Source organism: Rattus rattus, chromosome 17 (genome assembly GCF_011064425.1).
Source record: "Rattus rattus isolate New Zealand chromosome 17, Rrattus_CSIRO_v1, whole genome shotgun sequence".
Taxonomy (NCBI): domain Eukaryota; kingdom Metazoa; phylum Chordata; class Mammalia; order Rodentia; family Muridae; genus Rattus; species Rattus rattus.
The window spans coordinates 2,350,652-2,421,616 of record NC_046170.1 but is presented as its reverse complement, the minus strand read 5'-3'; the positions used below and the strand labels follow the sequence as shown (position 1 = coordinate 2,421,616).

At 47.4% G+C, this 70,965-nt stretch overlaps 2 protein-coding genes across 2 annotated transcripts; one reads left to right on the top strand and one right to left on the bottom strand.

Annotated features, from left to right (window-relative positions):
• The first annotated feature begins 12,709 nt into the window (after positions 1 to 12,709).
• On the top strand, positions 12,710 to 25,713 carry Prss54 (serine protease 54). The gene is made up of 7 exons (XM_032887985.1): positions 12,710 to 12,873; positions 13,103 to 13,348; positions 13,480 to 13,573; positions 17,402 to 17,573; positions 19,680 to 19,938; positions 20,611 to 20,739; positions 24,964 to 25,713. The coding sequence occupies exons 3-7, from the start codon at positions 13,513 to 13,515 to the stop codon at positions 25,489 to 25,491; spliced, it is 1,149 nt and encodes a 382-aa protein (XP_032743876.1). The 5' UTR covers positions 12,710 to 12,873; positions 13,103 to 13,348; positions 13,480 to 13,512; the 3' UTR covers positions 25,492 to 25,713.
• A 161-nt stretch (positions 25,714 to 25,874) lies between these two features.
• Ccdc113 (coiled-coil domain containing 113) lies at positions 25,875 to 45,490 on the bottom strand. The gene is made up of 9 exons (XM_032887682.1): positions 45,320 to 45,490; positions 43,294 to 43,420; positions 41,538 to 41,699; positions 38,721 to 38,876; positions 36,987 to 37,067; positions 33,894 to 34,049; positions 28,810 to 28,917; positions 27,542 to 27,697; positions 25,875 to 26,017 (listed from the first exon to the last, which is right to left on the bottom strand). The coding sequence occupies exons 1-9, from the start codon at positions 45,418 to 45,420 to the stop codon at positions 25,931 to 25,933; spliced, it is 1,134 nt and encodes a 377-aa protein (XP_032743573.1). The 5' UTR covers positions 45,421 to 45,490; the 3' UTR covers positions 25,875 to 25,930.
• Positions 45,491 to 70,965: the final 25,475 nt, after the last annotated feature.

Here is a 70,965-nt window from a genome sequence, read left to right as displayed (position 1 = left end):
CTTCATAGGTGAGCTGGTGGGTTTCCCCCTTCACAGTTTTCCTCTCTCTCTCTCTCTCTCTTCCTCCCTTCCTCCCTCCCCCTTCCTTTCTTTCTCTTTCTTTCTCTTTCTTTCTTCCTTCCTTCCTTTTTTTTTTTTTTGGTTCTTTTTTTCCGAGCTGGGGACCGAACCCAGGGCCTTGCGCTTCCTAGGCGAGCGCTGTACCACTGAGCTAAATCCCCAACCCCTCTTTCTTTCTTTTTTTAGATTATAATTACATTTCTCTCTTTACCTTCTCCAACCCCCCCACCACCACAAACTCCTCCCCAGTCTCCAAATTCATGGCCTCTTTTTTTCACTAGTTGTATGTATATATGTACGTATGTATGTGTGTGTGTGTGTATGTATGTATGTACGTAGTCCTAAATATAATGTTTAGTCTGTATAATGTTATCTGTATGTTTTCAGGGCTGACCATTTGGCACTGGACATCCAGCTGGTGTGCCTTCCTGGGGACACCACATCCCGCACTCCCAGCTTTTTTGGAGGCCTGTAGTTCTTTGTGTAGGGTTGAGGCCTCCTGGGTTTCCCCCCATCCCATTGAATACGTTCACTGGCGCCCTTGTTCAGCTTTCATTCGGGTAGTGATGAGGCTGTATGACGGCAGCTTCTGATGTTACCAGAAGACACAGTCTCACAGCAAACGGTATGGACTTGGTGACCCCTGGGGAAAGGGCCATAGACTCAAAGCAATTATAATTAAAAGATTTATTGATTAGCGGCTAGGAGGATGAACCATCTCCGAGCCAAATTTGAGATCGCCGTGAAGGGGGGTGGGTAATGAGGAAGTACTTTTAAAGGGGAAGACCTTCAATGTCCACGCAAGCAAGCAAAAACGTACGTCCTGCCAAGCTAAGTGATCACAGCTACGCAAAACAATCTTTGGGTTCTGGGTAAGCAAGTTACAGTTTGTTTGTTTTTTTTTTTTAAAGCATTTCATCATATTGTAGCAAGTGCATGATCACGGCACTTGGATGGGGCACTTTGTCATGGTTACTGGGAACTTATCTTCCAGGGACCGGAGTCATCGACAAATGGCCGGCAGGTAGCAAGATGTCGCCCACCTTACAGTGGAGCATCTTTAGCCATAAAACTCTCCCATTCATTGCTTCTTAGTCTTTCTATGCCTTCTTTTTTTTTTTAATTTTATTTACTTATTTATTATTTATAAGTACACTGTTACAGTCTTCAGGTACACCAGAAGAGGGAACCAGATCTCATTACAGATGGTTGTGAGCCACCATGTGGTTTCTGGGAATTGAACTCAGGACCTCCGGAAGAGCAGTCAGTGCTCTTAACCGCTGAGCCATCTCCCCAGCCCTCTGCGCCTTCTTCTACAGTGTTCCCTGAGCCTTAGGGGCAGGAGAGTCTTGCATGTTTCCGCTGGTACTGGGCTCCACAACTCTGGGTTTTGATTGGTTGTGCTTTTCTCTAGCAGTCTCCATCTGTCACAGAGAAGTTCTGTTGATGGGGCATGGGGTGGGGTGAACACCACACTTACCTGTGGGTAGGAGGACAAGTGTTTACAGGTTGTCGTTAGAGATCATAATGGTTTTAGTAAATTAGTGGCTGTAGTTTCTCCTCCAAAAACCATGGTTTCTATCTTGTTGAGAAGATCTGAAATCCAATTAGAGAGCTGTTGGGGACTGCCAAAGCATACATGCCACTACTGCACCCGCGCCAAGCTGGTTATTAAGGTGACTCACTGGTGTCGCTGCTGGGTAGTACTGTGGGTTGCTTCCCTTTTTTGGAAGTTTGCATGGCACCTTCTAGTAAAACAAGCCAGTATCAGAGAGACAGACACCACATGGTTTCACTGGTTTGTGTGTGTGTGTGTGTGTGTGTGTGTGTGTGTGTGTGTGTGTGTGTGTGTGTAGTGGGAAACAAGGTGACAATGGAAATTTGCAAGAGGAAAGCAGAAGCAGGAACTAACTGGGAGGAGAATGGAGGTGGGGAAGTAGGGGAGTGGGGCAGCTGGGGAGGGGGAGTGTAAGGGGAGGGGAGTGAATAAGATCAAAATATGACATATATGAACAAGCTGTGCTATAGCCTGTTACTTTGTATGCTAACCTAAAAAAATTAAAAACTTCAATGGGATTATCCAAGACCACACACAAACACACACACACACACACACACACACACACACACACACACACACACACCATACTCACACACACACACACACACACTCACTCTCTCTCTCTCACACACACACACACACACACACACACACACACACACACACACCCCATACTCACACGGCATAGGTATATGGGTCAAGAACCAGGCCAGAATCAGGATGCAGCTCAGCTGTGATTGCCCGTGTACGTGACGCCCTGGGTTGGCTCCCTAACAGGTCACAATCCAGGCCTGATAGCACACACCTGTAACCTCAACACTTGGGACGCCGAGGCCGAAGGTTCAAAGTTCAAGGTCATTCTCAGGTGTGTGGTGAGGAATCCAGGTTTGGTGTCACAAGATGAGATGAGAGAGAACAGAATCGGGGTAGCTCCGTCTTTGGTGTCTTTGGATTCTTTCTCTCCTCTTTTTCTTTTAAATATATCTCAAGGCCAATCACATCCCCATAAATTCCACTTTGACCTCTGTAGTCAGAGTCTCTGGCATCTCGTGGCCTACTCCAGAGACTATCATCATTCAAGACTATCCACGCAACAGCTCACCCTTTCCCCGCCATGATCTGCAATAGCACGTATGCAGCTCGCCCCTGGCTGGGCTTTTCTTCCTAGTGCTTACCATGGACACAGATTGTACCTGTACGACTGTGGGGCTTTGGTTTCACTGCTCTAAGTACTGATCCAGGGCCTTGTACTTAGAGCTTTTATCTATGGGAATGTATCAACCAAATGTTCCCTTGAAAAGCAACAGGACCTTTAATCAGAGAGCCTTTTCTCCAGTGCCCACACCTTTAGCTTTTAAAACAGTTTTTCATTATTTTTTAAAATTATTTCTTATGCATATGGGTGTTTTGGTTACAGGTCTATTCACCACATCCATGCAATTCCCACAGATGCCAGAAGAGAGTGTTTGCTCCTCTGGAGTTGGAAATGCTAGAAACCAAGCCCAGGTCCTCTGCAAGAACAACGAGCATCCTGAACCACTGAGCCATCTCTCCAGCCTCCAGACGCTTTCATATACATCCACGTGCCTGCGTGACTTTACGAGCACCATGTATGCACAGAGCCCTCAGAGGCCAGAAGACGGTGTCCAGGTCCCCTGGGACTGGAGTGACAGGGGTTGAGAGTCATCCAGTAAGGGCTGGGAAACAAACCCGGGTCCTCCCCAAGGGTGACAGCTGCTCTTAACCACTGAGCCATCTCCAGCCCCTCCTCTTTTTTTTTTTTTTTCTTTTTTTTTTTTTTTTTTTTTGAGCTGGGGACCAAACCCAGGCAGCCCCTACCTCTTAAATGTTATTTTTTTTATTTGATACGACTTTTTTGTCTACACATATGAGTGCACTACATGTCTATGTGGTACACATGAAAGCCATAGAGGGCACTGGGTCCCCTAATACTGGAGTTGCAGGTGAGTGTGACCTGCCCCGTGGGTACTGAGACTCTGCAGGTGCTGTGAACCCCTAAGCCGTCTCTCCTCAGCCCCACGCCCCCTCTATTTTTATTTTGAAGCGGGGGCTTCCTAAGTTACCCAGGCTGGTCTTGAACTGTGATCTTCACACTCCGGCTTCCAGAGTAGCTGGAATTACAGCCCATGTCACCAGGCACAGCATGCATGTTTTAAATGTCTTTTCTATTAGAAATTTGTAGATGGAAAGCTGCATCTGATTCATTCATCCAGAACTGGGTCAGCTTGCAGCAGCTACTCGATTAACGTGTGTTAAGGGAAAGATGATGTAAATGTTTGGGGATGTGGGTGCCCAAACAACCCCCCTATTATCCCCCTATCTCCTGTCAATTTCCCTCCCCGGGGCTTTCTCTGTCCCTCCCTTGTGCTCTTGACCACACACATAGCCCTTTCTTCTGGACTATCCTATTCCAACATGAGACACACACGCACAGTTTTGATGATGTCTGCTATTTGCACCCAGACTTAAGTGATGAGACCTGGGTCCTGATCCTGGATCTCAACCTCTTTGTGCCTGTTTCCTCATCTATAAATGAAGAAAATGGTACTTATGTCTCTCAGGTTTGTGGTGACGGTTAAATGAAGAAGGTATTCCTGCATATTGATTAATAGTGGCAGCTACTTTTTAGATGGTGAGTTTTTTTTTTTTTTGATTTATTTATTTTTCAGTACACTGTCACTGTCTTCACACACACCAGAAGAGGGCATCGGATCCCATTACAGATGGTTGTGAGCCACCGTGTGGTTGCTGGGAATTGAACTCATGACCTCTGGAAGAGCTGTCAGTTCTCTTAACCGCTGAGCCAGCTCTCCAGCCCGGAATTTGAGTCTTAAAGACTTGACTTTAAGAAATGAACAGAATTACTGGAGAATTGGGGACAGGGTTAGAGAATCATCCAGAAGGGAAGGAATGTGAGGCCATATTGGACATTTTTGTGGCAAGGTGATTGAGGAGGGGAGTGACCGAGTGACTGATACCGGGCAGGCTAGCACTTGCCGATGACTTGGTGACCCCTGCAGGGTTGCTTCTTGCCTGTGGGTGATGAGGGAAGTCCTAGACTATGATGTCCAAGGCAGGTGCCCGGCAGCAGGGAGGAGGTTGGCTGAAGGAGACAGGGCACAGCAGAGGCAGGGCATATCGTTGCGCCCCCACCCCCACCAGCAAGCAGGAAGTCTTGGGGGCGTGGCAAAGAGGCAGGGGTGGGGCCTGCGGTGCTTGGTTGAGAGTAGCTGCAATCTAACACTCCTCTCGCCTTTCCCCAACTGTCAGTTGAGCTATAGGCACCCCTAATTTTCTGTCATCCCTGTTGGGCTCAGTAAGGTGAGGTAGCAAGGTACCTGAAGATGTCTGTTTCTTCGTCAAGGCACAACATCTCAGCAAGCTAGTCTGACGGGTGCACCACACACAGACTTCTAGGCTGCTTTATTCAGCAACAGGGGACCCACGGAGGGACCTGGGACATCTCGACTGCTCTTCTTCCCCTAAAATCCTCCTCTGTCTTTTCTTAGATTATCTTTATTTTACATTGCATGTGGGGTGTGTGTGTGTGTGTGTGTGTGTGTGTGTGTGTGTGTGTGTGTCTGTGGTGTGTGTGCATATGAGCTCGCGTGCCCACGGAGGCCTGAGGTGTTGGGCCCCTCTGGAGCTGGAGTTCCTGGGGTTGTGAGCTGCCTGGTGTGATGGTGCTGAGGTCTGGAATCCTGGATTCAGGTCCCCTGCAAGCTCTTAATTGCCGAGCCATCTCTCCACCCTCCACCTTTTTTTAAATACATGTTTATTGGCTGATCAACGCCAAAACCATCATGGATTTTCTGAAACATAAACTAAAATCTTCACTCCCAATTTTTTTTTTAACACTAGAACGTTATTAAAAAGTATCTGGGCTGCTTTGGACACTACAGAGGCTGGCAGGATGACAGCTTGTGTCCCATAAATGTCCTTACAAAAAAAAAAAAAAAAAAAAAAAGCACAAACTTATTAAAGGAAAAGTACAAAATCGAATAAAACCAAAAATAAAAGAGGCCTCTCTCCATCCCACCACCCCCACATCCTTAACTCGCTGCCACAGGAGATTCAGCTATGTATAGCCCGTCAGACATTTTCTAAAGTGATCTATTCATGAACGTGTTTAGGAAAAAAAAAATCAGTTCTACTTTCTACTTCCTGTCTCTTGGCTTTCTTGTCTCCATGGTGATGGTCTCTCTGAGGTCCAGGTGTTGAACTGCACCCCGTCCTGTAGCTGCAGATTCCCGCTCTGTGCAGCCCTCTGCAAGGTTCCTACAGGGTCTATGGTCTTCAACCCTGTCGTCTTTAAGATGAAAGGTTTAGCCTCAACGCCAGCAACTTAATTAGCAAAGGGATCCTTTGGGGGTGGTAGCTGGTAGCAGTTTTTGTCCTTTGTAAAGCACCAGCTGGTGGCCGGATGCCATGAGCCTCTCACTTAAGGGAACTCTAAACCTCCTCTGGGAGCACCCAGGGTCCCAAGTGGAACTGAGCCATGGCCAGTCCCGGGGAAGCAGAGGAGGCGCGAGGTAGGACAGTTCATTGCCCCAGGAGAACGTGGTTAGGCATCTTTCCATTTCCTTCAGGACTTTGATTGTTGCCATTGAGAAATATAACACAAGTTGGTTTATGTCTGGGAGAACTCGGCCTGGGAAGACAAACTCCCGGTACAGACTTGGGATAGTGTCTCAAGTGAGACAATGCCATCACATGGAAAACATGGAAATCCTACCAAGACGGGTGGGACCATATTTGCCGCAGAATTGTTGGTTCATATTTTAAAAATTGGTGACAACTCAAAGGTCCGCGGACAAATGTTTTGCTTATGTATGAAACATCCTGCAGAAGCTCTCTCGCGCACCCTTGCTGCGTGCTGTTTGGGGAACCGATTACGGACCTTGTGGAAGCTGAGCCTCTCTGGAGGCTGTGAATGCATGGAAGAAGCAGTGTGGGGCATAGCCTGGCCCTGCTTCCCTCCGTCCCTTCACCTCAGCCCCTGGAACCCACCGATCTGCTCCTTGCTTCTGTGGCTTTTTCAGATTCCACGCAACATGCCATAAAACAACTGTATTTCTGTGCCTGCTTCTTTCCCTGAGATAATGTCTTACAGATTCATCAGCACTTGTCACAAATGGCGGGATTGCCTTCTTTATGGCCCAGTAATATTCCAGGGTGCATAAATACCAGGTTTCCATTACCCATTCATCTGTAAATGGGCTTAGGCTAATTCCACACAGTAGCTATTTCAGATCACACTGTAAGAAGAGGGGAATTGCATTTATGTCTTTGATATTTAGATTTCATTCCTTCGGCAGAGTTCTATTTTTAAGTCTTTCTTAAGGGACCCACATAGTTTTCCAAAATAGCGACGCCAATTTAAACCCTTCCATCTCTGCACAGGGGTTTCTGCCTCTCCACACCCTCACCACTCTTTGCTTGTCTCCTGTCTTTTTTAAAACAGCTGTCCTAACAGATGGTCGGGGATGCTGAGAGTGGTTTCTGTATACCTGCCAACCACTTGTATGTCTTCTTTTGAGAAATATCTACCCAGATCCTTCGGCCATTTCAAATTTTAAAAAGTTGCCGTATTCGTTTTTTAAACACAGGGTCTTTCAGTGTAAGCCGGGCTGACCTCAAGCTTGCAGTCCCACCTAAGCCTCCGGACAGAGTGCTTGCTGGGATGACAGGCACATGCCATGGCCCCAGGTCTCAGTCCACTTGTTTTGAATGATATAACGTTTTTTTTTTTTTCTGACTAGTGGGTTGAGCTCCTTAGGTGCCTTGGATGTTACCCCCTCGGCAGATGTACATCTGCGCATGCGCGCTCCCCCCTCGCCAGATGCACATCTGCGCATGCGCGCTCCCACCCTGCAGGCCGCCATTCATCCTGCTAGTTCCTTTGCGAGTATTTGCATTTGCTTTCTTCTCCGTAGGCTGGCACCATACGACGCTCACAGCCCATTGTCTAGTTTCTGCTTTTTTCTATGCTTTGGAGCCCTGTTCTAAAAAGTTCTAAAACGTCAACTCCCCCCCTATATTTCCCTCTACAAACTTCAGTCCACAGTTTCAGGCCTTATGTTTAAGCTTTAATCCATTTTGAGATACCTTTGAATACTGTGTGAGAACAAGGTCTATCTTCTGCATGCGGATATCCAGTTCTCCCCACAGCGTGTACTAAAAGGACTGTTTCCTCATGGTGTTTTCTTGGCTGCTTGGTTGACAATCGATCAATTGACCACAAACGTGCATGGGCTCTGCGCTCTTCTACTAGCCTATTTTTATTCCAGTACCACACTGTTTTGATTACTATAGCTTTGCGGCATACTTTAAAATAATGACAGGCCTCTAGCTTTGTTATCTGGGGGCAAAAAAAAAAAAAAAAGCTTGATTCAGGATTTTCTGTAGTTCCATTTGAATTTTAGGATTTTTGCTTCTTTTTTTAATGAAAAAAAATGACACAGATTTTGTTTTTGAGACAGGGTCTCATTCTATAGATAAGGACAGCCTCAAACATAGAGGCTCACAGCCTCTGCCCCTAAAGTGCTGGGATTAAAGGAATGTGCTGCCATGCTTACAGCTATCATCATCATCATCATCATCATCATCATAATCATCATCATACCTTTCAATTTTTGATAGGTAAGGATTGCATGTAATCTGTAGATTAGGAACTAGACATTTTAACATTAATTCTTTCAACCCCCAAACAGAGACCATTTTCCCAGTCATTGGAGTCTCCTTTCATTACTGTTTCATGGCTTTCAGTTGATAAATGTTTACCTTTCTGATTAAACTTATTCCTGAGTAGTTCTGTGCTACTGTTATGGGACTGTTTTCTTGATTTCCTTGTTCACATAGTTTGTGGTTACTGTACAGAAACACTGCTAACTTTCTCTCTGTGTATATATTCAGGTGTGTGTCAAAATGCATGTGTACATACATATGTGTGTGCCTATGCATGAGCCTATGTGTGTGTGTGTGTGAGTGTGTGTGTGTGTGTGTGTGCGCATGCGTGCTTGCGTGCGTGTGTGTTAGTATGTGTGCCTGTGAATGTGCCAGCATAGGGCTGGGGTTGCAGCTCAGTTGGTAGGGCTCCTAACTAGTGTACACAAAGCTCTGGGTTTAATCACCAGCACTATATAACCATGGTAAAGGGCAGCACTGAGGCAGTAGGATCAGGAGTTCTAGGTCATGCTCTGCTATACAGCAAGCTTAAGGACATCCTTGGAGTTATAAGACCCTGACTCAAAAGCAAGTTGACAAATCTGTTGTTAGTGAGTGCTTGCCCACAGAATTAATCCAGAGCTCGGAGATACATCAAGGCTAATAGCAGCATTATTCACAGTAGACAGAGAAAAGTCCATATGTGTGCCCATGAATGGACAGATGGATGGATGGATGGATGGATGGATGGATGGATGGATGGATGGACAGATGGATGGATGGGTGGATGGACAGGTGGACGGATGGATGGATGGACAAAATATGGTATTTAGAAAGGAATGAAGCATCTAGGGGATACTCAGTGGATAGAGTGTGCTTTGTGCAAACTTGAGGGCCAAAGTCCACACAATCCCAGGTGGCTGTGATGACTCACTTAAAACCCCAAGGCCCAGAAGCAGAGGCAGGGAACTCCTGGAGCTAGCCGACTATGACTATGAGCCTTATTCGTGCTCTCCGGGTTTGACTGAGAGACTCTGCCTCTACGAATACTGTGGGGAACAATTGAGAAAGACTCCAGATGTCAGCCTCGGCCGACCCAGCCCGTACACATACATAAGGAATGAAATTCTGACACATGCCCCGGCACACACAAACGTTAAAGATAGCACATGAAGTGTCAGACACAAAGGGACAGGTACCATGTGGATCTAATTATGTGTGGGACCACAAGAAGTCAGATTCCTCAAAACAGAAAAGAGAATGGTGCCTGTTGATAGAAGGCATGGGCGTTACAGTTTGATAGAGGAAGTTTCCTTTTAAAAAGATGAAAATCCTCTTGAACCAGACGTGGTGGTGCATACCTGTAAATTCGGCACACAGGGGACAGAGATAGGAGGATCGCCACAGGTTTGAGGCCAGCCCGGTCTACATAAGTTTCAGACCAGCCTTCTGGGACAGCTACATAGGGAGCTCATGCTTCAGAAAAAGAATTCTCTGCAGAGCAGTGGTAATGCTGCCTAACGCCAATATGTTAGCGCCACCAAACTGCTGCTTCAAAGCTTTAAAGCAATGGGGGTGGGGGGTTCTACGTGGGTTTATCACAACAGGAAGAAATGAATGAATAATGCAAACTAGTAAACATGGGCAGTGTAAGGAACTCTGAAGGTCTGCCCTTCCATTAAAACAAGTGAAAAAAAAATCTAATATAAACCATTAGGATTAAGTTCTTCAGAACTCTGGGAGCCGAGGTCTTAACGGAACCAGAAGGAGGCCTAGAAAGGAAACCACGCAGTCCACAGGAAGGTGACTCTGAGGTGTCCAGCTGCCACTTTCGACAGAGAATCATGGGACACACAAAGACCCAAGAAAGGACGGTGTGCATGCAGAGGAATTACATGGTGCTCCGGGTGAACCCAGGCCCCTCCTCTGAGCAACAAGACCTCAGCCCAATTAGCTATTTTCGGAATAGTCAAACAACTAAATATAAAAAAAAAATAAAATTATGGGAAGGGTGAACGAACAGACAGACACTATTAGTAACTAAAGAGCTAGAACATGCAAAAGGACCCCAATGGGAAGTTTGGAGCTGAAAAGCATACTACCCCGCCACAAATTCCATAAAGCACTTCAGTAGCAGACTAGAGCAGTGAGGGAAAGAGTAATTTCCTCAGGATATCATCAGGCCTGAGAAACAAAGAAACGAACAGGATGTCACAAAGTTCACCAACATATGTGCAATGAAGAGAGAGTAAGAGGCAGAAATAGTCACAGTTATGATGGCCAGAAAAGTCCCAGATGTAATGAGAGTGACAGGTGAAAAGCCCACGCTTAAGTCAGAGAAATATGAATAGTTACATTATCACGACAACCCCAAAGTCGAAACAGCACTCTTACGAGGGGTGAATGGTGGTTATATTACACATGTGGACATACATGGAGTACTCGCCAGCCTTGTTAACGAATGGAACACGGATACACGCAGTAATGTGGACAGCCTTGAAATCATTACGCTACCTACAAGATGTCAGACACAGAGGCCGCCAAGCACACAATCCAGTTAGATGAAGGTTCAACGTAGGGATGTGCATAGAGATGCAGGTTAGACTGGTGGTTGGCAGGGCCAAAAAGGCAAGAGGAACAGGACCGTACATAACTAGAAAAACATTGAAATATCTCGGGGGGGAAAAAAAGCAAACAGTTGAATACCAAAGGCAAAACAAACTACTACAAACTCGGTACTTGTTCAAGTATCTTCTCTGCTCCACAAATCATAGCCATATTTTTCAGTTTTTTTCAAATCATTCACAGTGTTTAGTTTGAAAATTGGTATAGTTTAAGTTAGTTGAACTAGTAGGCTATATATGTTCATTTTTAAATGCTGGGGGCTGTGGAATAAGCCTGTCTTTTCTTTGAAGGAGACAGTGAGTCCTTGATTTTATTTTTGTGACCTAAGAGGATGAATGAGACTTTTGTGAAATGACCGATTGATTGGTAATGACTGCCTGTTCTGAGAAGAAGGGTGCAGTGTTAGATTAGTGATGTCTGGTATGAACATGGCACTGGAGAGCTGATGATTTGCAAAGCCAGACAATTACTTTCTCCTATGAGGTATCCTAGAGGGAAGGGGAGAGCAGATGCGGGTCTTTGGGGGCAATAAGCAGCCTCTTTGCTTCATAAACATAAAGAAAAGATTTTCCTCAAAAGTGCTGGGCTTTTCTAAAAAACCATTGGCTTTGTTTGTTTGCTTGTTTGTTTTATAAAAGTTCATGGTTGTGTAAGTAACCCCTCACCTATGCTCCTGTGAGTAACCCCCAGTCAGCACACTGGTTCACCAGGCTAGATTTGGATGGAATCATTTCTTTGGTCTGCTACTGTGCTCTCTGTCTAGAGTGAATAGAAACAGACTCTCAAGGAAAGGTCACTTGACAGTCCCTGTCCCCCTCCCTCCCAAGGACAACTATTGCTGTATCCCAGTCCCTATCTCTGCTTCTGCCCCAGATAAAAACAGCCATGACTTCAGCAGAGAAACTGAAGGTGACGGCTCACCATCTCCAGGCTGCAAACATCTGGGCTCACACTCTCCTGTCAACCTCCAGGTGGCTGCCACTAGGAAGTGACCAATCTGAGCCATTGTGTCCTTGTCTGGGAAACATTTCCTTTGTTGTTCCAGGGAGAGTATGGCCGGGGTGTGAGAAAATGCACAGGAAAGGTCTTGGGGATTTTTGACATCCAACAATGGCCAGATCAGTTCCCACTGCAAAACCCCTCTCCCAGAGGACATCAGGGGCCAATAGGAGACAGCCATCGCTTTCTCAGGATCCACATTCTATCCCCCCCACCCCCAAACTTCCCCTCTTTGGCCACGATTATCCACCAAGTAGGTCTCTTCTGAGAGCCCATGCCAGCAGCCCGCGAGCGGTGTTTCTACAGAATTACATCTTACCATGACGTCAGTACTGGTTTAGTCCCAGCAGTTGCGTGAAGCCAAGGCTGCTGGAGAGTAGATCCAACCTGGCCACATGGCTTCTTAGAGCCTGCCCAGTAGTGTAGCATGGACTCAGTGTCCATGAAACCATCCTGGCAGGGGGACGGGAGCTATGCTTGCTCTGAAAGGCAACTTGTATAAATGCAGGCAGGTGCTGAGCAGAAGGCAGTCAATGGCTGCAACCAAGGACCTTATCATCTTGCAAAGGGTTAAGTCTTCTTAATCATACCCAGAAGGCATCTTCCAAGAGAACCCTGTCAAGGTCAGGTAATTCATACATTTCATCCTGTTCCTCTTAAGTTCTCAGGTCCAAATGTTTGCTGAGAGATGCCGTGGTAACCATGACGCCACAAAGGAACATTCTTCCCAAGGTGTAGAAGAAACTCCGCTGTAGAGCTCTGCTGCATAAGGCCACAGTGAGTTTGTTTCTCCTTTAGTCGGAATAGTTCACAGAAGAACTCGAAGCATCATCCTGAGGACAAAAGAAACATCTTGTGTCATGAGGGGAACATGGTGACTTAGAACTGTGCACACAGTTTCCTTAGGTCATGGCGTACTGTTTGAGGCACCAGGATGTGAGGTGATGCTCCTAAGGGCTTTAGGGGTTCAGATAGTTTTGAGATCACACTTCCAATTCACTGCTTAGTTGCTGTACGACCTTGATCCTGTGACTCAGTATCTCTGGGTGTCAGTTTCTGCATCTGTAAAATGGGGATCATGAGAGCGTCTGTGTCTAGTTTTAATAGGAGGGGAGACGTCACTAAACCCTGGGAGAGCTCCCACCAAAACCCTGTCTTCTCTTTCGGCAGTGTTTTATGGCTATAGAGTCAAAGCAAGGGTTGAATTCCACAATTCAAAAGCCAACCCTTTATAGAGAACCAACTCTTTAGCACAACCAGGACCCCAGGCTGCTCTGAGAAGACAACTGAAAAAAAAAAAAAAGCAGACCACCCTCTCTCCTCGGGCCATCTCACAAACCGCTAGCCAAGCATCGGAGTCAGACAGCTTCTTCCTTGCCCATACCTGCACGGAACCCAGAGCTGGGGATGTGACAGGTCAGTTTACTCCATCTGGGAACCTTGATGGCAAGAAGGGACAGGCGTCCACAATGGGGATCACCCTTTTCGGGGAGCAGGGGAGCCTGCCCGTGGACGGCGATGGAGTCACGAGTCTTCTGTCTTCCCAGCTCACATGGTGCTCGCTGTGCTTCTCTCCGGGGATGGCAGAGCTGAGAGGGATCCTGCTGCTGCTGTTGTACATGTCCCACTCGTCATCTGCCGGTGAGTGTGCAGCTCCTTCCCCAGGCGTTCAATGACAGGCAGAGCCTGGGGTGGGGCGGGGTGGAGGGTCATCCAGGAGAACAGGGTGGCCCTGATGCCCAGAGAGGGATTCACTGGGCAAGAAAGACCATCCCCAGTCCTTTGTCCTGGGCAGCACGTGAGTGGCAGGAACTAGGAAAGGCAGAGTGTCAGGGCAGGGGCGTAGGTCTAATTCTAAGGGTGGGAATCAGGAAAATCAACAACAGGGCCTGGAATGGCCTATGGGGCAGAAGGGTCAGAGTGAGAACTGCCTCCCACACTCAGCTCAACCTCGCCCACCCGGAGTGCACTGAGCTCTGCAAACTGTGATCCTCATCAGGACCAGTCCCACAGCGGCAGGGGTTTCCCAGGTTGCAAAAGTGGCTGCTGTTGTCCCCTCCTCCCTGGCCTGTAGACTGCTCAGGACTAACAAGTCCAGCCTAGGAAAGGGCAGGTAAACAAGGGACAGCTGAGTCAAGTAGGTTCTGTCCATCTTTGCTGCCATTGGTTAGATGGGAGATCACACACACACACACACACACACACACACACACACACACACACACACACACACACACACACACACACTCTCACACACACACCCACTCACCCACTCACACACACACACACACTCACTCACTCACACACACTCACTCACTCACACACTCACACACACACACTGTGGAAAGAACACACACCATCTTCAGCCTCCTCCAATTCCATGCCAAGGAGACCAAGAGAGACCCAGACACTGCATCCCTGTCCCACTAAGCCATAGCTGAGACCCAGAAGAAAGAAAAAAAAAAACACTTCCTCTCTGAACCAAATTTTCTCGTCGTGGCGTTAGCGATGGAATCAAGGCACAAGGCAGGGACTGTGCACAAGTTCTCTACTACCCAGGTACTTACCCATCACCCAAGTAGCACTTTGGAAAAAAGGAATGCCGTTACGTACACGGAGGTTCTCGGCTTGCAAAGGTCTGCCTAATGCCTGCGTTGTAGATCACCAGTTTCTCTAAAGAAAAACCAAGGCATAGACAAGGAGTTTCATTGTTTGTTTTTCTGAAGTGGTTCGGGGCTTTAGTGCTCTCCCAGCAAAGCCTATGGTTGGAAATTTGGTCTCAGGATACCCCATAATGAAGAGGTCCTCTGTGTTCTTTTATGTTGTTATTTGTTTTGTTCCGAGACAAGAGTCTCACTACATACGTAACATTGGCTATCCTGGTGCTCACTAGGTAGGCCAGACTAGCTTTGATCACCTGAGTGGCTCTGCCTCCTGAGTGCTGAGGTTAAAGGTATAGCTGCCATACCTAGCCCTCTCTGAGTTCCTGACGATACTGTAGATGGCAACACTCTGTGCTTTTGGAAATGTCTTTGCCGCCGACATCCCAGGTCGCCACCAGAAGAAGCCCTTCCATTCCTCCCGCTTTCTCTTCTAAGGACTCAGCATATCCTTTGGGTCCTATCTCTCCTTCCTCAAAGTCCATCCCTACACTGTTAGTTCTCACCCCAGTGCCTGGCTGGGCTCTGCACAGGTGGGTGGATGGCTGAAAAGGCATTCGCTGGGAGTCCGGGGCACCGGATCTGCTATGGGTACCTATTACATGACATGGAGACCCAAGGCCACCAACACAGAAGCAAGCATTGATTTGAGAGCGAGTGGGAAGTTGGCTTGCATTTTTGGAAACAGGGTTGCCAGTTTTGCCCCAAGGCTCAGCACAGTCATTTATAGAGCTATAGTTTGCATATTCCCATAACCTCCTGTATGATCTTGCAACCACCCCAAGTGGTGTACAGCTAGGCCCACGACTACACCCTTCGAAAGAGGAAGCAGCGGCAGGGAGAGTAGCGGCTTGCCCAGGATCTCAGCACATTAAGAGACTAACTTGACTTTGAAGTCGGCACTCGGGCAAATACACATCTACCCTGGTGAATGTTTAGCAAATGCAATGTCTAGAGATTCTTGTAGATGCCTGATACTCTCAGGATGGAGAATCTCTACACCCTGGCTCCACACGGAGCTGGGGAGCCCTGTGGGCACTAGAACTATGGTGTTGGGGAGCAACAAGGTTCATGGAGTTGCCGTCATGAACGACACCAGGAAAGTAGGGGCTCAGCTCGTCCCACCCAGCACTATAAGGAAATCAGTCTCTGGCCTTGCCTTCTCCTCCCTTCTCTGGCTTCCATGATCCTTCCTGTTCTAACAGTCTCCATGCTTGTATGAACATAGACCGTTAAGGACAATACAGGTCCACCCAACCTCGGGCTGTCAGAGCGGACGTATCATTGAAACAACATTGTATTCTCCTGGAAACAAAATCCAGGCTTCCCAGGAGACGGCCTGGTTGGGCCATCTGGAAGAAAGAGGCTGAGAAGGATTGGGAAGGGGGCAGGGACAGCTTCCACACACCAGGAATTTTATCTCCTTCATGACGGGAGGTCCGGGAGTCGATATCCTACAGTCATTTTAGTCATGCACCAGATAACGTATTGAACACTAGGTACTAGATACCACGCTTATTAGTGTGTGCTAGCAAAGCAGACCTGGTAGGCGGAACTACAAATGCCAGAAGCTTGCAGGGATTCAGGGAAAGGTGAGAGTGAATTTAAAGCTGAGGGTGTCTGGAACAAGGCGATTGGTGGAGTTTGGATTCCTCTGCACTGCTTGCTGCCTGTGTGAGGTGCTACCTGCCCTAAAGCTGGAGTTCTCCATCCACCTTAGCATTGCCCACCTACAGGGTTCTGGGAGAACTGCCCCATAGTATGTTCATGCTGGAAGTGCTCAAAGCTTTGGGCCTCAAGACCCTTTCTTAAGCTATCAGGGCCCCTAAACCAGTTGTGCTGGGGGAGGGGTTGTCCTAGTGTTACTTCTGTGGCTGAAGGCCCAACCAGAGGAGCTCAAGCCCCTAGTCACATCATGCCCATAGTCAAGAGCTACCTGCCTGTTGGCTTAGCTAGCTTCTCTTACTATTTTCCCTCTTATTGATAATGTTTTATTATATGACACTGACTGGCCAGAACCCACTCTGCTCACTCTGTAGACCAGGCTGGCCCTCAGACTCACAGAGATCCCCCTACCTCTGCCTCCACCTCCCAGGCTTCTTTACTCTTACACAGTTAAGGACCCCACCCCCAGGAAATGGTATTTCCCACTGTGACCTGGTTCTTCTTATATCAGTTAGCAGTTAAGACAGTCCTCATCAGACGTGCTCTCAACCGGACCTTACCTTGATTATTCTTCATTAAGACTCTCTTCCAAGGGATTCTAGGTTGCACCAAGTCGATAATTAAAACTAACCAGCACAGATTTGATTTTTCACACTTGTCATAGTAGGAATTAAACTAGAGAAAGCTAAAGCACAAGAATAAAGACTATACAAATCCACACATACATTGGGCCATCGGAGTGCCGACATACCAAATCTGGAAAACCATACACCATCCACTTATGAGCGGAGGGTTGAGAAAGCAAGCAACGGCTTTCCCCTGAAGGAAGAGTCTAGGCTCTACAAGGATGGCTATGGGTCCCGTTCCCAACCGCGTTTGTACAGAAGATGCTAGACAAGGCCTAGCAAGAGGTGCTGCGCTTGGCAGAGAAGCGCCAGTAGCAGAGTCTAGTGAGACTTTTACAAGGTTCAGAGACGCTACCAATCGTCTTGAATGTGGAATATCTCCTGGGAGAAACTAGGCATCAGGGTGGTAGAGTGAGCCCCTAGCAAAACAGCCAGCGCAACAGGAGTCCCGAGGTCGGGCGGTGCTCCCAGGGGGGCTAGCTCTTTGCCACACGGTGAGGCCTATGTTCCTTCTGCAGTTTGCGGCATCCAGAAAGCCAACATCGTGGACAACTTACACGAGAACCTCGTGAGCAGCACCGAGTTCCCCTGGGTGGTGTCCATACAGGACAAACAGTACACCCACCTGGCGTTTGGCTGCATTCTCAGCGAGTTCTGGATCCTCAGCACGGCCTCCGCTCTCCAGAACAGGCTAGTGCTCCCGCATGACGGGTGGGGAGCGAGCGGACTGTCCTGTGGGCCCAGGGACTAGTGGAGCCTACAGGAATGACTCTGGGTGTACTCGCCTGAGCCAAGGTCCTGAGATCACCAGTGGCTCATGGGACTTTACTGTGAGGACCGAGGGTGGTGCCCCTGAAAAGCAAAATGCCATTCGTTGTGTCTAGGAAGTCCACTTGTAATTTTGCCACAATCACGGAGGCCTGGATTCTTTGATTGTATCCACCGGGTATCCTTCCAGGATGAGTTAGGGAAGTCAACAGGGGCCCCAAGATGCCCTGGGCCTTACAGATGTCACTGCCACAGACAGAAGTGCACAAAGAAAGCAGAAAGAAACTGGAGATGCTCGCAAAATGCTTTTCTCTGGGTGCTAAGAACACCCGTGGCTTCTTTCCTCTAATTGTGCTTGCCTATGTACCCCGAATTATATACTATAAGCTCAGATTCTTATAAATAAGATTAAAGAGTTTGGCAAATATTCTAAAAATATTTTCGTAAGTATTGTAGAATACCTTACTCCTAGTCCAATGAACTTAACTTTTGAAAATCAGCATTAAGAAAAGGTTCCATGTACAAAGTTGTTGATTGGGTGACTGATAACACTGAAAATACCAGAGAAGAAGTAAACATGTAAGGGATTAATATCCCTTATGACATGGACCTGTGATCTCAGCACTTGGGAAGGTGGAGGCAGAAGGATCGGGAGTTCAAGCTTAATTGGCTAAGGAAATTATAATGTAGACACGTGAGAGAATATTGTGTTGCTGCTGAATTTTTAACACTTGTTTTATGTATTTTAAAATTGCTTTTATTATTCTTTTAGTGCACATGTCAAATAATGGACTTCATATGCCGTTTTATTTTTATTTATTTTTTAAATTCAATATTTTTATAAAATATATTTTAATCACGTTTCCCCCTCTCCAACTTCTCTCCACCTCTCTACCTACTCAACTCCCTTCTTTCTCTCTTTCAAAAGCCATAAATGAAATCCCACAAAGACGAAAATCAAAACAGGGGAAAGATCAACGAGATAAAAAAAAATGCCAAACAAGACAAAAATGGAACAAAAAGTTCCACCAAAATATATATATATATATATATATATATATATATATATATACACACACACACACACACACACACACACACACACACACACACACACACACATGAGAATGAAAACAAAAACGAACACACAAAAAAACCTTACTAGCGTCTGTCTCGTTTTGGTCATTGTTCTCAGCCGACTTCCTATGTCTTCAAATGTGTTTTCTATTCTCCTGAATGTTCTTTCTAACGTGACCTTCATTCTTGACCTTTTTTCTGAGAACCTTCTCACCCAGCTTCTTCTGAGCTCAGGGGCAGCGGATGCCACGGCTCACTCCCAGCCGTCCTGCTTGGATGCTAAGTGTTCAGTCCTCTTTATGGTTCCACAGGACACACATTTGCTTCGAGTTCTTGTAGTTTCTTGGGTGAGTCCCAAGGGATGGAGAAGAGAATACCCAGCTTAACTCCACCACTGTTAACCACTGTTATGCCATATCTTCCCACTCGTAAGCCATGTCATATCATTCATAGACTATGTAAGGAGAGAAGCATCAAGATGTGAATTGCTAAGGATTTGGGTGAGAGTACACTTACACAGCTGGTATGATCACTACTATGTTTAAAAACACTTCCTATGGAGAAAGTTACCCAGTAGCATGTGAACAGACAATCTTTGATTGGTAAGAAAAATGTATTAAGACAGAAGAATCCCCCACGAGACCTTGGGCTTACAAGGAAGAGCACAAACCTAGAAATTCAGAAGAAATTCCTTGGAGACTGAGTTCAAAGGTGTGAGTAAAAACTAACCAAGGGGTTGGACAGGTGGCTCAGTGGTTAGAACGTTTCTTGATCTTCCAGACAGTCCAAGTATGATTCTCTCTCTCTCTCTCTCTCTCTCTCTCTCTCTCTCTCTCTCTCTCACACACACACACACACACACACACACACACACACACACAAAAACAAAATACCCAGGAGTGGGTTGGATGAGCATGCCAGGTTGATCCCTTTTGTTGTCGTCCTCTCTAGGAAGGAGGTCATTGCTGTTGTTGGCATAGCTAACATGGATCCCCGGAAGGCTGACCACAAAGAGTATTCAATCCATGTCATCATCCCCCACGAGAACTTTAACAACAAGTCAATGCGCAGTAACATAGCCCTCCTGAGGACAGACTCCGCCATACACTTCGACGACCTGGTCCAGCCCATCTGCTTCCTAAGCAAAACTCTACACAAACCGCCAGCCTTGAAGAACTGCTGGGTAGCAGGATGGAATCCCACGTCTGCAGTTAATGCATTCCTTCTCCTAGAGGAGGCTGTGTGTGTGCTGGCAGGGGGGCGACTCGGATGAACTTCTTTAGGGCTTGTCTAAACATCAGGATGTTTGATGTCTAGGGTTGATTCCTAGTGTTTGTCTTTGTGAGGGGGGCTCTACTCCTCTTCCTCTTTCTTTTCTTCTCTCCTCTCCCTTCTTTTGTCTTCTCCCTGTCTTCCTCTTCTTCCCCCTCCCCCTCCTCTTCCTCCTCATCTTCTTCCCCTTCCCCTTCCTCCTCTTCCTCCTCTTCTCTCCTCTCCTTTTTGTCTTCCTCCTCGACCTCGCCCTTCCCCTCCTCCTACTCCTCCTCTTTCTTCTCTATATCCAAGTAGTAAACAAGCAGCAAACTGCCTCACCAAATGCTGGGAGGAGTAAGGGGATTAGAGCTGAGTGTACTCTTACTTAGGCCACCCTTTTCCTGTCATTCTCGGGTAAGAATGAAAACAAGGAAATGTATAGTCTTTAAGTGTGAAGGAAGGGTGAATTGTTCTCTGTTTACAGATTCAGATCAAAGCAAAGAGATAGTTGATTCTATGGGTAAAAGGACTTTTCTGTTCACTCCTGTGAGATATGTGAGTTGCTGTTGCATTGACACAGGACCGCCTTCTTGTTAATAACTCTTGGGCTCTCTGTTGCATGGTCCAGACAGGAAATCACATGACAATGAGTATCCTGAGGAGAATCTCCGTGAATGACATTGAGGTGTGCCCTTTACATAGACAACAGAAAACAGAATGTGCCAGTCACACAAATAAGGACTCCAACATTTGCCTGGTAAGAACTTGATCTAGTAGTAGCCAAATCCCCAAAGTAATCATGGATTGCACCCATGAGACCAAAGGATCACAAGGAGTGCTCCTTATTGGACAAAGGGGAATGAAGGATGAAGGGACAGTGACATGAGATTCATGTCTCTGGTAGGAATGACATTTAGCAGAAAGTGGTTACTCAGAAGCTTGCCAAATGACTAACTGTGGCATGTCATGCTTATAATTCTGGGGCTCTGAAGGCCAAGGCAGAAGGATCATGAATTTAAGGCCAACCTGAACTACATAATGACATCTTAACTTGACATAGAAAGAAAAGCCTGCTGAAAGGACTACATGGAGTTACTATTTTCAGTGTAATGATTAAGCATATCCAAGTCACAGGTGCTTATTAATGAGCTAAAAATGAAAGGTGTGAATACTGCTTCCACTTCGTGGGTATGTGCACAAGTCCACAGGGCTGGAGTCACCATATCCAGTATCTATGGAACCTAGATTCTCTTTTGATGCACTGTTTGCCAGGAATCGGGAGTTTCTTCTGTAAGAACCCCTGCTCTCTACACAAACAAATAACAAGTACTACAATGACTGTCCTATGGTTTGAGCAAAATGTGCAGAATTCATCACCATCTGGTTCAGGTCCTCTGATGTCTAATCACAGATTAATGTGGCTTACTAAGACTGGTCAATAAATGTTAAGAGAAGGGAGAAAAACTTCAGGCTAGCAGGCAAAGTTCTTTGTCTTTGTCTCTCTGTCTCTGTCTCTTCTCTCTCTCTCTCTCTCTTCTCTCTCTCTCTCTCTCTCTCTCTCTCTCTCTCTCTGTGTGTGTGTGTGTGTGTGTGTGTGTGTGTGTGTGTGAGAGAGAGAGAGAGAGAGAGAGAGAGAGAGAGAGAGAGAGAGAGAGAATATGAGGATCAAGCCTAGGCCCAAGAGCATGCTAGGCAAATGCTCTACTACTGAGCTACATCCTCAACGTAAATCTGCCTTTGTAAGATGTCAATCTCCTCTCTCATCTACGAACAACCTTCAAGACTCCTCTGGTCAAGATGTTGTTCTCCAAGTGGAAGCGAGAGGTTATTTTTAGAGTAAAGAACACACACACACACACACACACACACACACACACACACACACACACACACCCCTTTCTAAAAGTCTTTGGATCTCAAAGACTCGATGATTCTCATTAAGTAGCAAGTTTGCTGTCCCTGAAGCGGCTCAACATTGGTCAACTGCTCTGTGCTTTGATCCCTGCCAGGAGAGGACTTCAGCTGCTGCCGCTGCTGCTGCTGCCTCTCTTTCTCCTTCTCTTCCTCCTCCTTTCTTTTTTTTCCTTCCTCCTCCTCCTCCTCCTCCTCCTCCTCCTCCTCCCTTCTCCTCTCTTTCTTTTTTTTTTTTTTTTTTTTTTCGAGCTGGGGACCAACCCAGGGCCTTGCGCCTAGGCAAGCGCTCTACCACTGAGCTAAATCCCCAACCCCACCTCTTCTTTGTTTTTGAACGTTTTGTTTTGCTGAGACAGAGTCTCTTTCTCTGTAGCCCTGGCTGTCCTGGAACTCATTCTGTAGGCCAGGCTGGCCTTGAACCCACGGAGATCCTGCACGCTAGGATTAAAGGCATATATTACCACTGTTCAGCCTCAGCAACTTCTCAAATTGTTCATAAGACACAGAAGTCATAGCTATTTAATAAAACCCTGATGGCGATCATCCCACTAACCCATTACCACATTTCATGCACTTAAGATGCCATCAACTGTTAGATGCTGGCATACTTTTACACAATGCTAAGAGAAAATAGAATGATGCCAGTTAGACTTCGCCATCAACAGATCTAAAATATATCGTCTTTCCCAAGATGCCAGGTGTTGAAGTGTGCCTAGACCCTGGAAATGGTATATTATTGATGTGTTAAATGATTGCCTGGCAAAGTTGTTGTTTTTTAACTGTGGCAACCCTGTGAAATCTTTTTTTTCTCACACGTATGTATGGTGTGCATGCAGGGTATGCATGTATGTGGGTTCATGTGTGTATATCTACAGCCATTGTCTTCTCTGATGAAGCCCTTACTATTTGAGGCAAGGCCTCTTGATTGGACCTACATTGTGATCTATTTGATATGGTCAGTCTAGCTAGCCTATTGCCCCATGTGTCCCACCCAGCCTCCGGAGTTCACCAGGCACTTACAGAGTCTCGGCATCCATGCTAGCTCAGCGCACACTTTCTCTACGGAGCCGTCCTCGGCCACTAACCTTTCGCTTTTGAGCTGAATTCTGGTCTCGAAACATCTAACGGTGACTTCAGTGTTCTGAATGTTTTCCTCTCTTAGAAATGTGATCCGGTGTCTGGGTTGTGAACGCCACACTTGTCAGGTATAGAAGAAACTTCCGGCTTTAGAATCTGACTAATAATTTTCCCCGTGAACCCAGAGGAGCTGCTGTGGACCTTTACTCTTTACTTTCATAGTTTTTACAACCTTTAGAGGTTTTGAGGAATGTCAAGGGAGAGGGCCTCCCAGAGAGTGAGGGAGGCCCTTCTTTGTGGTAGCTGCCCCTCACAGACCGAGCTGCTTCAGGGGCTCTGGGCCAGTGGCCTCTGCTGCTTTTACTTCAGAAACTAGAAATCACGGCTCTACTAGGTGGGGAAGAATGGGCGGGGAAACGACAGAAGAAAAAAAACCTAATTCATTCTGAGCCTGGGGTGAGCAGCAAAGCCATGTGCTAGCCAAGGCTGTCTGCACCCACTACTGTGCGACAGGACCACCAAGCTGCATGTCCTAAATCCCACCCATTTTCTTTCTCAAGAGCAGTTGTGATCATCTGGGGGTAGGAGCAGTGAGAGGATGGAGCCCACGCCGTTCATTAGCAGGGAGCTCCATGCCCCAAGCAGCCTTAGTGTATTAGGGACAATGGTGGACAGTCCCAGGTGGACAGCCAGAACTCTGAATAACCTTCCAACCATCTGCCATTTGGCAGTGTGGGATGACGCAGTAGACTGAGTGGAAGTACAGGGGAGAGCAGAAACACAGAATAATAAGGACTCTGTTGCCCGTAGACTGTTTCCGGCCTTCTGAAAGGCTAGCCAGGCGTGACAGTCAGTGTCTTTGCAGATTGCATGTGCTGTATCTCTGTCCTGTTTCCAGTCACTCCTTCTACCAAAAACTCTCGCCTCTGCTCTGCCCATTCTTCCTAAGCAAGGGGCAGTGTAGTGGGAGGAGACACCCCAGGGTCATTGCCCAGGCCACAGAGCAGAAGCAGCTGAAAGGTCACCATTTGCCTCTTTGTGTCTCATCCTTGAGTTTTCCCAAACTGTTTGCTGTTAACCGTAGCACTCCGTTCACTGTAACCTCGGTCTAAACAGCGAGAGCAGCATAGCACTGGCCAGCTTGCCTGGCTCGTCCAGTCAAGGGGGCTGACGGGTAAGTAGACTAAGCCTCCGCCTTCCTGCCTTGCCTGAGATAAGTGTGTGGCGAGGCCTCCTGAGCCCCAGAGGACTGCTCCTTCAGGAAGAGGGCTTGGCTGCAGTGTGGCAGGGCTGGTGAGCAAAGTAACTGCAGCTGTGACAAGGGGCAGGAAGCGCTCATTCCTGAGGGACTCTGGCCCTCCTGCCCCTCCATCCAGCTCCTCCTTAGGAAGAAAGAAAAGGAGGAGAAGGGTTCAGAGGTGTTATCGTTCTAACCCAGGATGGAAAGAAATACTGGTGTTGGAGGGATGAACAGCCAAAAGAGAGGAAGACTCACGGGACTAGGAAAAGACAGGACAGTTTAAATCGAGCCAGGAAGCCACGGCCAGTCGGGGTACTATAATACAAAGGAAAACTGGGCCGAGGAAGTAGCCCTGCTGGAGGGGCCTTGCCTTGCAGAGAATCCTGGAGTCAGGCATTTGGTCCCCAGCTCTGTGTTAAAGACCAGCTGTGGTACTCCCAGCATGAGGGAGGCACTGGGATCAAGAGTTCAGAGTCGTCCTCAGCTTCATAGTGAGTAGGTTATATGAGATCCAGACTTAAACAGGCAGGGGAGAGGGACAGAGGAAAGAAAGGTGTGTGTGTGTGTGTGTGTGTGTGTGTCTATAATTGTAATTGGTGGTGGCTGTCTAGATTTTAAATGGGAGCCTATAATTTGCCCCATTTCCAGGGAGAATCAATGCAAAACTTTCTAAAACAGACACTGGTACAAGGATCTACTAAACAGGAAGTTTCTCTGAGACCTGAAGCCCTCTTCTGCCGTTTACTGCAGGGGGAGCCAGGAAACCCTATGATGTGCCAAGAAAAGAAGCTGGATCTCTGGATTCTGAGAGGACTTCTGGCCTATGGAAGTGACTTGTGCCCTGGCCTGCTTCTGTACACCAGTGTGGAAGACTACAGCAACTGGATCATAGCCAAGACGAGGAAGGCTGGTCTTCCCCTCTTCTCGATCCACCCCTGGGAGAAGCTGGTCTTTGAGCTCCCCTTTCACCAATCAAATATTGCCCTGACAAAGAATTCGTATTCTGTACATAGCTATGCATGGCCCCAATCCTACTCCCAAGGACTAAGAATGTCCACTATGTATGACAAGCAAAAGGATGTGTGGCAGAACCTCAGGGTAAATGGGCAACAGGAAGCAGGCAGGCCTTCCAATGTGGCTATTCAACCCACGTACTATGACTACTACGGTGGGGAGGCAGGGGAAGGCAGGGCTGTGGCTGGCCAGAACAGGCTGCATTGGTCCCAAGAAAGGATCTTGATGTCCTTCGTGCTTGTTTTCTTGGGCAGCGGTGTCTAGCTAGGAGCTAAACTACTACTACAGAGAAGAAGCTCAAAGTGCAAGGCGCTAGGCATCTGCCGTACTGTTCTGGTGTCTGCTCTTGATAGGTGTCCCCTGGGTGGCCACGAGCAGGCCCACGGCAGCACCGGGCCGGCTCTCCTTCCTCTGTCCTGCTCCCATATGTGGGAAGGTCACTTTCATTTATGCTTGTGAACTAAATGTGGGCTAACAAGTGTCAAATGATTAGAGTGCCCTTGTGGTTCTTTCAGTGTTAATGGTCCCAGGGGCCAGGCTTCGAAGACATCCCCACGGGAGATGTGGTCCTGCGGGTGACCATCTAGATGTGGCCTGGTAGTGGGGGGGATGCTAGCTGGGCACAGGCAACAAGTGAGAGAACCCCATTACTGGAAAATAATAGAGAACTTTAATGGTCGCTTCTTGGTCTGCAAGCTCCTGGCTATTTCCCAGGGGGGCGGACCATCTGCAGCTGCTCATCTGAAGTCTTCATTTTATTCCAGGCCTTCCGGTACCCTTTTAAGGACATCTACAAAACAAAAGAGGGGTAAGGGGGAGAGGGTTACTTAGGAAAGACAGCTCATGCCTGAGCTGAAAGCTAACTGCCATCTTTAAGCTGCTGACTATGCAGGTGGTCCTGTTGGGGGCCAGTCTCTTATGGTGCACCCTGATGGTAGATATCAGCATAGGACAATGGATACCCAACAGATCTTTCTAGAGCTGGGATGGTATAGTGTGTGCCTAGCATGCTCAAAGCCCTGGGTCTGATCCACAGCACCCTGTCAACACTGGAGTGGTGAGTAATGTAGGAGGTAGAGAGATGGGGATCAGAAGACCAAGGCCACCCTCGACTACACACTAAGCTGAATTATCCTGAAGGATGCTGCGTGGGACCCTGAATTATCCTGAAGGATGCTGTGTGGGACCCTGAATTATACTGCAGGATGCTGCGTGGGACCCTGAATTATCCTGAAGGATGCTGTGTGGGACCCTGAATTATCCTGAAGGATGCTGTGTGGGACCCTGAATTATCCTGAAGGATGGATGCTGCGTGGGACCCTGAATTATCCTGAAGGATGCTGCGTGGGACCCTGAATTATCCTGAAGGATGGATGCTGTGTGGGACCCTGTCTCGGAAAAGGAAAAGAAAAGCAAAACAAAGCCACAACAACAAAAACCTGAAAGACTGTTTTAAAGAGTGTGTTCTTGCCCAGGGAAGTGAGACGGTGCCTACCCCTATTGGGTTCTTTGCTCTGTTCCGGGTATGATGTCCCCCAAGTTAGGTCCCTAATGTCCTCCCTGTCACCAAGCTACCATATGAGGGAAATGGAACTAGAGTCAAGATGCCAGTTTCCTCAACAGCCCATGTGAGTTTTAAGCTACACTAACGATACCCTAAGTGCGCAGGCCACCATGGGGTCTAGGTACATATGGCCATCTCAAAGGCTGCAGGCTTAGTTGTAAACCCAGAGGCTTACAACTTTTTTCCCTTTTCTTCTCTCTCCCTCTCTCCTTTCCACTCCCTCTCCACCCTCAGCCCCCTTCTTTCTTGAGAAGGGGTCTCACTATGTAGTTTTGTGCCGCCTAGGACTCTGTGAAGAGACAAGGCTGGCCTCAAACACAGATCTACCTGCCTCTGCCTCTCAGTGCTAGGGACTAAAGGTGTGACCCCCGCCTCCTTTTCTTGAAACCTGTCTTCTCCTTGTAAGAAGCAGTAGTTAATGAATCCCATGATATGGAGGGATTTAAAAGACTCTAAAATTCATTATGGAAACAAGCAACTAGACACACTTGTGTCATAACAGTCTCTTCCTGACCCTAATGTACACTGTCCCTAATTAAAAGTGGAGCTGAGAAAGGAAATCCACTGTTCATTTTGGCTAAGCAGCTGAAACAGCTGCCGAGATTCCTCACTGAGACAACGTGTCCAACATTCATATAAGCTCATCCCTGAAGAACAGGGCTCTGAAGAAAGTGCTGACAGCCTGAGAAACTTGGTGACCCCATAATCAGCTAAGTCGGACCCGATCCCTCCTGGGGGCAGCGGGCTCACCTCTGCGATCTCCACCTTCCTCTCCCACATCTTGATGGTCTTCTCCAGGTCCCCATTCAGGATCTTCTCCCTGACGTACATCATCACGTGCGGAGCCCGGAACTCAGCCAGCTGCTTCCGTAACTTACTGTTCAAGACATAGGCTTTGGCCCGGTCCTGTTGGAAGAACCCATTAGCCATGAAATTCTGGGAGCTCCTGCTCCATCTCCATGTCTCAGTACAGTTCCAAAATGGAAGGCGACAGTCATGAGGGTGGGGCCCTCTGAAGATTCTGGGTTTTTCTAGCCGATGGTGATGTTTTGTGGCTAGGCTTCTCATTCCTTTCTTTTTCCTTCTCCATTGTCTTTCTTTGCTCTCTCTTGTTTTGATTTCTCAGGCTGTTTTGTGTATGAGACTGGACTTATTACAATCTAATGTCATACTGCAGTGTCATGGTCACTGTGAGCAGGTTTGGGTCACACATACAGCTGGGAATCCACCCAAAGCTATGACACTAATAACTATACTTGTGACTTAGAAGCAGACAAAGTGGTGTTACAGGTGACAGTTACCTGCACAGGTGTGAGGACAGTCATGTCCTGAACTGAGGCCAGGCCTTCTGCCCAGGAGGCCAATGGACTCTCTCCTCTACCCTCCCGGAAGGCTCCTCTTTGCATACCGCCCTAGGGAACTACGGTCACGGATGCTCAGCTACACATGCTCAGAGCATGCAGAGCTGATGACCTCTCTTGGCTCCGCCCACCCTTCCTTCCGCACTCTTGACTGCTGTTGGCCTTGGAGTGAGCTCTGGCTGGCCAGAGGTCACCGTCCTTCAATCTCTGCTCCAGTCTACGCATGCTGAGTGTCCAAAGGACAGTTAATACTTCCCAGGGCACCCTCCCTCTATTCTCCCGTCCCTCTCTCCACCCCCTCATCTCTACCCTTAACGTGGAACATATGTGCATTTTGTCTCATAACAGTTACCTTACCATATACCTCACGTATTTTTAAAGGGTTATATGTACAAGAACTTCAGAACGCTGACACCCACTCTGGCACTTCCTGTGGACTATGTTTTCTTTGTGAGCAAACTCTAGACCATCACCCAACGGTAAATGTAATATCGCTGAGCTCAAAATTAGCGTCTGCTTTTGTGTGCCAGAGCTATTTTGATTTTAGTGGTCTGGGCTCTTTTTCTAGATTAAGTACCGAGGATCTGGGGTCTTGGACAGTGACCTTAGTGGACAGAAGGAGGCACACATCAGAAATGGCCCACTGTATCCTCTTACCTCCTCTGCTTGTATGGTTTCCTTTTCAATTTTCCCAAGCATCTCGTTTCTCAGCAGGATCTCCTTGTCCAGATTGATGTATATCTCCATTGCTCGATGAAGCTTGTTCTGAAACACACCAGCATGGCACATGCTAGGAGGAACTTTCAGAACGGTGGGGAGAAGAGACCAGAGCAAAGCAAGGCCATCCATTCCCACAGATTCATTCATATCAGCTTGGGACTGCCAAAGGCATCTGAGAACTGGTTGGCGGGAAGGAAGGGACCTTGGGATCTTGGTCTATGCTGGAGATGCAGAATGGGCCAGCAACAGGATTCAAATTTTGCCCTACTGCTTCTTAAGAGAAATGCTTAGGTAGCCAAACTTCTCTCTCATTGATATGCTCACCTTGCTAGGTTGTGAGGAGACATCCTGGTAGAGAACAGAACATTGTGCCTGGCAGGTATGGGTTCCTCAACAGTTGTGATGACTACCTCAGGAGGGTGCAGAGAAAGGGTTGGGGAGCTCCCCACAGGAGAAGGGCCCCACCCCTCTTCCCGCTTAAAAGTAAGGGAGCCAGGATTCGAATAAATGCTGTGATTCCCCGGTCTCTGAGCTCCACTACACATCTTTACCTAAAGGATCTGGGCTTGCTGGTGTCAGAGAGTCCCTCGGGAGCTGCCTCATGGGTGCCCACTACATTATTTGGCCTTCAGTGTCCCCAGGGCCCTGCTGCTGAGATTGGCCTCCTCTGGAACCGTCTCCCTGGCGCACCTCCTGCAGATGTCTCCAGAAATGCTGGAATGTACTCGGCCTGGCTGAGGACTGGACGGATGGACGGACACACACACACACACACACACACACACACACACACACACACACACACACAGGGGCACTGGTTAGTGAAACATTTTAAGCCTTGCCTCCAGAAAGTTCACTCACAGCCAATCAATGCCAAGGGAGGTGGGGAGGCAGAACATCATGGTGAGAAGAATGGACACACAGAAGACTGAAGCTAGTGTGTGGGGGGGTAGGGTGTCCTGCAACAGGACTGAGGACAGAACTGAAAGATAAAACCACACTTCACTCTATAAAGGAAGAGAGGGCAAGGAGCTAGAAGAGGCGATCACAAAGCGCAATGGAAGGAGGAGGGAGGAGCATTGCTCCAGCTCAAAACTTAGAGAGTGCAGAGGGGCCTGGCTGGAGCCTTCTACCTGGGATCCTTTGGCTCTAGGAACCATTCAGTCCTGGTCCCTCCAGATTCTCTTCATTGGCAATGCCTTTAGGCTCTGCTCAACAGTCACCTAGCAACAGCTTGTGTGTCAGCCAGGTTCTAGCCAGGAGCCAGGCTTGTAAGACTTTCTTCTTTCTTTCTTTCTTCCCTCCTTCCTCCCTCCCTCCCTCCCTCCCTCCCCTCCCTTCCTCTCCCCCTCCCCCCTCCATCTACTCTCCCCACTTCTCATGTGTTCCCGTCCTCTTCCCCTCTTTCTTCCTCTCTCCTGTCTCTGTCCTCCTCACCCCACTCCCACCCCCAGCCCCCCACCCGTTATGGCTGCCCAGCGGCTGATTCTTCAGGGGGACACCTTGGCAAGGCACGCCAAGGTACTCCCTCCCGCCAAATTATACCGGGTTTATATAAAACAACTCTCCCTTCTTCAAGCCTCATTTCCTATCCCCCTGTGTGAGGATGAGAAACCAAAGAGGGTCAGTGTGGGGTGCAGGGGTAAAGGCAGTGTTTGGCAGGGCTTCATTTACTGCAAGCTGACTATTCAGGTAGGAGGGAAGAAGACTGGGGAAGACATTTGCCCAGTTTTGAGAGGCAGGGCAGAATGGACTGTGCTCTGTTGGGCCAAGGGATGCAAACTGCGAGAGTGGCCTTCAGTGGCAAGGCCAGTCTGCTTGAGGTCACTACAGAAAAGACAGACCCCGCTTTCCAGTGTAAGAAAAGCACCTCTCAGATCCTGTGCTTAAAGCGACAGCCATTCCATGTCTCTGTTTACCCAGGGCACAATGTGGCTGGATTCTCTGCCCCTGAGCCCACCAGGCTGAAATCTAGGAATTGGCCAGGACCAGGGCTGTGTCTGGGTCTTGAGGGCTTCTCTTACGCTATTGGTTGTTGGAGAATGAATTTTCCTCAAGTCCTAGTACTGAAGGGCTTCTTCCGGAGAGAGCAGTTTATTCAACTCCTAGAGGTCACCTAAGATCTCTTCCGGGTAGCCTCCTCTATCCTCAAGCAGTAGTGGAGGGCTTCTGGCCCCCAAATTTCACTTAAACTTTATATCTGACTTGTTTTTGCAATAAACAAATAATAAATCTTTCGCTGGGCTCCTGGGATGAGTCAGGCCTTCTGGATACCTCCTGATCTTAAGGTCAGCTTTGCCACAAAGTTGCATCAGGGAAATGACCCCATGCCCAGAGCTGTCACATTCCCTGTCTGGATTTGCATTACTCAGGGTGTGCACATGGGAGTGAGGCTGGGGACCTCTTAGAATTCTACCCTCCTCAGGGCACCAGGTCACCTAAGGCAGACAAGGGTGATTCGTGGTGGCTGTAATCACATGCTAATGCCTGCTGGACTCACCAGGCAGGCCTGAGGTCATGGAGTCAGAGAAAACACCAGAATCACTCACAGTCACCCAGGAGAGCCACAGAGGAAGAGGGAGCGTGTCTGCCTGCATGGTCTCCCTGTAGGGTCTCAGAGCCCTGCCCTTGAGCATTTGGCACTGCCTGGCATGCATGGGCACTGGGTTTTGCCAATAGAGGGGAGTTGATCTGAATGTTCTCAACAAGGTCTCTTACTCAGATGCTTGATATGTGTGCCAAATGGCTCCTGCTTTCACCTTCCCATGACCACCAAATACACACGCCAAACACACGCCAAACACACGCCAAACTGCTGGCGGTTAGTGGCTATTTGCCGAGCACCTGCTCTGGGCAGACCCTGTTTTCTATTGCTGGGCGCACTGCACAGAACACGTGAAACTCGGTCCAGGAGTGAGACACGGGCCTTGCCTCTGGCAGCTGAAGCACCGCCTCTCCCCCTAAGAGAGCAACCATCCAATCCCAAGTGAAGTGGGAACTTCCCAAGTCACTCCTGTTCTGCTTCCATTTCTCTCACAAGAGCTGACAGCTGGGACGTGAGAGAAGTCAACAGGAAGAGGCAAGATGGCTTCTCCCTCGGTTCCTTACCCCGGCCCAGCCTCTGACAGAGCATCTCCTTCAGCTCCATCTTTATTCACCTTGACAGGAAATCGGCTCGCGGGCAGCGTTCTGACTGGCCGGCTGTGCTGCTGCTCCCTTCTCTGCAGCCGTGTACATTGTGACTTTAGATCCGTCCTACCGAGGACAGGCTCTGCAACCTAGCACTTCACCATGGAAACCATAGCCCCACTGCGCAAACTCCACAAGTCCGGGCAGGCCCAGAGCTGCTAGACTGGACTGTCTCTGTGGGATACGGTCAAGGGCCAGTGGGAACTGGAGTCCTGTCCCATCCTGAAGCAATGTTCAGAAGGGAGAAGCCAAATGTGGATGATCTGCTCACTGATCGTGCGTGAGCTTCAAAATGCTGGCTCGATAGCTCTCCATGCTGTGCGGGATGGAGAAGGTCAACTGGCACGCATGCGGGGCAGGCAGTGCCCGCTGCCTCTCACTTATGACTGGACAAAATCCTCAGCGGCTCTGCCTTAGTTAGTTCTTGTTGTCGTTTGTTTGTGTTTTATTTGTAAAGGAAAATGTTGAGCAAGCATTGGTCTCTCACAGTATCAGAGTCAAATTCACTTTGTTTTGCTTTGTGTGTGTGTGTGTGTGTGTGTGTGTGTGAAGGCTTTTTGTAGTTTTGTTTGTTCAGAGGAGGCAAAGTCTCGATGTACTGCCCCAGCTGCCCTACCCTATCCCCAAGCGCAGGGATTATAGACACCCGCTACAAATTAATCACAGTTCTGTGGGCCAAACAAAGGCCACATGAAAGCTACCCAAGCTGCAGCCATTGTCACCCAGGCACAGGGTCGCCCGTCAGCAAACTCACTCTGCGGAGAGCCAGATAGTAAACTTTCAGCTTTGCAGGACCAGGGGCAACATTTTACATGGTATGTAGTTACTTATGTCAATGAGGGAAAAGCCCTCAGTTCCTACAAGTGTTTTACTGATGAAAGTAAGACCACCATGACCAGGTTAACACTTTTGAACAGAGCTGGTGAGGTGGCTCAGTGAGTAGCCCTGTCTCCCACCATGCCCAACTGCCTGGGTTCAATCCCTGCGGCCCACATGGTAGGAGAGATCTGACTCTTAAACTGTACTCTGATCTGCACATGTACACGATAACACGCTCGCCCAAAAGCACACATATGCACACTAAAAATAATAGGATATGGTGTGTGTGTGTGTGTGTAAATGGACTTTGTAGAAGACAGGTCAGTTTTTCTGTGTTGGTTTGACAGTGTTCTCCATTGTTCAATTACTTGCCTGTGCTCCTCAGTGAAAGCCATTCTTAGCTCGAGGGCTCTGGAATGAGACAAGTTCGCCTGTCTTGCGGGCCACTGCGATACTTCATCACTCACAGGGTGACCAGATGGCTTGGTCTGCTGAGGATAGTCTCCATTCATGTCCATTGTCCCTGCTTAATTATTAATAGCGCCTCTCTTCTCTCCCCAGTGCCTTGAACTTGGTTGATAAATAATTTAGTAGCATTCTGATTTATAGCTGAGACTGTTTTCCTTTGCAGGGTTTTAAGGGAAGTGCGGAATACATACCTCAATTAAATGGGGCCCTAATGTGGTTCACTTTCAAACACTGTGCATAAAAATCACCCAGGGAGTTCAAAACAAGCCAGAACTGTGTCTCTCTGCGCCCCCTAAATCAGGGTGGGAATATAGCACAGACACATGTGTTCAAAAGGGAACGCTCCCAGGTGCGCCTTGTGTACCGCTAGGATGGTGAAAACGTTCTGGGGGTTTCAGGAGAGCAGGCTTTGCCAAGTCAAGAGAAGTTGGGGGGCAGCAGGAGATGCCTGCAGGCTGGGTGAATGGTTCACAGGGTCCTCCCTGAGGTGGGGCAGATGGCTGGAGGAAGCCTGGCAGGGAGCCTGGCCCAGGGGCGGAGCTTACTTTGTAGGTGTTGAGAACATGCAGGGTGTTCCCAGAGGCCAGCTTCAGCTGGATCAGTTCTTGATTCCTTGCTTCGATCGTCTCCAAAAATTGAGCATTCTCGATTTTCAGCTGCTGAAAGTCAACGTCGTGCAGGGCCTCGCCCACCTCCTCCTTCTGTGGTTCAGAAAGAACAGAGGCAAGGTGAGGAATGACGGTAAACTTAACCCCCCACTCCTCCCACCCCCCTCCCACCCACCCACCCCCCCGGGGAATCTGCCATCGTTCTCTGAAACCATCCCAGACACCAGCATGGCAGTAAGCACTGGGGTTGGCTGCTTCCTTTAACACAATGCCTCTGGGTCTCAAGGAACACATCCAAGGAGTACAGAAGAGCAAGAGGGAAAGAGCACACAGAAGCTCTAGAGCCAGGGAGACCGCCCACAGGGAGGGAGACGCCCACAGGGAGGGAGACGCCCACAGGGAAAGTGGTACTTCAACAGAGCAAGAAAGGCAGTCTAAAACTGGCCGTATGAACGTGATTTATAATCTGGGTTTGGTGAAACAAGCCTGTAATCCCAGCGTTTGGGAGGCTGAGGCAGGAGGACTTTCAGATTGAAACCATAGTGAGCTATGTGGCAAGACTTTGTCTCAAAAGCGAACAAATAAAGTCAATTTTAAACCTGGAAACACACAAAGGACTGCCCATGATTTCCCTTTCTTTGCGTCTACATTTTTGTAGGTTTGTTAGTAAAAGGAGTCTCTCTAACCTGTGCCTGCTTCCTGTCCAGGCTCATGCCCTCTTGTTTGTGGGAGCAGTGGCCAGCTTTGGGGCTGCTGTCATTCCTACCTCTACAAGTCTACTGGGACGCATAAAGTCCTGGGGTTGCTGCTCCCGCAAATGCCACCATTTCCATAAATCCAGATTCCATTCACCTAGCAACACTGTAGTCTGTTTTCTGCAATCAGGGTAATCCTGGTCTCCTCTGGGCCTCTGACAGCATAGCCCTAGGCCCTCATATCTCTGTTACCTTTATACAGAGTTGAGCTATCCTCCTCTCAGGATACTATACCCCATTCGCCTGTAAGCTTAAGGAAAGGGCTCACATCCCTGTCATCTCTGCAGAGCAATGTCATATAGGTTCAAGGCCATCCACATACTCCTAACTTCAAGCCCCTTAAGCCCCTTGTCACGAAACCTTGGAGACCAGGAGCTCACCCCTTCTTCTTTTACTAGAGCCCTCCCTTCTTTCCACAGTAGCCCTAGGCACAAATAGCCATTCAACCTCCTCTTGTGCTCACCACACTGCTACTTTCAAGTGTGGAGTTCATATTGGTGGGGCTGCCTGGGGAAGGGCAGAGCAGAGCCAGTCCCTCCTTGGTCTGGCTTGTGTTTCTAGGACAGACTGGGCTCCCGCTGAACTGACTGCCATAGACTCTACACCTAAGCCGGTGCCTGTGCAGGTAATCTGGGAGTCTTGCCTTTCTCCTTAGTCACGCTAGGGCTGCTCCAGCTTGTCAAGGTCTTTTTGGATCTTGAGTCAAGCAAGCAACAGATGCCCAGCATGAACGTTGTCCTTCTCGGTCCCATGGGTTCATGGCTACCTCTGATGCACATGTCATCAGTGCCCACATTGATACAGTGATAAAAAAAAACAACATTGGGCAAGGAAGTGATGGACAATAGATCGTGTTTCAGAATCCTTGGGCCATATCAGCCCTCCTGCCTTTAACTGGGAGCCCATGAAGTCAGTTGTCTTAATCACTGCAATGATGCCAGTCAGCCATGTCCCTCAAAAAGTCACACATGTCATAAGAATCTCAAATTCAAACCAATCGTGTTTACAAAAAGCCTCAAGTTTGCCTGCCCAGAAGCTATATTGGTTTCTTCTGGCCACTGTAACAAGTTGCTATAAACCCAGTGGCTAACTGCCTGTAGGTATATTACTTTCCCAGTGTGGAGGCTGAAGGTCTGAGTGGGTTTGACTCTAAAATCCTAATGTTATCAGCACTGTATCCCTCTGGAGGCGCTAAGGAAGAGCACTGCCTTGGTCTTCCCAGCTTCTGGAAGCTGCCTGTATTCCTTGGCTTGTGACCCCTTTCTATATCACAGTTATCAGCACTTTGACCTCTGCGGTTATATTTCCTCTCACCCCTTTTCCTTTCTCTCATAAGGAGGTGAGTGATGCTGGGTGCAGCCAGGAAATCCAAGATCCTCATCTCCTGTGTTGATTAGCGTTAATTGATTAGCATTAATTGACCAATTGGCACAACCTAGAATCACCTAGGAAGAGTGTCTCAACAAGGGTTTGTCTGCACTGAGCTGGCCTGTGGGGGAGTCTTAATTAGACTAATTGATGTAGGAAGACCCAGCCCACTGTGGGTAGCATCATCCCCTAGGCAAGGGGTCCTGAACTGTATTGAGTGCAGGAATGTGGATGTGATGTGACTAGCTGCTTGAAGTCCCTGCCACCCTGACTCCCTCATGATGATGGACCATAACCTGGAACCATTAGCTTAAAAATATCCTTTCTACCCTAAGTTGTTTTTTCTCAAGGCAGAGAAATGAAACTAGAACATCTCTCCATCTCAAGACCCATAAATTAATAACAACTGCGAAGTTCTTCTATTGTGTGAAATAACCTGTTCAAAGACTCTGGAGACTAAGACAGGAACAATTGCCAAGGGTAGGTGGGGAGATGGGTAGGGATATTACTTAGTGTGGTGGTTTGAATAGGAACAGTCCTCGTAGACTCATGTGTTTGAATTCTTGGCCCATAGAAACTGGCACAACAAAGAGGTGTGGCCTTGTTGGAGAAAGTGTGTCACTGTGGAGGCTGGCTTTGAGGTCTTGGATTGCTCAAGCCCCACCCAGTGGGACAATCTCTCTCCTGCCTTTGGATCCTCTCAGCTCCTTCTCCAGCACATCGGCCTGCACACTGCCATGCTTCCCCCATGATGATAATGGACTAAACCTCTGAAGCTGTAAGCCAGCCCCAGTGAAATGTCTTCCTTTATAAGAGTTGCTGTGGTCACGGTGTCTCTTCGCAACAATGAAACGCTGACCAAGACACTTAGGTTACCTTTGTAAAAGGAAAGAAAAGAACCACATACCTGCCTCAGTTGTAAAAGCATCTTTTTCCTTTGAACTTTGAGAGAAACATTTTTCAAACACAATTTGTCCTTCATGTTGTCCTAAGGAAAAAAATGCACATACATTTTAATCAATTATTAACCCATCCCCCTGTTGCTCTGAATAGTAAATCTGAAACTGCAAACCGGAAGTGTGTAGGAGTGACATTCAGTCATTTCTTTCTAGCCGTCGTAGTTCTGCCCAAACTGGTATTGGGACGGCTTTTCACCGGAAGCCAAGGCACAGAGGAAACTGGGTGGACTCTGTGCCCGTGCTACAGCGCACTTGACATTGGGTGTGGTGCTATGCGGGCGCCCTTTACTGACGATACAGACCTGGGGCTCTTTGGCCTGTTGTTTGGATGATTGGCTGCAAACTTTTTTTTTTTTTTTTATCATTCATAGTGTGTTAGGATTAAGAACCCTGCTCAACAGGTTACATGCTTATTAACATGCTACAAAAACCTCTGCGGCTGAAAGCATGTTCTCTTCACCTAATTCCCCTTTCTTTTTCATGCCTGTCTGGGTCCATCTCCTAACAGGAAGGAGAGGAAAAGCCTATGCAGTAACCAGACTTCCCCAAGGAAACACAGATCTTGTTGTTTCAAGATAACAAACAAGAGGAAACCAATCAGATACTACTTACTAATGATCATCCTGCCTGGGTTTCTGCTTTTATTTTTTGTTTCCACTTTTTGTTTTTGCCTTAATGAGCATGCACTTAAGGCACACATTTTGGGGGTTGGAGAGATGGCTCAGCACTTAAGAGAACTGGTTGCTTCTCTACCGACCCGGGTTTGGTTCCCAGCACCCACGTAGAAGCTTTCAACCACTCGTAAGTCCAGTTGCAGGAGACCTGGCAGTCTCTTTTCGCCTGCACGAGCACCAGGAGTGCACGTGGTGCTCAGACATACACATGGGCAAAAACCAAAACAAACGAGAACAACGGCAGAAAGCCATACACATAAAATGTTTAAAAAGCTTAAAAACACACATTTGGAGATGTTTTACATAGGTGGGGAGTGTTATGGTGGAGAGTAGGAGAAAACGCAGGCCTGACCTGGCAGTCAGTCTGTTTGGTGCACTGTACTTCTAAATAAGAATCATGGCGCCGCCATGCCTCAGAAGCCAGAACACTGAATTCTGAAGGAGCTGAAGGAGCTGAAGGAGCTGAAGGAGCTGAAGGAGCTGAAGGAGCTGAAGGAGCTGAAGGAGCTGAAGGAGCTGAAGGAGCTGGCCCGTGAACAAGTCTGCGCTCTCCAAGTCTCCTTTAATGTGCTGCTTCTGCGCAGAGATTCTGGTGGTGCGAGCATCCAGTCCACGGCACTGTGCTAACCAATCACAGTAGACAGGCTGCCACCGCGGAAGCGGATGCTCGCTTGTAATAAAGCAGACGTTGTTCCCTGAAAGCATCCGCAGAGTGGCTCACCCCTTTACTGACCCACAGGCACTGCTGTCTTGTTGGGAGATGCCTGTAACAGCAGCAGTGGGGCAACTAGAGGGAGCCCGGGACACGTGGGCCATTTCTGCATCATTGTCCTAAGAATTCATCCTTATTTCCCCTTTGAAGACAGGCTCTCTTTACATAGCCCTGGCCTGGAGCTCCATAAGTAGATCAGGCTGGCCCGGAACTCACAGACATCCACCTGCCTCTGTCTGTCTCCTTGAGTGCTTAATCGAGTCCTCAAGTCCAAGCTCTAAGGGCCAGCGACTCACCCTCCGGCGGTTCATGTCCTCGATGTACTTCATCACTTTCTGAGTGGCCAGAATGCTCCCTTTCTTCTTGGATACGGTTTTCAGGATATCTTTTTCAAAGTCGTGCACTGCTCTCTGAACTTCATTCCACCGGATGTCAGCTTCCTCAATGATAGCCTGGGACAGAACAAGAGAGAAGTTTCCAAGATGCTACAACAGCACATCCTCTAAGGATACCTACGTCCCCACTGACTTCTGCCTCAATTTAGATGCTTCTTCTCAGGCCTAGAAAGATAGCTCTGGGTATAAACTTGATCAATGACAACTATTACTTTAAAAAAAAAAAAAAACAAATAGGGCACAGGCCTTTAAGCCCAGGACTCTGGAGGCAGAGGCAGAGAGATCTCTGAGTTCAGGGCCAGCCTGATCTACAGAGTTCCAGAACAGATAGGGTTTCACGGAGAAACCTTGTCTCAAAAACAAACAAATAAACAAACAAAAAACATGCCTTGAAAGTTAGAGCATCCACAGAAGCTGGCAACCGACAAAAACAAAAGCCAGTTGTCTCTGTCACTATTTCCATATCGGGAGTATTCTTTATCCGTTCAAGGTCAAGCCACGGGGCTGGAGAGATGGCTCAGTGGTTAGAGCACTGACTGCTCTTCCAGAGGTCCCGAGTTCAATTCTCAGCAACCACATGGCGGCTCATAACCATCTATAACAAGGGCATAGATTCCCTCTTCTGGTGTGTCTAAAGACAGCAACAGTGTACTCACATATACGAAAGGAAGAAAGAAAGAAAGAAAGAAAGAAAGAAAGAAAGAAAGAAAGAAAGAAAGAAAACCTTTAAAGGTCAAGCCACATAAAATACATGGGAAATGTGGGTGTGGTGGTGCATACCTGTAATCCAAGCACTTGGAGGGATGAGGCAAGTGGACTGCCATGAGTTTGAGGCTAGCCTGGGCTACAAAATGAACTCTGTTTCAAAACAACACAATACCACCCCAGCTAAGCAGGGGTCCCTCTTGAATCTAGAGAGGTGACGAGTTAGTCGTATGCTATGTAGCTTGGAGGACGGATACTGCAAATGAACACATATGCACAGAAGTCCTTCTTTATCTGCACTTTCAGTGTCTGCAGAGCTGCCATTTGTAAGTTAAGTAAGCAGAAAATGCAAGAAATAACTAATTCAGGTTTTAATTTGCACATCATTCTAAACATCGTGATAAGATTTCCATCTGTCCCACCCGGGATACAAGTCATCTTTCATCCCGTGTATCCTGTTATGCTACCCTCCCTCCCTTTAGTGAATTAGCAGTCATTTGTGTTATCCATTGACAGATTTCAGTGCAACCTTTAGGATTTCAGGATTCAAGCAACCTTTATTTTACTTAACAAAGGCCCCTAAATCCAAAAGAAATGCTGGCAGGTCATTATGTTTATTGTTAAAAACTGTTCTATTCTGTATTGGTTATTTTAAATTGTGTGCTGTGCCCAGCATATAAGTTAAACTTTATCACGTGTAGGTAGAGGAAAATATAGTATCTGGTTTGTCGCTATCCAAGGTTTTGGGACTCCATGGGATAACTTGGAGCAATCGAAGGGAGAGCCGTCTATTGACACAGACATTAAGCAACAGGTATACTTCATGAGAGAATCTGACAGTTCTTGAAAGAAAAGCTTTCTGCGTACAGAGAGTTATCTGAACTCTAGAGGGAGACAGATCCAAGTGCCAATAGTAATTACTTCTGCACTGTGATGGCAGCACTGTGTTTTCAAATGCTCCTTTAGCTTATCCGTGTTTTTAGAATATTCTCTAATGGGGCTGGAGAGATGGTGTAGCAGACAAGAGCACTGGGGGCTCCCCGAGGGGAGCCCCCATTATGTTCCCAGCATCCGCGTGTTGTCTCACAACTCTCTCTACCTGCAGTGCTAGGGATCCTGACGCTCCTCTGGCCTCCATGGCACCAGACGTGCATGTGATACACAAACAAACAAACATGCAGGCAAACACATTCATACTCACGAAATAGGAATAAATAAATCTTTCAAAATTAAATAAAATATTCTATGACAAATATGGACTTCAACATTGAAACATATACACACAGAGACACACACACACACTCTTTTACAGAATAAAGTTAGAAGGCATATCTGGGTCACACAGAAATCAGTTTTGGCCAGTCTTTCCTGATTTATCAACAAGAAATAGCATCTTCGCTGGATCGCCTCAGACTCCGGTCTTCCCACGTGGGAGCGCCAGGCCCCTTACACACTACTTTTAGCTTGATGTTTTTCTGCTAAATTATCCTTAATGGGATTCAGCTTTCTAAGACATGAATGGTTTAAAAAAAAAAAAAAAAACTCTGCCTAGTTCTCAGGTTCCTTTACCCTACTTGACCTGATTCCCAAACCAGTCTCCTCAATAGAAGAGTTTGCCATGCTTATCCCTATGTCCTTCTGTGACTTCCGCCTCACCTGTTGGGTATCAGATCTTATCATATCTTAGAAACAGATGATAAAAATAGTTAAAGTAGACAATGTGCCTAGAGGTCACTTCCTAACATTCCGGTGAGGAGAGGGGAACCAGAGTGGTCTTGTAGCCATGAGGCCATACCTGGGTATTGAGCATATAGGGGCAGGTGATGACAGTTCAATCATTTTTCATATTTTATATCAAACAAATTTAAAGACTGTTGTGTACACATAGCTATTGGTAAGGTCTGTAAAGGAAAGTCCTCCGTTTGCCTCATCCTCCATGGGTTTCTTTCCAAGGACCGGCAGTGGTGTGGACACCCACAGGCAGAGTGGTAGGACCCAGAGGGAGGAGGATACCTCGTGATGCTGCAGGTCTCGTTCTGCGTTAGCGCGCATGTGCCGTATTTCATCTCTCGTGTCTTCCAGCTCCTTCTGTACAAGATCAAGCTTTTGCTCTACAGTGAGGCCTACCAGACGGTCCATACCTCCACGGATTTTGGATTTACGCCTAGATCGGAGCTGTAACCCAAGCAAAAGCAAGTCAGGGTAAAGGAGGATGTGGTGATACAGCAACCTTGGGTAGTCATCAAAATGAACTCCGAGACCTACAAGCAGGTGCCCTGGGTAGAGCCTGGGAGAGGAAAGGATGTTGGACGTTAGGCCAGAAATGACATTTCCTAAATCATCTTAAAGCCCTGCATTAAATAAGGCAATGAGTTCAAATATGTCTGATGTATCTCGAGGGTAGAAAGGCTGTGGAACAGGGTTGTAAGGCACTATCCTCTAGGCTGAACTGTTACCATCAGGAGAACAGCTCTATCCACCTTTGAGAGTCCAGCACAATCAGGCCTGTGGACTCTTGACAGCCGTCATCAGGAGCAGGGAGGATCGTTGGCCACTCCTCCCAGCGGCCTGTAGTCAATTCTGCCCTAATTGCATGAGGTCTCCAGAAGGGGCAAGGGAATACGGACTGGGGAGGACTGAGTAGGGATACTTTGGTTTGTGCCGGGACCTTAAGAGGGTAGGATAGTTATGATTTATGTCTCCCCTGGGAAGGAATTCTAGAAATACCCCAACTAGAGGCTACAGAGAGGCCAGCGCTCCGTGCTTTTAGATGAACTCAGCAGAGAGCAAGGTGTCCCAGCCACCGAGTTTAGCAAAACAGACAAAACCCATGGATTTTTCTAGGCACTTAATGGCAGAGTTGGAGTGTGAACCTCAGAGTAAGTCCGTTTGCTCCTCAAAGAGTAGGGCCTACATCGATTGGCCCTTTGAGATAAGTCTGACAGATGGGGACTTCACTCATTTGTGTAGCTGGGTGGGTCTTGTTTGCTGCTGTTGTTCTGAGACAGGGTCTCTCTGTGTATCCCTGGCTGGCCTGGAACTCACCGTGTAGACCAGCCTGCTACATACAATTTACAGAGCTCTGCTTGCCTCTACTTCCTGAGTTCTCAGAGTAAAGGCGTGTGCGGCCGTGCCTGTTTTTGACAGACCTTGTAAATTGAGTTCCCAAGTTGAGGGAATTTCTTTTTTTCAGTGAAAGGGCTTGAACCCAGATTAGTGTCTACACATAAGGATTCTACTCAGGGCTGGAGAGATGGCTCAGAGGTTAAGAGCACTGGCTGCTCTTCCAGAGGTCCTGAGTTCAATTCCCAGCAACCACATGGTGGCTCACAACCATCTGTAATGGGATCTGGTGCCCTCTTCTGGTGTGTCTGAAGACAGCTACAGTGTACTCATATAAATAAAAATTAATACAAAAAAATTTTTAAAAAAAAAAAAGGATTCTACTCCTGAACTACATTCCCGGACCTTGGGATTTTTTTTTTTTTTTTTGAGACATGATCATACGTAGGCCAAGCTGACCTCAAACCCTATGGCTTTCCTTCCTCAGCCTCCCAAGTGCTGGGATTACAGTTTTGTGCCGCCATATTAACCTTCAAGGGATTTGTTCATATAAATTAAAGTATTCCAGAGGAGTCAGCTACTAACTGAAGGAGATCCCCTTACTTGAAAGAAACTAGAAAGGAAGGAATAATCAGAAAACGAAGAGAGGAAGTCCTGTGGCTCTTTGACCCAATAAGACGGGCACTGTTCACCTTTCATTGTGTACCTGTGAAAATTCTGCTGCTGATATTTTAATATCCGATAGCCGTGGCATTCGGTGGTCCCTGGGTTCCAGTCTAGAGTAATATTTCTCGAACATTTCTGTTTCTGTTTTGAGAGCAGAGTTTCCATAGCTGCAAGACACAGAGCATAAAAGTAAATTCTGTGGATAGCATCCCCAGAGACTCAGTATTTAATACATCACTGGACACCCATGGCCTTCTGCAAGACATGAAACTCCCCGGTGCCTTCCTTTTTACACCTGTACAACAGGTATAATATCACCCCTCTTTAAGGATAAGGGCAAGGAGTTCTGTGGCCTGAGGTCAGCTTTGGGCCATGGAATTATGCTAGAGTATCTTAGATCTCTTGGCTATTGGGTCTAAGAAGCTACAAGATTCAGAGTACTGGTGTCCTATTGGTGACAGTGACCGCTGACACCACCGGATGTCATCTAACTCATTTGTAAAAGTTCTTCTAAGTGACCGCTTTCTTGAAGCAATCTATATCCACCAGTCATCTCTAGAAACTCCCTTTGTCTTGTTTTTCCCTATTCTTTTACCACCAGCCTCCGGATTAGAAATTCCATTGGACATTGATCATAAATGGAAGAAGTATTTGAAGAGTGGCTTTTAAACAACCAGAGATATAGCATATCTAGCTTGCCTTGTATAGGCCAAGATTACAACCTTCATCACTACTTCTCATACATAAAACTTGCCTTTTATGTTTGTTTTTGTTTAGAGACAGAGTATGGTGGTTTGAATGAGATGACCCCCTTAGACTCACATATTTGAATGATTAGTCTCCAACTAGTGGAACTGTTTGGGAGGATTGGGAGCTATGACACTGTTTGGGAAGGATCGGGAGGTATGATGCTGTTGGAAGAGGAGGTGTGTCATGGGGGTGGGGTGGAGGTTTCGAAAGCCTAGGCACCACTTGCTCTTTGCTTGTGTTTGTGCAACAGATGGATGCTCTCAGCTACTGCTCTAGCGCCATGCCTGCTCCCCACCATGACCGTCATGAATTCCAACCCTCTGGAGCAGTAAACCACTAAATTAAATGCTTTCTTCTTTAAGTTGCTTTGGTCACAGTATTTTTACCACAGCAATAGAAAAGTAAGTAAGATACAGGGTTATCACCATGTAATGCATCCCCGGGTAACTTAGAGCTCCTGCTATGTATACCATGGTTGACCTTGAATTCACAGAACTGCACCTACCTCACAGGTGCTGGGACTCAAGGTGTGAGCCACTGTGCCCAACTTTAATGTGTGTGGAGTGGGGCACCGGGATTGAACCCATGGCCCCACGAATACTAGGGCAGGGGTGAGAGCTGCATCTCCAGGCCCAAAACGTTCCCACTGTATCTGCACGTACATAGGCGGAAAGAGGGTGGTATTGAGGCCTACACGGACTGTCAAACTAATTCCTCAAGTTTGAGGTTAGTACGGAAGCCAAATGGAAAAACAGGAAAATCAAGACATCTTGTCTTTTCAGCGCATATTGTGATCTCCGTGGAGCCTTCCGTGAGCCTGAATCTCTACGGCATGACCTTAAGGAAGAAAACTTCGGAATGTGTTCAATCTCCTAAAATGGCCGTACTGGGCCAATCGGTCCTCTCCCTCTGTCTCCACACTTAAATCCTTATTCAGCCCACAAAGCCTCAATCAAATCGTTTCAATAGCTTAGTTTTCACCGAGCCGCCATGTTAATGTTCATCATAAAACTAACTTTGGAAAAGGGCTCTTAGGAGGCCACTTGATATAGACTGGCAGCTTCCCAGCACCAGGGAGACATCAAGCCAAAAACTCTAGCGTCATTAAATCCTGTCTGATCCGGACCCCTTGCCTCTCCACCTTGTCCAAGCTCCATCGGGGACTTGTCAGTTCAGGAGCAGGAAAGCAGCAAGGCTAACCAGGCAAACACAAGTTCCTCCTCCACTGTAATGAGGTGAGTCACCGCGGGGCTCCGCGTGACGTGAGTGGTCTGCAAAGCTACAGTCGAGGCCGCAGAGGCCCATGGTGCGGGTACCTGAGCTCCTCCACCAGCCCGCACAGTTGGATGACTGGCAGCTCGCCTTCCTCCTCCGTCTGGGAGTCAGTGATCCCGCTGTCTGAGTCCTCCTCAGACATCTTTCAGCCTGTGGTGCTCTGAGAGACTTCAGTAAGATGTCCGGCTTCACTTTGGCCGCGACCTTGCAGAGCGTTGCCTAGACAACTGAACGCCGCTTGTAGGGGCGGGGCTTCGGATAATCCTCCCCTTCCCTTGCGCCTCGCGGTGGAGACCTAGCAAAGGTGCGTGCCTATTCAGATGCCTAAACCCAGGCCATCTCTTCTCTGAGAGTCGCTATTCAATTGATAGTCACAACACCAGCTCGGGTTTGCCAAGTGTCGTCTCTGTCCTTGGCACCAGGTTAAGCCTATTTCATGCAAATCTTTGCATAGATCCTGCAATAATACTGTTCATCCTCCCCGCCAGAATGCGCAGGTCCAGAAAGCTGGCAGAGACTGGCAGAAGTCTCTGCCCCGTGGTGTAGTGAAGATCTGGTCTGTGGTCACTGCCTGCAGCCTCACACGTGCTAGCTGCAGTTTTTCTATCATTGCAACGTCTCGTGTTGCAAAAAGAAAGAGAAACTGATTGGTTTTTTAAAATAAGTATGAATTCAAGACAAGTCTCTAAAGGAGACTGGTGTGTCCAGAATCTTGGGATAATGTGTACCAAGAACCTTTTCGGGATCTTTTATGGCTTGTAGTTAATGACTTGGGACGCTTAAAGGTGGTTAAGCTGGTAATTTTTTCAATGGTAAATTTTATGATTTGTGGTCGAAAACCACATTTTCTGAAAATTTAAATGCATGTAAAGCAGTGTGAGTTTCAAGGTGCGTTAAGTTTGGAAAAATATAAACCTTAACTCACTCATGTAATAGATCGCTAAATTGGCAAAATACAGTTAATACTGAAATTCTTTCTTTCTGTTGGCTTGGGAGTGTAGCCTGTTGACACTAAGATAAAAGGGAGGCAGGAAGGTGCATGGTACTCTGCGACTGCTATCTAAACAGGGGCCATCCTGGCAGTACGAAATGGACCAGTAGCCACAAATGGGTCAGCTGCCATTCTGAGCTTTAATGAAGGGGCTGGTAACCTGCTGTGAGGGTTTGTCTCTGCATATTTCCCAGTGGCCCTCAGTTTGTGGAAGACCCCTGCCAGTCATCTTCCAGACAGTTAACTCACTGCTTGGGAGACCACCGGGGATATCAGCAGGATTTCTTTCTTGGGATTCTTAGATAGATATATTGAAGTTCAAAGACGACCAAGCTGCCGTCTGTTTAAAACAATAAGAGGGGCAACTCTGACCAAAAAGACATTTGGAATTTTTTTTTCCCTGTGGAAGGGGGCCTGGGAATGGGGAGAAAAAAAGATATTGTGTATTTATTTACCCCTAGATTTCGATTGTGATCAACATCAACTCCTAATGCCATTTAAAGAATACATGGACACACACAATCAAGCTGAGTGTGCTGGTACCCATGGGATCCCACCGGTAAGTGTTGGGGGCACTGAGGTCCTCGCAGGGAAGCACTAAGAGAACCCAGGAATGTTCATCAGGCAGGGGAGTATCCTCAATGGAGGAGACAACAATCAAACGCCTACATTCCATTCAGAAAGCTGAGAGTAGATTTCGTTAATGACCTGGTGACCTTTTTGCTGTCTGTGGAGGCAGACCTCCCCCACCTTTGACTGCCATATGGTGCTGGTTGTGAGCTGCCATATGGTGCTGGGAATTGAACCTGGGTCCTCTGGAAGAACAGCAAGTGTTCTTAACCACTGAGCCATCTCCCCAGCCCAATCCTAGGGCTTTTAGTTGTAGAACCCACCCTCGTGGTCACATGCGCTTTATACAGGAGTTTCTATGAAGGAATACCTTAGGGTTTATTGTGCACCTGGACTGATTGAACCAATGTTGCCTGGAAATCTTTCCCAAGCTGTACTCTGCTTTAAATACGCAGACAACGAATCACCTGAAATTAGACTCCCCAAAGTCTGGTCCAGGTGGGCGAAGTCAGTCTGCACCTGCTTTTCATTCTCACCTCTTCACAGGGGGAGGGTTGGGGGGGCTGGGGAGGTTTGGGGGGCTTCAACAGGTGAAGTAATGGAAGAGTCAGGAGTTCAAGGTCATCCTCAGGCACATAGGAAGTTATTGGTTAGCCTGGGCTTCCTGAGACCTGGTCTCAAAAACAAACAAACAAACAGACAGACAGACAATGTTGTGTTGCTTAACAACAAGGAAACACTCTGAAAAATGGGTTGTAAGAATATTGAGCCATTGGACAAACACCAAGGAGTGTACGTGCACAAACTTAGGCGGCCTTCTGCATTCCTAAAGGGCTAAAGGGTATAAATATTCATAGCTCAGCCTACCTCACTCACGGCCGTGATAAGCGAGACTTACCCGAGATTAAATCAAACACCAGAGAGAATGATACACCCACCCAGTGATTTAGTAAACACAACACCCAGGAAGCTGCTGCTGGTATAGTACAGCATACTGCTTGGCAGTATGTAAACAGAAAGGATATATAACATTTAAAAGTCTACTTTTTACTTAAACAAACATAATAGTTTGCCCTCACTATTAAATACACCAGGAGCAAACACGCCAGTAATTCACTGCACTGCGTCACGATGGCTGCAATGGTGTCGTTCCGACTCATTACTACCTATGGGACCACATCATAGATTTAGTCTGGGGTTGTTTTTTTTTTTAAGATTTATTATGTTTATATGAGTATATGAGTATCAAAACTGTCTTCAGACACACCAGAAGAGGGCATCAGATCCCATTACAGATGGTTGTGAGCCACCATGTGGTTGCTGGGAATTGAACTCAGGACCTCTGAAGAGCAGTCAGTGCTCTTAGCCACTGAGCCATCTCTCCAGCCCCAGTTTAGTCTGCTTTTAACAGAGCTGCCACATGTAGCTCTTAGCTGTGTATAGACCATGGAGCAACAGATACTCAACATTTCCTTCCTATGGAAATGACGGGGGAAGCTATAACTTACCAATAAACTCCTATCTAAGTACATAGAACTTATGCTAACCCAAACGAAGAATAACACAATCCCTCTGAAAATCATTCAGCAGTTTCTTGGAGATCTAGAATACTTTACCACATGATCCTATCATGTACTCTGAGACGCTCACCCAAGAGAAGGCATTTAAGCCTACCTAAAGATATCAAGGCCGAAGACAAGAATGTTGACCTAACTTTAAAAAAAAAAATTTTTTTTTTTTTTGGTTCTTTTTTTCGGAGCTGGGGACGGAACCCAGGGCCTTGCACTTCCTAGGCAAGCGCTCTACCACTGAGCTAAATCCCCAGCCCCAAATTTTTAAAATTTTATTTGGTGCGTGAGTATTCGAGCACAGGTGTGATCGCGTTTATGCAAGCGCATAGGCACTAAAGACATCAGATCCCGTTGGAGATGGAGTTATATTATAGATATTGGCATGGGTGTCAGACAGAACAGTTTGGGTTCTTAACCGCTGAGCTGTCTCTCCAGCCCCAGGCAACTCTATTTTCAATAGTCTCAAAGAAGAAGCAACCCAAATGTTTACCCACGGATAGAAGTCGAAAGCCATTGCTGTGCCTGAGTTCCTGCCCATCAGTGATGTCGGAAAGTGAGTGCTACTTCAGTTGAGGAAACGCATAAACCTCAGAATAAGGATGTGAGTGAGAAAAGTCAGGAGACATAAGATGGCTGTGCAGATGCCTGTGTATGAAATTCTAAAAACTACACAGTGTCTATCATGACAGAAACAGAGCAGTAGCTGCCTGGGGCAGGAAGATCCAGTGAAACAGGACCGTGGGGAAGACTACCTGAGGACCAGGACTACCTAAGACTACATATATCCAGGACGATGGGTATCAATTGACCAAAGCTTAGCAAGTTCGTCACCATATACTTTTTTTTTAAAATATTATTTATTTGATATATATGATTACACTGTAGCTGTCTTCAGACACACCAGAAGAGGGTATCAGATCTCATTACAGATGGTTGTGAGCCACCATGTGGTTGCTGGGATTTGAACTCAGGACCTCTGGAAGAGCAGTCAGTGCTCTTAACCACTAAGCCATCTCACCAGCCCACCATATACTTTTTATAGTACGTAAGCTTGCTGTCTATCGATTATAAATCAATACAACTATAAGGTAAACATCGTCTTTTCCACTCCAGTCTTGCATGTTGAACCTCTGCTCCTGGCTGTGTGGCAGGCATGTTGAATTTCATCTTCCCACTGAAGTCCTGGTCTTTTCCGCTCTCTCTGCAAACCCACTCTTTGCACCTTTCTTCCTCATCTTAGTAGAGGCATGAGCTCAGTTCAGCAACTGGGGGAGCCATCCTACGCCAGCCCTTGGGCGTCCAGCCTCAACTCCGCTTCTGATCTCTCGCCAGACTTCACGGGCTCTTCCTTCAACGTTAAGTGCAGAGTGCAACTTCTGATCGCTCCAACTACCAAGGTCTAAACCACCACCGTCTGTTCCCTACGTGACTGCTGTTACATGTCACTGTGCACCTTGTCAGATGTCAGTAAAACTGAAAGAGAGGAGAAGAGGGAAGGGACAGGAAACGGGGGAGGAGGCAGATGAGAAGGGAGGAAAGGAAAGGCTAAGGGGGATGGATGGAGAGAGGGAAGGAGGGAGGGAGAGAGAGTGAAAGGGAGAGAGGGAGGAAGGAGGAGAGGGAGAAAAGGCTTTCTTTCCTCCCTCACGCCGTGCAGTGTATTCACACTCAGCCAAGGCACGGGTTGGACATAAATTGGATCCCGCCTCTCGGTGCAGAATTCGGATAACTTCCTGTCTGGCTGAAGGTGAAATCCAGAGTCCCTTCTAAGTCCCAGTCGCCCCTGCTAGTTCTTCTCCTGACTCAGTTCTTACCTAGACCTCCTGACCTGTAATTCATTCCAGTCACACTGGTTCCCTGGCAGTCCCCCCAAACAGGCCAGGCAGGCTCCTGCCTCGGAACCCTTACCATGGCAATGCCCTCAGTCTTCCCTCAGGTGTCCACATGGCTCAACTCTTGCCCCTTCTCAGATTCAGTTTCCTTTCAAGCCTGCCTCCTCCTTCCTGCTGTCTCCTCAGTCTTGGACAAACTACCAAGCAAGTTTCTTTTTTTTTTTTTTTTTTTTTTTTTCTTTTTGTCGGAGCTGGGGACTGAACCCAAGGCCTTGCGCTTGCTAGGCAAGCGCTCTGCCACTGAGCTAAATCCCCAACCCCCCAAGCAAGTTTCTTTTTTTTAAAAAAAAAGATTTATTTATTTATAAGTACACTGCAGCTGTCTTCAGACACACCAGAAGAGAGCATCAGATCTCATTACAGATGGTTGTGAGCCACCATGTGGTTGCTGGAATTTGAACTCAGGACCTTTGGAAGAGCAGTCAGTGCTCTTAACCGCTGAGCCATCTCTCACAGCCCTCGGCCCAAGCAAGTTTCTTTTTTTCTTTTTTCTTTTTTTTTTTTTCGGAGCTGGGGACCGAACCCAGGGCCTTTTGCTTGCTAGGCAAGCGCTCTACACTGAGCTAAATCCCCAACCCCCCAAGCAAGTTCCTTAATGTTGAAAGAAGCAGCCGGAGTGCAGGATAGCTTGCATACACAGCCAGTCACTGCAACAACATGTAGACTGCTGCTCCACCCCTCTTGTCCTTCAAATCGACCTCTGATCATCGTTTTTTTAAAATTTTTGCTTTGGTTTTGTTTGTTGGAGGTAGGGTCTCAAGTAGCCCAGATTGGCCTTGAATTCCCTACGGAGCCCAGCCTGACCTTGAACTCGTGATCCTTCTGTCTCCTCTGCTCTGGGATTACAGCATGTGATTCCACTCTCACTGCAGCCAGAGCTTGCTGATTTTTGGCTAGGCTGTCTGGCAAGTAAGCCCCAGTAATCCTTTCTTCTGTCGCCACATCAGCCCCAGCATCGAGGTTACCAGCACCTCGATCCCACCCCCGCATGTCCTAGCTCTTTTCTGTGGACGCGTGGGATCTGAACTCAGGTCCTCATGCTCGCGCAGCAAGCACTTTATCCACCGAGCCACCTCCCCAGCCCCAGAGGCAGATTGTTTTCATGCTCCAGGGTTCCAGCCGTGGTTTGGTTGCTGGCCTCGACGTGGGGTAAACCTCCCAGTGGTTTCCACCTTTATAAAATGGGGACAGCACTCTTCGGTGACTACTCTGTGCATGCATCTTGCAAGGCTATTAAGATCCATAGGACGGGGGAGGGAAAAGTGCGCAGGAAACACGAAACGATGGGCAGGCGCTCCAGCGTCACCTCTGCCCCGGAGGAGCCTGCGCTGTGGTGTTGGGTGTGGAGGCCGCTCTATTGCATGACTGAGTGAGTCAGCGGGCTGGATTTGAATAATAATAGTGGAAATCACCATTGTTAGCTCTCTGTGTACTCGCTACCCATTAGGTAATATTTCTGTTGCTTAAGAAATGCACTTGGGCCCATCATTGCTTCAGTTACTGTTTGTTGAGCGCTAGCTGATTGATGGTTCCATGCCTTGCAAAGCGCGTTCTGGGCATCGTCTTGTTGCGTCAGCACTGATGGTTCTGTGAGATACAGGCTCCTCTGTTTGTCCCATTCCCCTCACGGGGACACTGTGGATCAGAGAAGTTAGCAACTTGCCCAGCATCACGTAGCCATTCTTGGTGGGGCTGGAATTTAAATCTAAGTTCATCTGAGTCCTTTCTGGTCCTCTGATCTATCTGCCCTGTTATTACAGTGGTCCTCAGTGGAGGAGGTAACCCCCTCCCAGGAAACTTCTGGAAATATCCGAACTAATGTTGTTTGTAGTAACCGAGGATGCCACGAGCATCCGATGGCGGTGCTGGAATTGCTGTTCATGCTAGTTTCCTAGAGCCCCGGTAACGAGTGATCCTTTAAACAACAGAGATCGCTTGCCTTGCAGTTTCAAAGCTAAGGTGTCAGCCCTTCTCCCTCTGGAGGCTCTAGAGCAGAGCTCTTCCCAATTTTCTTGGCTCCTTGCTCTCTTTGGTGTCTTAGCCTTTTGACTGCATCGCTGCACATCACTCGTCTCCTCTCTATATGGCCTCTTTCCCTGTAACTTTGTGTCCTCTGCTATTTTCCTAAGTCACTAGGTTTGTTTTTCCTTGACTTTTTTTTTTTTTTTTTTTGGCCTTTGCTTTTATTGATTGATTAAGTTTTTGCATGAATGCACGTGCCCCAGTACACACGTGGAGGTCAGAGGCAAACTTACAGGACATGGTTTTCTTCTCCCACCAAGTGGGTCTTGAGAATTGAAGTTGAGTGGATCTCGGTGGCCAGAGCCTTCACCCACTGAGACGTCTCGCCAGCACCTCATTTTATTTTTAATCAAAGCTAAAATTACAGAACATTATTACATTAAGAGCCAACTCTAAATCTATAATGATTTCATCCCCAGACTCTGCTCTAATTATGCCTGCAAAAACCTTGGTCCTAACTAAGGGTCATATCAGAAGCATGGGTTTGAGGAGAGAAACTATTCAACACAAGCTGTTGTAGAACAGTGAGCAAGAGAAGCCCCACAAACAAGGCTTATCTGGCTTCCGATACCAGCAAGTGTGAGATTGGGGGAGTCTTAGCCACTTGTACCCCGGGAAGCAAGAAAAATGCACCCTTGTCAATCCAGACAGCTGCCTCGAGCAGTGACGCCATGTTCAGAGGCCATTCTGTCTTCCCACTGCCTCTGCTTCTCTGGGACGCCTTCCATTGACCTGGCCCCTGGTATTTCTGAGCGGGTGCTGGTCCCTGCCTGCATTTCTGCAGGCGTCTGATCTACCCAAGTGTTAAGCTTTGACTATGAACTGGAACTTCCTGGCCTCTTCCTTCCCTATGGAATATGCTCAATCTCAGAGAAGGGAGTGTAAACAAGATGAGCTGTGTGAAGCGTTTCTCATCCAGCGACTTCCACAGCACTTGTCTTCATCCTCTGGCAAATGCTCAGTGAATACCTACTGTGTGCATGGCCTAAGAGCCTTGGGCCTCAGCATTAAGTAACAAGGTTAATAATGTCCGTGCTCACTAGGGGCTTCTAGTCTGGGTAAGCAGCTGCAATTCAGTGTGGCAAGGGGGGGAAATGCAGGGTGCCTCCGATTTCAAGGCATCAGGATGGTTTCTGAGAGCTAATGAGGTCTGAGCTGAGATGTGAGCCTAGGTGAGACAGGCTTTTAACCGAAGTTTGACCACAGTCTTTGACCCCAGCCAAAGGCCAAGAGAAGAATGGTAACCCAGAAAGCAAGGGTTGTGAAAGATTCAGAGAAGAGAGAACACGTCATAGGCAAAGGAAGGCCAGTTTGTGCTCCAGCCCTTTAGAAGAGCAAACAAGTCTTTCTTAATATTCAGCCTTTTCCCTTCCAGTCCTTCGTTGCGAACTGTTGTGATGCTTACCCATGGGTCTGTGGTGAACCTTACTCCCCTCTTTCTCAGAGTCACGTGGACTGACCTAGGCCTGATCCCCAAAGCCTTTGAACCCATTCAGAAGCACTAGGAGACACTGGAAATGGCCAGACATCTTTGATACCTACAAGTCGCTTTGTTTCAGCCAAGAGACAGAACGTTCCCAGGAAGCATGAGCCTGTGCACATGTTCACTGAAAGTGTAGCTCCCATCATAAAAGTCAGCCTCAGAAGCATGTGGTTAAGGGCCAGTGGGGAGCTTGCCAAGGCATTGCGTTGACAGTGCCAGAGCAGAGGGAATTAAAGACCTGTGTCACCTGTTCTATGTGCATCAACTCTAGGCTCTGGCATCAGAGTGATCTGTGTTCCGATCCTGCACCCACCATTCACTGGCTGCATGTTTCATTGACTTTGATCGCACTACTGTCCCCTAGGGCTGCACATGTCTTGTGTGGACTGCAAACCTTATGACCCGATTCCCTTGAGAGCTCAGCACAGGGCTCAGCACCAGACAGAACACAGCCCTTCATATTCATTTCTTCCCATGGCGTTCGGTCACGAACCCAAATCCAGATTCCTCCTTCACCCATTTTCCCGGGGACACTCACTGGATGGAGATGGAGGACGTGGGGATCAATAAAAGTCTCTTTCTTGGAGTGTTCCTTTTTCGCTAATTTCTGAACAAGGAAATGTGCACAAGCCATACCTGTACAGCTCGACACAACCTTGAAAGTGGGAGAGATTTATGCAACCAGCATTCGACTGAAGAAATGGGGTCCTAGTCCTTGGTGCTAGTGGGCTGTAGACCGCAGCCTTCCAGAGACCCCTTTAAACGTCAGTAAACCCTCAAGAGTAACCACTGCATCCTGAAGCCAGCCTCTGACATATCCTCCTCCTGTAACTCTGATCCATCAAGTCATGACATCCAAGTCTGACTCCTTTCTCTCATCATTAATGTCACCTGCCCTATGTGGACGATTATATGTCCTCATTCTTTTTTTTTTTTTTTTTTTTTTGGAGCTGGGGACGAACCCAGGGCCTTAAACTTGCTGGGCGCTCTACCACTGAAGCTAAATCCCCAACCCCAGTATGTCCCTCATTCTTGCTGCTGGTGCTACACGGTATTTCTTTGTGACTCTCCTTTCCACCATGAACAGTTTCTAGTTTGGGGCTTTTGTAAAAAGGGCCGCAGTGAGAATTCGAGTGTGTGTTTCTGCTAGGTGTTATCTCAGGAGGAGAACTGCTATGCTAGGTCATAGTATATTTTGAAAATTCAGTTTAGGCCAGGCAAGGTCGCTTATCCATTCTCCATGCCCGCCTCCCATCGCCCATAGTGTATCCTCCTTAGATACTGTACAAGGGCTCAATTAGTACCTACCTGATCCTGACTGGCACCTCCAGGGACAGTGGGTAGATCTCCAGGCAAAAGGACAAGTCTTATTTACCACGCCATTGCACTGATGGCATGGCAGAAAAGACACATTGTGTTGGGGAGGGGTGACCCTCTAGGTTGCTTGAGGTCTCACCGGGAAGACCACTGCCAAACAAAGGCGGTGACTCGCCCCAAGCCAAGGAGCAGTGTTAGAATTGCCTTCTCAAGTTCATACAGGCCAAGGCTGCTCCAGCTCGCTTACGGACCCACAGACTGTTTTCAACATGAGTTGCCCACTCTAGTTATATACCTGCCCTGCCTTCCTGCCTAGAGAGCCGTCCCAGGAGTGGAGGGTAGCATCTTAGACATGATGGTACCCTGTGTGCCTCATAGCTGACACGTGAGCATTTTACTGCGCGCAGACACTACTCCAAACACTGACATCTTAACTCACTCAACATATTGCTGGGGTCCATTCTCTGGATGAGGCGAGGCTCAGGCAGGTAATCAATCAGTGTGCGTGGTTCTCAGCAGCAGCAACGCTCAGAGCACTAAAGGCTTCGCACACACTGGGTTCCGAATGTAAAAGACTTCGGCCGGAGGCTAGAGTGTGCCTTTTGTAAGCATCCCAACTCTCAGGAGGCAGAGACAGGAGGATCTCTTGAGTTCAACATTGCCCTGTTCTATATCATGAGTTCTGGCACAGCCAGGACTGCACAGAGAAACCCTATCCCAAAAACAAAACAAAACAAACAAAAAACCAATTAGGACTAGTAAGTAGATGGGTCAGTGGGTAAGGTGTTTGCTGTGTGTGCATGAAGATCTGAGTTTGAATCCCCAAAACCCAAAAGCTGGGTACGGTTTCTGCAATGGCTGTGTCTCCAGTGTCCCCTGACAAGATGGGAGGTGAAAACAGGAGAATTTGTTAGAAGTCAGCAGGCCCGATAGCCTTGAGTATGCCTCACTGGAGAGAGAGCACAGACACCAGCACCTAAGGTTGTCTGTCCTCTGACCTCCTCGGGTACACTATGACATGCACGTTCCTGCATGCACATAAGCATTGCACACACACACCTATGTGTGCATTCATATACACACACACACAAAGATTGAAACAAGCCAATGATTACCGTATTTTATCTGACAAAATCATATACATTATTAATGTGCCTGTGTTATTCCAGACACCACCCTCAGGTGTGTCACCTTGGTGACCACATTGCAATCTCAGAATTACAGGTCTTTTTCCTTTCTTTCTTCTTCTTCCTTCCTTCATTTCTTTCCTTTTTGTAGTTATAGGTCTCCTTTTTAGGGCTGTCCTCTTAAACCTTTGATATAGTAGCATTTTCAGTTGCAACGCTAATAAAAGAATTGACGTATACCTTTTACCTGATTCCCCAAAACTCCTGAATATTAACCATGCACATTGGCTTTTATCATTCACTATATATTTAATTCTTCAGAAACACTTAAGAATAATTTGTGACATCTCTTTGTCTTCAAATACTCCAGAGGGTCTGTCCTAGAAACAAGAGTATTTTAGTAAACTATAAATAAGAATCAATAGTTTCTTCTTGATAAAATGTATCTGGGGTCTAGAGAGATGGCTCAGTGGTTAGGAACACTTGCTGCTCTTCCAGAGGATCTGGGTTTGATTCCCCACACCTCCTAAATAGATAAATAATAATAAAATTTAATAATTCACAGTGACCAGGAGAATAAGGCTGCACAGTTTGCTGTCTAATTTATGTTTCTTGGATAGGTTTTGTCCGCTGCTCTGCTAGTGCCCTACAGAGCAAAATAAATGAATGAACCACTGATGTTTTCACGGTTCTTTGTTCTCAAGTAGTGCCCTAATCTTTGTTGTCTGTGACCTTGACATTTGTTGTTCAGAAGGTTTGTTTATTTTATGCATGTGTGTGTTTGGTCTGCATGTATGTGTTCTGTGTGCATGCCTGGAGGCCAGAAGAGGGCAGTAGATCTCCTGGAAATGCAGTTATAGATGGCTGTGGGCTGCCATGTGGGTGCCGGGGACCAAACACCAAGTCCTCTGCAAAAGCAGATGTGGAACCAAAGGAAAATTTCACAAGCTACGTCCCTCCCTTAAGAAAAATTCCCCTGCTGGGAAATTCCACCAGTTATGCCTCCCCCACCCCTTTATGACCAAGTTACAACCTGTCCTCATGGTAGTCTCATGACCAGCAGGATGGTTAGGGACTTCCCACCACCCAAAACCACAGCATTGCTCCAGGCACCAAGGACAATGTGACCATGGTTCCAATCAATCCTGTGTGCCTCGATGTACCCATCCCCATTCCTGTGGCTTTTGTGGTTCTTGTGCTTAAAAGTAGCATGTATCTGTAGGATGGGATTCTTCACCTTCTTCTCCTGCTTGAAGGCTGAGGAACCCCGATGCACTGAAGCCAATAAATCTCTTGCTGATTGCATCAAATCTCGGCTCCAGTGGTCTTTGGGGACGAGTGGATCTTTGATGATGGTCCTTCGGATCCAACACAGTCAGTGCTTTTAACCTCAGAGCATCTCTCCAGCCCCAACCTTGACATTCTTTTTTCTTTTTCCTCGTGTGTGTGTGTGTGTGTGTGTGTGTGTGTGTGTGTGTGTGTGTGTGTCCGTTTCGAGAACCCCAAAAGACCACCAAGGAGCCAATTCTGATGCAATCACACTAGGGTCTTTATTCAAGCTCCAGCTCGGACTACACCTCCACTGGACAGGAGGATAAAGTCCGAAGCCCAGTTTCAAGGAAGCAAAGGGGTTTCTAGCCTGGCACACATCTGACTGGGGGTGGGGGGTTATTATAAAATTTTGTTGCCCTTTAAAATAATTGGCTGGTCCTGGGAGCCAAACCATAAACTTAACTTCTGCTTTCCTCCTGATTGGTGCTTGTTGTTGGCCTGGAAACTAGTGCTGGGAGCAGGCTTGTTGGTTAACTCAGGTCAACCTTAGGTCAGGTTCTCTAAGATGGAGTCTGGACCCAAGCTGGAGTTGGTCTGGTCTCTCGGTGTGTATGTGTGTGCCAGTCTCAAGTCCCGATACACAGTTCTAGAACTCGCTGTGTATAACCGGCCGTCTTCAAACACAAAGACACAAAGATCCACCTGTGTCTGTCTCTCCCAGCACTGGCGCCAGCCCAGCCTTAATACGCTTCCTTTTCTTTTTTCCTTTTTCTTTTTGGCTTTCAAGACAGGGTTTCTTTATGTAACCTTGGCTGGCCTGGAACTGGCTATGTAGACCAGGCTGGCCTTGAACTCACAGAGATCCGCCTGCCTTTATCTCTGGAGTGCTGGGGTTTAAGGTGTGTGCCACCACTGCCCGGCTGATACTCTTAGAGTAAACACCAGTTGTTCGTGAATAGTGTTCCTTGGTCTGGGCTTCTCTGGTGTGTTCTTGTGATTCAGTTCAGGTTTTCACATTGGACAGCAATATCAGGGTACTGGAATGTCAACCCGAGGGCAAGAAGTGCTACCAACGTGATAATTTGAACATGGGCCAGCCCCTTGGTTAAGATGGCGTCTGCCAGGTTTCTCTGCCACAGCTGCTGTTTGTCCCTTTGTGGTTAAGAAGTATGTTGTGGGAAGATGCTGTGAATCTATTTAAATACCTTGTTTCTCACCATCCTCCACCCACCAGTGTTAGTGCTCCTTATGGTTCTTGCCCAAATTCTTGTTACTGTAACAGCTGCCAAATGGTGGATTTTCTAATCCCATCGACCCCTTTGTATTTCTTCATCTAAATTCTACTTTCTTTATATCAGGATGACTGACAAGTTCTTTTTTAAATTTTTATTTATTTTTAATTTATGTCTATGGTTGTTTGGGCTGCGTGTGTGCATGCTTAATGCTCCCAGAGGCTGGAGGAGAGTGTCAGATCCTCTGGACCTGGACTTATGGAAGGTTTTTAACTGTCATTTGGGTGCTGTCAAGCATTCAATCGAGGTCCCCTAGAAGAGCAGCAAGGGCTCTTAACCACTGAGCCATCTCTCCAGCCCAACTGGCAGATTCTTGTTTATTGTGTAAATTGTAATTCCTTGCTACTGTTAAATGAGCTGGCACTTGAATCGCCCCAAATTTGGCCAGCAGACGCCCCTTTGAGTTGGTGTCTGTGTCCTTTTGATACATCTTCATCACCTTTTGTGTCCCTGTTTGCTTCCTGGCCAGCCAGATGTTCATCTGTCTGTCCCCACTAGTGATGGGACCTAAGCATGAAGACTGGTGTCTGCCTTCCCTGTTGAACATAAACTTCCAGCTGTTGGGTGCTGGAACACATTATAATCCCTGTGCTCTAGGAGGTCAGAGGACGGCAAGTACAAGGCCAAACAAGGCTCTGCGTAGTGAGACCCTGACTTGAGGGAAAAAGTAAAAAGCAAAAACTAAAAACAAAAAAACAAACAAACAAACAAACAAAAAAAAAACCGTAAGAAAGAGTTGTCGATCACAAAGTCCTCCATTCACTGTGTAGTCAAGATGTCAGGGTACCCCGAGTACCTGCTCCTTCTTGCTGTGGTTCTGAACCCCATCCTCCACCAGTTACCTTCTACAGAGCTCAACGATAATTAAAACTGACAGCCCTCGGTAAAGACCAAGAGCGACCCCTGTTCCATTCTGACCTACAGGACATCCGGGGCCACTCCTCGTCCTCCGCCATTCCTCAAGGAGCAGCACAGATCAGATGCAGGTTCTGAATGGGAGAGGCAGAGGGAACCGAGAAGTGCCTGACTCATTGTTGTTAAAAACAAAGTGATAAATAGGTTTGTGGTGTGGACTGTGATCCCCGCTGGCCAAGAGACAAGAGGGCCAGGGGTTCGAGGACATCCCTGGATATAAAAGGAGTTCCGATAGGCCCCAAGATCCTAACGTAAGATTATTTTATGTTAAGTGTGTGTGTGTGTGTGTGTGTGTGTGTGTGTGTGTGTGTGTTTACGCAGTGTACATGTACATGAACCTGTGGAAGGCAGAGGAGGGCACTGGAAGCTCCCTGGAACTGGAGTTTCCAATGGTTGTGAGCCACCCGTAAGGATGCAGCAACCCAAACACTGGTCATCTGCAACAGTAGCAAGCACTCTGAAGGGTGCGGCCATTTGGCTGTCTAGCCCTAGGCTATAGATAGATAGATGATAGATAGATAGATAGATAGATAGATAGATAGATAGATAGATAGATAGATAGATAGATAGATAGATGATAGATGATAGATAGATGATAGATGATTGATAGATGATAGATAGATGATAGAAAGATGATAGAACAGACAGACAGACAGACAGACAGATAGACAGATAGATAGATAGATAAATCCTGAAGCCAGCCAGCCAAGCACGGTAGCACAGGCCTGCACTTGGAAGGCAGAAACAAGAGGGTCATTAGTTCAAGGCCAGCCTCAGTGACACAGGAAGACCATGTTTCAGAGAGCTCAGGTAGCAATGAAGCTCCGTGGCAGAGAACTTGGCTCCGTGCACAATGCTCTAATCTGACGCTCAGAACAACGAAGATCAACAAAGTACGTACGTAAGTAGGAAGTGTAAAACCAGGCTCCAGGAGCCACTCGGATCACCAGCAGAACCGCAGAGGAGAGCAGACAGCCCATTTGAAGACTGACCTGAGATGTTGCAGGCACGACCCAAGGCTTTGCAAACCTCAGGTGTGCAGGCACTGCGTGCAGGGCTCATGGGGCAGTACTCCATCACTGCTGGAAGATAGACGACGACGATTGAGAGGCCAGCGTGGGCTGCCAGTCCCTCTCTCTGTGTCTGCCAGCCTGGCACTGGTGTGAAGTTAATACTGGATGGCAAGGAAGGGGAGTGCTGTTTGAGGTAACGGAGTCTCTCTAATTCTTTCTCAAGGTTGGCCCCCATAGCTGGCAAAAAGACAGAGTTCAGTGGGCAAGGTGGTATTTGCCTGTAATCATAGCACTGAAGAGGCTGAGGCAGGAGGATCTTGAGTTAGAAGTCAGCCTGGACTACATGGTGAGACTCTGTCTCAAATACAGAGAGAGAAAAGGAGAAGGGAGGGAGGGAAGAGGGGGGAGGAGAGAAGGAGAGAAGGGGAGGAGGGGAGAGGAGGGGAGAGAGGGAGAGAGGATGGAGGAGGGAGGGAGGGAGAGGAGGAGGAGGGGAGAGAGGGAGGGGGAGGGAAAGGAGAGAAAAGAGAAGGAGGGGAGGGAGGGGAGGGAGGAGGGGAGAGGAGGGGAGGAGGGAGGGAGGAGAAGAGGGAGGAGGAAGAGGGAGGAAGGAGAGAAAAGAGAGAGGAGGGAGGGAGGAGGGAGAGGGAGGAGGGAAAAGAGAGAAGGAGAGGGAGAGGGAGAAGAGGGAGTAGGCTAGGCTGGTAAGACCCTGGATTCAGCCACTGTCAGGTCCAAAAGAAACCTGGGACAAATTACTAACTGTAGTGCTCATTAACATACCAAAGTGCATGCTGGCATCTTGGCTCTTTTAGCTCATCTCACTGCCCCTACCCTAAACTCCTTCAGCTCATGGACTTCCCTTCCCCCACCTTCTCCTTCCTATACAATCCTGCCATTTTGGTCATGGGCTTTCTTGGCTCTCTCTTTGTCTTTTTTCTCTCTTGTGCGCCCCACTCCCCATCTCTTGGTCTTCCCCACCTCCTTATGGCCTGGTCCATTCTGCCAGCCATGTTTAATCTACCTTTTTCTCTTCCTGCTCTAGACCCCTCAAGGGTATTCTTCTTTATATCTACAATAAAAAAAAAGTCCCCTCAACCATACCTTGGCGGGGTCACATCACTTCATACATGTGGTGCTGAAACCCCACTTTATACAGCCATTAGCTTGCCTGTGGATAAAATCAGATTTGGTAGTTCATACCTGTAATCCCAGCGCTTGGGAGGTGAAGGCAGGAGGATTGCCCTAGACTTGAAATGAGTGTGAATTATAGAGTGAGCTACAAGCCATCCTGAGCTAGAGTATCTGAAAACAGAAACAAAAACGAGAAGCCAAATAGTCTAAAATTTGCGGATTATTTTTATGTATTTCTGAAGCTTCGTAAGTGGTCCCTGTGGTTCACACAGATAACACCTAGAGGCAGGAGCTCTTGAAATGTGAAGGTAATCAAAAAAGCTTCGCTGGTGAACCATGGACTCCTCCCAACTTCCATGCACACCGGCCCCAAGGCCCTGGAGTTCATGACTCTTCCCCAGTTCCCCTCGTATGTAGTAGATCAATGACCTGGCTCTGCTTGCCTGGGTGGCTCCAAGAAACCAGCACCATGGCCTAAGTGAAACCGGTCCCTTCTATCTCTGGGTTTGGAAAAGATGCCATCTTCAGGGTTGTAGAGATAGACTTCTGGGTAAGCTCCAGCCATGAGGTGGCTAAGCGGGAAGGGGAGGAGAAAGCCATCCCCACCCTCTCCAGCAGTGAGTCACCCTGTCAACATGCCCTTTCCAGAATTCAACTTGCAGCTGGTTTTACCAGATCCCCTGGAGATGGGGCCTGCCCTTGCCCCTGCCAACCCAGAACCCTCGCCTTTAACCTCCTCCCGAGTCAGAAGCAGGAAACATGCCAGGCCAGCACTGTCTGAACTCTCAGACCCCTTCCTGGTCAAAATTCTCCCTGAGGTCTCTATAAAGAAAAAAAGATTTATTATGGATTGCTAGAGTAAAAACAGAAACCTTCACCATCCTCTCTAGCCAAGCCTACACTCGAAGGAAACTGTTATTAATGGCTTAGAGTGGAATAGTATAGATTTTATTTATGCATTTTACAAGATTAATTTTTTATCTTTATTAACTTGAGTATTTCTTATTTACATTTCGATTGTTATTCCCTTTCCCGGTTTCCGGGCCAACATCCCCCTAACCCCTCCCGCTCCCCTTCTATATTGGTGTTCCCCTCCCCATGCTCCCCCCATTACCGCGATCCCTCCAACAATCCCGTTCACTGGGGGTTCAGTCTTAGCAGGACCCAGGGCTTCCCCTTCCACTGGTGATCTTACTAGGATATTCATTGCTACCTATGAGGTTGGAGCCCAGGGTCAGTCCATGTATAGTCTTTGGGTAGTGGCTTAGTCCCTGGAAGCTCTGGTTGGTTGGCATTGTTGTTCATATGGGGTCTTGAGCCCCTTCAAGCTCTTTCAGTCCTTTTTAAGATTCCTTCAACGGGGGTCCCATTCTCAGTTCAGTGGTTTAATGATGGCATTCGCCTATGTATTTGCTGTATTCTGGCTGTGTCTCCCAGGAGAGCTCTACATCTGGTTCCTGTCGCCCTGCACTTCTTTGCTTCATCCATCTTATCTAGTTTGGTGACTATATATGTATGGGGCACATGTGAAGCATTCGCATTTTGGTCGTCTTTCTTGAGTTTCATGTGTTCTGTGCATCTAGGGTAATTCAAGCATTTGGGCTAATAGCCACTTATCAATGAGTGCATACCATGTGTGTTTTTCTGTGATTGCCTCACTCAGGATGATATTTTCCAGTTCCATCCATTTGCCTATGAATTTCATGAAGTCATTGTTTTTGATAGCTGAATAGTATTCCAGTGTGTAGATGTACCACATTTTCTGTATCCATTCCTCTGTTGAAGGACATCTGGGTTCTTTCCAGCTTCTGGCTATTATAAATAAGGCTGCTATGAACATAGTGGAGCACGTGTCTTTGTTATATGTTGGGGCATCTTTTGGGTATATGTCCAAGAGAGGTATAGCTGGGTCCTCAGGTAGTTCAATGTCCAATTTTCTGAGGAACCTCCAGACTGATTTACAGAATGGTTGTACCAGTCTGCAATCCCACCAACAATGGAGGAGTGTTCCTCTTTCTCCACATCCTCGCCAGCATCTGCTGTCACCTGAGTTTTTGATCTTAGCCATTCTCACTGGTGTGAGGTGAAATCTCAGGGTTGTTTTGATTTGCATTTCCTTATGACTAAAGATGTTGAACATTTCTTTAGGTGTTTCTCAGCCATTCGGCATTCCTCAGCTGTGAATTCTTTGTTTAGCTCTGAACCCCATTTTTAATAGGGTTATTTGTCTCCCTCTTGGTCTAACTTCTTGAGTTCTTTGTATACAAGATTTATTTTTAATGTATGCCAGTGATGGAGCACTTTGCCTCGCATCCTAGCTTGCACAAGGCCCTGAGTTTGATTTACAGCACACACACACACACACACACACACACACACACCAGACAAGTCAGGGTCCCCGTCTAAGGCGCTGCATTCCTGTAGAGAAATACAACACAACTTATTGATCTCTTCCTTTTCGTGGGCATGGGTTGTTTCCTTTTTTTTCTTTTTACATTTTATTTCCTTTCTTTTTTGTCTGGCTGTATGTCTGTGTACTACATGCATGACGGGTGTTCAAGGAGGCCAGAAGAGGACCTCAGATCCCCTAGGACTGGAGTAACTGGTGGTTGTGGGTGCTGGGAGTGAAACTCAGGTCCTCTTGCAGAAGCAGCCTAAGAGCTTAACTGCCGAGCCATCTCTCTCGCCTCCTAGTTGTCTCTTTCGTTCTTTATTGAGGCCATTTTTATGGTCAAATTCATGCACACGCATGATATTAGTAAGTCAAGTACTATTTCTAGACAAAAATCAGTAACGTCCTCATCTCCTGCCTACACACACAATCTCCATCTGCGAGTTCCAATTCTCTAAGGAAAGGTCACTCTTGCGTCTGTCTCTCCTGACGTCCGCCATCTTTATTTCTGAATAAGATGCTTCCTAGAGATGCGTTGATCTCTTGACCCTAGACATGACTGACTCCCACGCAAGACCACATGCCCCCTCCCCCCTTTCTCCCCATAGAGTCGTTTGCCAAATTCCTAGTCCGTTTTTATTGTAATCAGTGAAGTACTTTTCCTGCCAAGATATGGCTCTCGACTTTAACTGCTCACTAAATCACCCAAGGACCTTTAACCACAAAGCCCAGGATGTGCTCAAATCTCTTACATCAGGCTGAGAGTGAGAACCAGTCTTTGGGATTTTTTGGTGTTTTCCAAGGGCTTCTGACTTTAGCCAAGAGTAAGAGCCACGACTCCCAGGCCAAGCAAGCACAGCGGATGCGCTGTTTTCCCTGTTCTGCATTTCCCACTGGGAAATTTTTCACACCTTTTTTTTTCTTTTCTCCTTCCTTCTTTCCTTCCTTCCTCTCCAACAGAACTGTAAAACCTTTCTGAAAGCAGTCGTCTACACTGCCAACCACATCTATCTAGAACCTTCTGGAGGTCTCACCACCGTGCCCGCCACTGCTCGGTGTGTCTGTCTGTCTGTCCCACCACACTCTGCATGTCTCTACCACACTCCCTGGCTCCTGTGTCATTCCTTTCTGAAGTACTCACTTGCTTTTGATGGGCCAAAGCTGTAGTCGTCTCCAAGAAAGGGTGTGTGGGAATGTAAGAATATTTTTACTCGCTCTTTCAATCCGATGGCTTGAGGTTTTGTTTGGTTTAGAATCCCCAATTTCAAAGTTGTTTTTAAAAATTATTTCCAGATTATCTTTCTGAAGTATCGTGTAAAGGAGCACTTTGCTGTAAATGGCTATGGCTCCTCCCGGGGGCTGTTTTCTTCCAGCTCTCATGCTCATGTTGGGTGCTGGAAAGCTGCGAGAACTGATGCCCCACCCACATGGACGCACTTGATGGATCCTTGACCACTGGGTGGAACACTCTTTCTGCTTGCTCTCCTGGAGGTCCCCAGGACGACCAAGCTCCATTCGCTCGCACTGTGCACTGGCTTAATAGCACGCCTGGTCATTGGCTTCCTTCCCACTCACACCTCCTGACCAATCTTCAGCCAGTATTTTCTGGGATTATCTGCTTTATATTTTGTGGTGCTGAGGATCAGGCCTAGGGCCCAGAAGGTGCTACAAATGCTCTACCATTGGGTTACATCACAACCTTGGCGTTAACGAAATCTTTTTTTTTTTTTTTTTTTTTTTTTTGGTTCTTTTTTTGGAGCTGGGGACCAGGGCCTTGCGCTTCCTAGGCAGCGCTCTACCACTGAGCCAAATCCCCAACCCCGCGTTAACGAAATCTTAAATCACGTTTCTTTTACATTTACTGAGTATTGGAGGAAGTGTCCACACACGGGCCAGAACCTGTGAACTCCTTCCACCCTGTGGGTCCTGGGACTTGAACTCAGGTCGTCAGGCTTCGCAGCAGATGGCTCTGTCAAGTAAACCATCTTTCCGGCTTCCGACGTTTTTATTGAAAGGCCCTCCCTTGCTGTTACGTGAAGGCTTAGCCTGATACATAGCATCTACACATTAGCTTCTGAGTTTCTCCAATGGTACCTGTCCAGCTTCCTGCTGTGGGTGCCATGTGCCTGTGTGGCAGAGTCCTTGGAGCCAAGTGGCCAGACAGGTGAGGCTCACATGCACATTACCTGTGCTTTTAGATCCGTCCTTCTTTTTTGACCCTGGCCTGTGTCTTTATCCCTGGTTTATAAAACAAACTGCACCAGGGTCCAAAGGGGGAGTTGTTGACCATGCTACTTTTGAAAGGGCTCCTGGGAGGTTACTCCAAGGGTAGCTGATGGGAGAAGTAACGTCCTAAAGTAATAAAAACAACAGCATTCACTTTACAATCTGTTTCTGTGGGCGGAAGACTCAGCTAGGGGCTCTGACGTGGGATCTCCTATGCACGTCCAACCATCCAGATGAGCGAGCTAGCCAGACCTCTCCTTCTGTGCATGTATATGGTCTTAGGCTTCTCTCTGTGTTTTCCCACACAGGCTACTTTGGTGTTTGATAGTCTCGGGGATGTTGACTGCTGACCTGGAAGTTTAAGCTTCCAGCATTAAGAGCTCCAACCTGGGAAGTGGCATAGTAGTTGTCATGCATCAAATGACCCTCCATTGAAGGAAGGGGAATGCAGAGTCCATCTCTCAGTGGGAGGAAGGGCCCAATCACATTGTGTGGTAGCACATGTAATAGATATGGGGCAGTCCAGTTCTGATCCAATTCCTAGCATTCGGGGCCTGTCACTCGTGAACCTTCCTGCTCTGGGGGAACGTTTGCCATGTAAGGGTACGAAAGCTAAGAGTACCCAGTGAATCCACATTTTTTTTTCTTTTCTTTTTTTTCAGAGCTGGGGACCAAACCCAGGGCTTGTGCTTGTTAGGCAAGTGCTCTACCACTGAGCTAAATCCCCAACCCCGTGAATCCACACTTTTAAGGGGCAACCTTCCAGGTTAAGATATTGCCAACCTGGTCCATCGATAATAATCATTTCCCGGCAGGCATCAGCACAATGGGAGGGAAGCCAAATGGTGTCAGTTTCCCACCAATGGAAGTTATGCCCCTGCAGGAGCTTGAAGGTCACTTCCTCTTCACATAGGGACTATGCACTGGCAGGTTCGAGCCTTGAAAATGGCAATAGGGTATCATCTACTAGGAATACATTTGGCTACATTTGTAGCTGACCCGGGATGTGTCATGTGACCTGTGAGTGGCGGCTTGGACCCACCTGGCATAGACTAGCAGGGAAGGCTGCTTGTCGGCCACGCCGAGGCAGTTCCACCTCTGTCAGTTCAGTTGCTTTCCACCTTCCAAAAACTCACCTGTGGCACCTGTAGAACCTGTAGCACCTGTAGCACCTGTAGCACCTGTAGCACCTGTAGCACCTGTAGCACCCCTCACCTGCGGAGACCCCTCTCTGCTCCCTTTTTCTGCTTTTAATGGGTTTAACCTCTGAGGATTTTTACTGCAAGTTTCTGATTGGTCCTTGAGATGGGACAGAGAATTTTTCTCAGTCTAAGTCTAACTGAAAAGAAGCGCCTTGCTTTCCACTTCTCTCCACAACTGCTATGGCATTGCTTCATTATGCACCTAAGCAAGCGTTCATACCTCTTTGTGTAACTTTACATCTGTAAAAATGGGTCATGCTGTGCAATTTGCTTTTTTTTCACTTAATACACTCAAGACATCGTCAATGTCAGTATATACAGATCCTCCTCGTTCATTACTATGGCTGCATAATATTCCAAGTTAGGAACAAGAATTATAGTCCAAAAGAAGGAAGAGAACAGTAACAGTAACAGAAATCACCTTTATCATTCTTTATCCTTCCCCTAAGGGAGGGTACTGGGCCAATGGGTCGCAGTGGACTTTGGGAGGGTTCATTGCCTCTGGCACCTTTACCTGGTTTTCTGGAATTCTAATCATGGCATGGACACTCTGGGTTTCTGTCCCTGCTTGGAGTCTCTAGAGTGGTAAGAAGGAGAGGCGAGAACGCTAAGGTGAGACACTCACTGGCGGCCAGTGACTTGGTCATGCTTACCTTGGAACTTTCCATAAACACCCCAAGGACTGCATGCTTTATGACAGGTGAACTCATAGAAGGTGCAGGAGAAGGGCAGCCTGTAGGGGATGGGACTCACTCCTCCTCTCTCCCTTTGGCTCTGTACACCATGTGCTGTTGTCTGTAATCGTTCTTATCTCTTTCCTAATAATCAGTCCCTGAGTTCTAGCAAAGTGACTGAGCCCCAGGAGGGTTGATGGAACCCCAGTTAAGGTACACAGTTGGCCGGAGGCACAGATTACAGTCTGTGCTTGAGACCCGTACCCGGAGTGGAGGCTGGACCCTCAACCTTTGGGATCTAAGTCTGTCTCCAGGCAGAGCTCTGTGTTAGAACTGAGCTGAATTATAAGTTGCCTAGCTAATGGCTTTTTAGCAAATCTTGAAGGGATACTTGGTGTGTGGGGAAGGGGGAGAGGCCCCACAAATCTGGTAGGGAAAGTGTTAGATGAAAGTCAAAAATAGGAAAGACTCTTTGTTTTTTTTTTTCCTTTCTTCTCTCTCTATATGAGTTTAAACGTAATCCTCTTTGTGTCTGTTGTTGTTGTTGTTGTTGTGTGTGGTACGTGAGGATATACCCATGTGCATGCATGTGGAAACCAGATCGAGACATCTCCCTTTGCTGCTTTCCTCTAACTTCCCTTTTACATATGGTAATGTAATATCTCCCTGGGGTTAAGTACCTAGAATCCTTTGCAATACCTCTTCCAGGCCAAGCAAAGGGAGACCCTTCTGGTACAACTCCAGATATCTTCTATCCTAGAACATCACTTTCAGTATCAGGGTTTCGTTTTCTCTTTTAATAATTTATTTTTTTTTATTTCATGTGCATTACTGTTTGTCTGCACGAGAGCGTCAGATTTCCTGGAGCTGGAGTTACAGACAGCTGTGAGCTGCCATGGGGGTGCTGGAAATTATGCCTAGGTCCTCTGGAAAAGCAGCCAGCGCTCTTAACTGCTAAGCCATATTTCCAGCCTCAGTATCGATTTAAAAAAATTTTTTTAAAGATTTATTTTCTTTCATGTGTATGAGTGGCTTGCTTGCATGTGTGTCTGCGAACTGTGTGCACACCTGGTGCCTGTAGAGGTCAGAAGAAAGTGTTGGATCTCCTGGAAATGGAGTTACAGGTGTGTGGGAACCAGGACTCAAATCCAGGTCCTCTCCAAGAGCAGCAATTGCTCCTAACCACTGAGCCATCTCTCCAGCCCCAATATTGTTTTTGTCATATAGAAAACAGCTGCTGTTCCTTGTCAAAATATTCCCTGGAGAATATAAATATTGAAAACTTTAATTCTTATTAAAATGAGTGTGCACCCAAGATATGCTTGTCAACAGGGAGATGTTACATGGTACAAAGGACCATCTTTCCTTAGAGAAAAGAGTTGTATGGCCCGTCAGAAAAAGGCATGCCCAAAGCAGTCGGTCATGTTCAGAACAAAATTGATTAATGGCCACAGGACACTAAAACCTTTGGGGTATCTTTTATATGTGTATATGACAAGGCCTCACAATGTAGCCAGGGCTGGCCTCACACAATCTTACTGACTCATTTTCCTGTTTTAGATGTGTGTCAACATACCTGCTGGGGTTATCCTTTTTTAGCAGAAAGAAATTATTTGTCTCACTGCTGAAATTCTGTCAGTCAACATATAACTTTATCTACTCTGGCCTCCAGGAGGAGCCTACCTCAAGTCCAGCGAAGGTGCTTCTCTGACAACGGAAACCACACCAAGCGCTCCATTGGACAGTGCTATGTGACATGCACTGAAAAGATCCATGCCGCTCTTTTGTTTCTCCAACTTGGGGAATTTCCAAACATTCTTTATTGGTTTTTAAAAGATGTATTTATGGGGGCTGGAGAGATGGCTCAGTGGTTAAGAGCACTGACTGCCCTTCCAGAGGTCCTGAGTTCGAATCCCAGCAACCACATGGTGGCTCGCAACCATCTGTAATGGGATCTGATGTCCTCTTCTGGTGTGTCTGAAGACAGCTACAGTGTACTCATATATAATAAATAAATCTTTTTTTTTAAAGGATGTATTTATTTGTGTTTGCACTCATGCATGTGTGAGCGTTGTGTATGCCGTGTGAGTGCAGGTGATCTTTGAGGCCAGAAGAGGGCGCCAGATCTCCTGGAGCTGGAGTCACAGGCCACTGTGAGCTGCCCCATGGGGGGTGCTGGAATCCAAACCCCAATCCTCTCAAAGACCCAACAGGCGATCTTAACACCTGAGCAACCCTCTCTCCAATCCCATTCTCTCCCTCTCTCCCTCCTGCCTTCCCTCCCTCCTTCCCTTCCTCTCTCTCTCCCTCTCTCTTGGAATCCACATCATACCAGCTTAGTTTCTCCCAAAGGGAAAACAGAAAAAGCATCTGAGGTCTTTTCCCATCTGTCCTCTTCCTTCTCTCCATCCACACTCCAGGAAGGCGAGGCTAGTCCGTGAGACATTTAGTTTCCCTTAGTCACTGCTCTGACCAGGCTTCCTGCCTGCTCTCACCTTTCTCTCTCCTTTTCCTTCTTTTCTTCCTCCCTCTCTCTCCCCCTCTCCCACTCCGATGCTTCCTCATCTACACGCTGCCTCCCTCCCTCCCAGGAA

Coding starts and splice junctions, on each gene's coding strand:
- Ccdc113 (XM_032887682.1), bottom strand. CDS start 45,420: ATGTCTGAGGAGGACTCAGACAGCGGGATCACTGACTCCCAGACGGAG. Junction 34,050..36,986: donor TGCTTTTACAACTGAGGCAG/GTATGTGGTTCT, acceptor TCTGAACCACAG/AAGGAGGAGGTGGGCGAGGC. Junction 28,918..33,893: donor ATGTTCTCAACACCTACAAA/GTAAGCTCCGCC, acceptor GGTGTGTTTCAG/AACAAGCTTCATCGAGCAAT.
- Prss54 (XM_032887985.1), top strand. CDS start 13,513: ATGGCAGAGCTGAGAGGGATCCTGCTGCTGCTGTTGTACATGTCCCAC. Junction 19,939..20,610: donor GATGGAATCCCACGTCTGCA/GTTAATGCATTC, acceptor TGCATGGTCCAG/ACAGGAAATCACATGACAAT. Junction 20,740..24,963: donor AGGACTCCAACATTTGCCTG/GTAAGAACTTGA, acceptor CGTTTACTGCAG/GGGGAGCCAGGAAACCCTAT.